At 38.0% G+C, this 72,089-nt stretch overlaps 3 protein-coding genes across 5 annotated transcripts; 2 read left to right on the forward strand and 1 right to left on the reverse strand.

Annotated features, from left to right (window-relative positions):
• Nucleotides 1-3,130: 3,130 nt before the first annotated feature.
• Nucleotides 3,131-23,313, forward strand: LOC111046740. Of its 2 annotated transcripts, none has more exons than XM_039421059.1 (5): nucleotides 3,131-3,415; nucleotides 11,865-12,033; nucleotides 14,847-15,465; nucleotides 20,913-21,039; nucleotides 22,370-22,911. In XM_039421059.1, exons 2-5 carry the CDS (start codon nucleotides 11,875-11,877, stop codon nucleotides 22,455-22,457), a joined length of 993 nt encoding a protein of 330 aa, XP_039276993.1. In that variant the 5' UTR covers nucleotides 3,131-3,415; nucleotides 11,865-11,874; the 3' UTR covers nucleotides 22,458-22,911. The 2 variants fall into 2 exon arrangements, with proteins under 2 accessions (XP_039276993.1, XP_022188048.2); XM_022332356.2 differs by lacking the exon at nucleotides 3,131-3,415 and adding an exon at nucleotides 4,966-5,243 and having other exon boundaries at nucleotides 22,370-23,313.
• Nucleotides 23,314-24,274: 961 nt separating this feature from the next.
• On the forward strand, nucleotides 24,275-30,280 carry LOC111046738 (tRNA wybutosine-synthesizing protein 5). Of its 2 annotated transcripts, XM_039421060.1 has the most exons (4): nucleotides 24,275-24,389; nucleotides 26,655-26,849; nucleotides 27,688-28,533; nucleotides 30,100-30,280. In XM_039421060.1, the coding sequence occupies exons 3-4, from the start codon at nucleotides 27,700-27,702 to the stop codon at nucleotides 30,241-30,243; spliced, it is 978 nt and encodes a 325-aa protein (XP_039276994.1). In that variant the 5' UTR covers nucleotides 24,275-24,389; nucleotides 26,655-26,849; nucleotides 27,688-27,699; the 3' UTR covers nucleotides 30,244-30,280. The 2 variants fall into 2 exon arrangements, with proteins under 2 accessions (XP_039276994.1, XP_022188045.2); XM_022332353.2 differs by lacking the exon at nucleotides 26,655-26,849.
• Nucleotides 30,281-32,911: 2,631 nt separating this feature from the next.
• On the reverse strand, nucleotides 32,912-42,038 carry LOC111046736 (probable 39S ribosomal protein L24, mitochondrial). Its single transcript, XM_039421061.1, has 4 exons — nucleotides 41,779-42,038; nucleotides 41,237-41,422; nucleotides 37,011-37,213; nucleotides 32,912-33,122 (listed from the first exon to the last, which is right to left on the reverse strand). The coding sequence occupies exons 1-4, from the start codon at nucleotides 41,890-41,892 to the stop codon at nucleotides 32,927-32,929; spliced, it is 699 nt and encodes a 232-aa protein (XP_039276995.1). The 5' UTR covers nucleotides 41,893-42,038; the 3' UTR covers nucleotides 32,912-32,926.
• Between the last annotated feature and the right edge of the window lie 30,051 nt (nucleotides 42,039-72,089).

Raw genomic sequence — 72,089 nt, forward strand, 5'->3', positions numbered from 1 at the left:
AGTTCAGCAGTAAGTTTCTGGGTTACTGGGTATCAAGATCATAGAATTTGGAGACTTTGTTGATGTGAACAGCATTGCTATGGTTTGCATACAATAACGAGGAAAGGCAGTTCAGAATATCCAAATTATTATTTTCTTCAAAAGTGCTTCAATGACTCTGAATTTAGAATGTCCACAACAGGGTTCACAATATTGTCACTTTATAAAACTGTTCCACTGATTCATATGGAGCTTTGGAGCCACCCCCCAATTTTTGTGGGACCCTACTGAGCCGTGGAACTGCTGGTGGGCTGAAGTTACAGCTTTCAGATACTTGCTGGCAGTGGGTCCACAGTTGTATGAAAAACTCATCAGTTCTGAAAGACTTTAAAATAGCAATGGTACTGTGAGCTAAATCCTTAACAGTGGCATAGTTTATTTTGCTGGACTGTAATGTCTTAGATAGAATATCACATTGGGTGAGTACTCTTATAAGAAAGAGAAGAGTGAATACAAAATGGAAATCTTCCATCCTCTTGAGGAGAGCATTGGCTTCACCCCCTACAGCAGGGTTTACATCGACGGAAGCTATTTCAGTCAGAGTTTTAATTGTTGTGTCAAAGTTGTCGATTACAGAGCGCACTGCTTCAATTCTACAGTACCTTCCATCTTGTGTCACTTATTAATGATTCAATTGTCAAAGTACCCCCCACAAAAGACTGTGACTCTTACGGATTCTCTCAAACACAGCATGTCGTTTGTATGACCGCTCAATAAAATTGAAGAGACTCAGGCATTCAGTCACTTCCAGCATATCATTGCTATTTAAAATAAAAAATCTAACCTCCTTAAATACCCTTTCTCCTTCAATTAATAGTTAACTAGGTGACAGTAGTGTAGCCTAATAGCGTCTAACAGGATTTCATTTCATTCATTCATGATAGAAATTGTTCATTTAAACAAAACAATTACATTGGGGGGGGGGGCAATGTAAACATTTGGAGGTGGGCAACTGCCCCACCCGTGCCCCCCCCCCCCAATTTACGCCTATGACTATAAGTAAAGGGTCGAAATAATTACTCATTTATTTGTATAGAAGTAAAGTACATATAAACTCCAGAATACGAGTAGTCTATGAGTTGCAAACCACATCCATGAATTAGGAATATTTGTAGCTCTGACTGAAGCATATTTCTGTATTGAATAGTGGATCTCCTGGATCATGATAGAATTTACCTCTTCTCATATTGCAAGAAGGCCTGCCTACTACGTATCAAAAGATACGAGAATTAACATAAGGAAACGTGTTATTAAGATGACATTGTGGGTTAACATCTTTGAAATGACTCACTTTGAATTTTTGGATTTTTAAAAACTGACACTTTCTAGCAGAGTCTTTGCAAGATGATTTGCTCTTCCATAATATTATGTATTACATATTCTAGTATTGAGAGATCAAATCATAATATAATGTGTCAAAGTGGATTATTTGTATGTTCTATTGTATCAAGCGTACTCTCTATATATTTAGATTCACCTTTCAATAATATTAATTGTAGTTCTACTAAATGTAGGCTACTACCAAACGAGTTTTCTACTAGCTTGAAGTTATTTTGCTATTTTCAGTTTTGTAAATGATGCTTTGATCAGTTTCATATTTTATAGTTGGATATCCAGTTGTTTTGAGGCATTCACTAACCTTTCCTAAATTTAATCATCAGTTTTTTCAGTATTTAAATGAGAGTCATTGCAGGAAAAAACTTGCATGCGGCATGCAAATCAAACCAAAGGTTGTTGAACGCTAGTGGAAGCCTTATATATTATTCCTGTGCTGAGGAAAGCTGGTTCTAGAGAGTAATTTTTATTTGCGTAGAGCGTAGAGGAAATGCAGACGTTGATAAGCATCTGTGGATGCACAGCGTACAACTTCATCCACTGAGGAGGCTGTACAGGCAGGCTGTTCTACACATTCCCAGGGCTTGGAATATGTAATGTATCGCCTTTGCCCAACTCACAATGTTCAACCCTGCACGCTAACTCCAAGAACTCAGCTTGAACTTTAAACTACAGCAAACACCTATATAGGTGCAATCAATTAAACAGATTGTCGATTCTGTGGACTTGTTCACGCACTTATTCCAACTTTTCTAATCGCCGTTTTTCATCTGATTCCCAACTCACATTTATTCTCTGTTGACGGATTTATGGAGTTGTTTGCAGTTAACAACTTATTCATATGCAGTGGAGAGTCTTTTTATTCATTTTATTGCTTGTCGCAGTTGAATAAACATGATAACAATCCAGTTTTGCAGCATAAATAACTGATACTGTACTTCTACTCTCCAACCTCAACTATGCATGCTTCGATACAATTTGAAATGAGAAGTAATAGCTGACTGATTAAGGTAGGCTATAGTGAGATTTTAAAAGGAAATCTAGAGATTTATATATCTAGGTAATCTATAATATAATAAAGAAAATTATTTGCTAATATACGTAAGGGATAGGAAATTCAAGAATGTCAAAGATGACGCATCATCACGTCTGAACTACTGGACTGATTTAACTTTAAATTTTGCATATAGATTCTCGATTCACCGAGGATGGTTCATACATTATTCCTATATAAATTTATCACACTCATCAGTAATTGAGTTCTCTTGAATAATTATGAAAATTTTTCTATAAAAACCTCGAAAACGTTTTGCTACAATGTTAAAATAAATCATCAATAAGTTAAATAAAAATTGATGTTTGGCTTTGGTTTTGAATACAACCATGTTTGCAAGGTTACTGATACTGTATTGGATCTTTTATAAGAAATAAGAAAGACCGATTCAAATAACTAGTCTATGAATAGAATCATATAAAAGAATCTAAGATTTTAAAGAATTCTAGATGAGTCTTAGAAAAATAAAAATGTTTTAAAAGAAAGTTCTTGAACTTGTTATCTGTGAGTTACGGAATTTCCTTACTCCGTCTAATTAAAAAATAGCGCGCAAACTTTTTAAAGTGTTTTTATAACGACACTACTGGCTCATTCTATGGGTGCGATTTGTCAACTACAAGTGCACAGGGAAAAATTATGTAGTTGACATTACTGTATTGATATTAATGGTATTGGCAACACTGGATATTCCATATCCCTTCCACTTTTCAGTGAAATTGTGAAATCTCATGTCTGTGTTTCATGCTAAAAAATGTAAACAAAGCAGAAAGCAGTTGTTATTTTTAAATTTAATCGTTGTTTGCACAAGTTTTCAGTTTAGCTTTTGCTGATGTCCTTCTCCTGTTGAAGTACTCTGAAAATATTTTGAAGCCGCAAGCGTTCTCCCACCTCCGATAAAAAAAAATAAGATAGTTTGGAAGACAAGTGAAGTTTTTTAAAGTTATAGTCTACAGTTAGTAATAACTCTATATTTTGTTTAGCTAAGATGTGAGTATTAGCCTTTTATCTTTTATAACCTAATTTTTTTAAACATTCTCTCATAAGATAGATTACCTTAACTTCGGTTTTAAGTACTGATTCCGTATTGGAAGCTGTAAACTAAGTACTGCAAAAAATGTATGAAAAGGTAAACTTAAATCTCATCTACCAGTGTAAAATATTACACAAAACAATCATTTTTATATCAAATTTAAATTTCTTATTTGCAATACTAATAAATAAAACAACAGACCGAAAAATTTTGTTCACTGGCAACTAAATTAATAATTTTGTCAGGTTGGCATTAAGTTGAGTTGATTTTGTTAGGTTGGCACCAAGTTGAAGATTTAAATGCATTTATCGCGAAAAAATTGATTGGGCACTGCTACTTCAATCCTGGGAATATTATATTACTAGCCGTCAGGCTCGCTTCGCTCGCCATATCTGTTCAGCCAGACGTTTAGTCTGGACCCCCGACTGGATTGTCCTAATATAATATGATAAAAATGAAAAAATGCAGGCGAGCGAAGCGAGCCTGCTGATCTCATTCTTGGACGATCCAGTCGGGGGTCCAGGTGGCGGAGCCCCCTGGCTAGACGGATATGGCGAGCGAAGCGAGCCTGACGGCTAGTAAGTTTATATTATTGTCTGTTTGAATCGTATGATACAAAATGATTTATACTGAAAATTATGTTTTATCTGAATGATTTGAAAAAAATGATATAGACAATCAAAATCATTAAAGTTTAATAATTTGATTCATCTTTGAAAATTAATTGCAATACATTTATTTGAGTATTATCTGTTCAAATTATTCAAAACTGAACGTGTTATATATCTGAATATTACAAACATATTTTATATCAAAGATAATATTGTGTATTCTTAATCTATGATATATCATACAATGTCATAAATATACCGTACTCTGAATTAACTGGTAATCAAAAAAGTCAGTGAGAAGCTGCAAGCTTCCTATCCTACCGAATATTGTTGATACATTATTCCTATATAAATTTATCACACTCATCAGTAATTGAGTTCTCTTGAATAATTATGAAAATTTTTCTATAAAAACCTCGAAAACGTTTTGCTACAATGTTAAAATAAATCATCAATAAGTTAAATAAAAATTGATGTTTGGCTTTGGTTTTGAATACAACCATGTTTGCAAGGTTACTGATACTGTATAACGTATCATTCTTGGATCTTTTATAAGAAATAAGAAAGACCGATTCAAATAACTAGTCTATGAATAGAATCATATAAAAGAATCTAAGATTTTAAAGAATTCTAGATGAGTCTTAGAAAAATAAAAATGTTTTAAAAGAAAGTTCTTGGACTTGTTATCTGTGAGCTACGGAATTTCCTTACTCCGTCTAATTAAAAAATAGCGCGCAAACTTTTTAAAGTGTTTTTATAACGACACTACTGGCTCATTCTATGGGTGCGATTTGTCAACTACAAGTGCACAGGGAAAAATTATGTAGTTGACATTACTGTATTGATATTAATGGTATTGGCAACACTGGATATTCCATATCCCTTCCACTTTTCAGTTTCAGTGAAATGGTGAAATCTCATGTCTGTGTTTCATGCTAAAAAATGTAAACAAAGCAGAAAGCAGTTGTTATTTTTAAATTTAATCGTTGTTTGCACAAGTTTTCAGTTTAGCTTTTGCTGATGTCCTTCTCCTGTTGAAGTACTCTGAAAATATTTTGAAGCCGCAAGCGTTCTCCCACTTCCGATAAAAAATAATAAGATAGTAAGACAAGTGAAGTTTTTTAAAGTTATAGTCTACAGTTAGTAATAACTCTATATTTTGTTTAGCTAAGATGTAAGTATTAGCCTTTTATCTTTTATAACCTAATTTTTTTAAACATTCTCTCATAAGATAGATTACCTTAACTTCGGTTTTAAGTACTGATACCGTATTGGAAGCTGTAAACTAAGTACTGCAAAAAATGTATGAAAAGGTAAACTTAAATCTCATCTACCAGTGTAAAATATTACACAAAACAATCATTTTTATATCAAATTTAAATTTCTTATTTGCAATACTAATAAATAAAACAACAGACCGAAAAATTTTGTTCACTGGAAATAACAATGTTTTTATCGGCAAAAGACCTATCTTTACTTGAGACTAAAAAATAACTTTATTTGAGATGGATTATAGCATCAGAATCACAGAGTACAAAATAAAAATACAATACTGTAGCCTATTCTGTAATCGGAATGTAATCATGGTAGAAGTTTTGGGGGCACTTTAATAAGCCGCGGAATCCAGCATTGAGAATTGAGATCTACGTCACAGAAAAAAATTATCATACTTTGTGCCGGTTGCACAACAGCCGGTTAAATTTTAACCACGAGAATATAATTCCACGAGAACCAATCAGAGAAGCCGTCTTTTCAAAAACGCCTTCTCTGACTAAAATTAATCATGGTTAAAATATTTAACCAGCTGTTGTGCAACCAGGCAAACGTCTATTCCGTGTTATCCCCTCCGTGTCTATATAGATCGATTGGGTAGATTAATTTCAACCATAACTGTATCAAAAATTGTTGTTGATTTTGAAGGATTAGCTGAACTAACATGGCGAAAAGTTTAAATATTTTTTATTAATATTTTTAATAACTTTTTTTTGCTACAATACCGTAGGTGTAAAATAGTGAAATATTATGTTAAATTTGACGACGAGGAATCCAATAAAACCGCTTTCAAGTTTGTAACTTTAGTACCGGTAGTTTATGAGATATTACAAAAAAGTGCATATTTTTTGCTTTAAAAGGGGTTAGGCTACCTTGTTTACATAGTGATTAATAGGCATTTTAAAGTATATTAAATTTGTAGAATGATGAATTCCGAAGGAAAAAAAATTGTAATAAATTTTGACATCACCAATCTAGCATAATTATTAATCAACCTAACCAAGCATAATCCTGCCAAACCTAACCTAACCTAACCACGCCCTATACGTAACCTAATAATACCTATAACAATGCCAAACCTGGCATAACCATGCATAATATAGAATAGATTTAGTTCCCTCTGAAAATAGCAAAAAATTAAATAATAATTGAAAAATATAGAGTGTGCAAACTTTCTTTTTTTCAAATACCGTATCTCGAAAATAATTGAGTTTAAGCTATCAAGTGGCAGAACATTTTCTCTTCAGACCTTTCATTTACACTTTTATCATTCTACAAAATTTAATAGTTAAAACGGGTCACATACGGGTATTAAAATTCACTCCCCTGACTGCGCCTATTATGCATATCAACGGGTGAGGCACGAGGACTGTGGTTGCAGCTTGTTAGAAAAAGTGAATGTAATTAAATATTTAGGCGTTACGTTCGACTGTCATCTGAAGTGGAATGCTCACATTGATAGTCTGTGTAGAAGATTGAGACATGTCATATATAAGTTTCATAAATTGAGCGGTCTCGGGGATGCGAATATAGTGAAATTGGTGTACTCGGCATATGCAAAGTCAATTTTTCAGTATGGGATCAGGGTGTGGGGTGGTGCCTTGGATACGCACATGAACAAGATTCTCGTATTGCAAAGACATGAAATAAAAGCCGCTCTTGGCCGTCCCAGACGCTACCCAACAAATCTTCTGTTTGTTGAGTTCCCCGTGCTAAACGCAGCTCTATACAGGTTGATTCATTATTATGGTTAAATAATTAAATACGTGATAGTAGAGGTAAAAATAAGAAGAAAAGTTCTTATAAACATATATCCATAAACGCTTCATTAGCGAGCTATACAGAGTGAAAGATTTCGCCCGGAATTCAGTTCCTCTGATGAAATACGCCGATGCTGAATTGTTTGGGGACTAGTTCTTGAGAAACTTATGCTTTATTCATATGGAAAAATATCTGAAAAATTGAATAAAACTAGTCTGGAAGCTGTAGTATGAGTAGTTTTTGAGAAAAAAGTTGAAATATGCAAAAAATCTAAGTAGAAAAACACAGACTTCTACGTTTGATGCCCAATAACTTTCTTTAATGACTAGTAAACAAATAATTTTTCTATTTAAACCATACATGATGTCATACAACTTCCGAGCGCAACCGAACTATATTATAAATAGAACTGACTTCCGAAGACAATTCACTTACATCAGCAATAAACTTAGTAACTTGGTACCTCAACACTTCCTAGCAAAACATATTACTAAGTCATCCATAAGAAATATAGTTGAATGGATAAAATCTGTTAATGTATCTCACCTCTTTCAAAGTTGATCTCCTTGTCTTTTGTCACCTCCATATAGTTTTTTTAGTTTTAATTTAGGTGTTTTTTCCTACAGCCATCTCTTTAATAAAGCACTCCTTTTGTTTATTATTTATTTTTATTCAATTTATTTCTTTCAATATTGATATATCGATTAAATGGTTTATTAATTTTGTAAGTTAAGATTTGTAAGATTGATACTCGTTGCCGCACACAAACCTCTGGTTTTGCTGGCAACGCCTATAAGCTAATTTTGAGAAGAATTGTTATTTATTTCATGTTAATGTTTAAATTCAGTTTGTAATGGTGTTTTTGTTTTGAAAAAAAATGTATTGTATTATGGCAAATAAAGAATTTTAATTTGAAAAAAATACTTATCAATCACCATGTAAACAAGTTAACCTCTTTTAAAGCAAAAATTTGCACTTTTTTGCAATATTCCAAAAAAATACTGAAGTTACAAACTTGAAACTGTTATTGGATTCCTCATCAAATTGTACATAACATTGTGCTATTTTAAAATAGTCCAGTCAAATAATAGTCACTTCCTAAGATACAGTCCCGAAAGAATTTTTTTAATTAATGCCAAAATAAAAAAGTTATCGAATTTACAAAAAATGTTACTTTTTTATTTATGAACGATATGGGGAATAAAATGTTTTAGTTTGAAAAGATACATTTTTTTAATTTTTATGAAAAGTTCTAATAATACGTATAGTCGAAACCGTTTATGATCTGGAGAGAAAACGGAATTTGGAAAGTTAGCACTTCAACAACCCATAACTCGCTTATTAGACCACTGAAAAATTTCATTTGCCACTTTTTTCACTCGTATAATGATCTTAACAATTATATTGAAAAAGATTATCCAATTTAAATAATAAAAAAGTGTACGGAACAGCCTTAATCCTTGTGGGCCACGGTTGAACTCGTCTTAACCCCCCTTTCGATCCATGTAGTCTCAATGCTGGATTCCGTGGCCCTTATACTAAACTGCAGCCGAAGTGCTCCTCTGAAATTTTAAGAACGTTCATGAAATTGACAGAGAAAAGAACTTAATAGGGCCTAACTGTCAATGTTTTCCAAAGTGTTATCCACACTATTGCCAAGGTCTTAAATTATGTTCTCTACTCTGGTGAGTCATTGATACATTTGAATGGATGCATAAACAGCCAAAACAACAGATTTTGGAGGTTTGGAAACACTCACATTATTCATGATGTGACCGTATGAATTAGTATGAAAAAGGTGGAGATTGAGACAAGCAATTATACTTGTAAAGAGTTCTAAGACCAATTCATTCACAAGAACAAAATAGAACCTGAATGCTACCAGAAACATCATCATACACTAAAGTTCTTTGAATTTGAACTAAGAGAATGATTGCATTGTTTATAAGAGGTTTATTAACGAGATTCCTGGGAACATGATTCAAAAACTGAACACTATTGCTAATTAAATGTAAATTCAAGTACAATATTAACATAAATAAAGTTTTCTTCTCTATCATGTTATTAAAGCTCTCAAGTTTAAAAAAAATGGGATCTTCTATAGTGAGGTCCATGTTATATTGGCAGTGTTTAATTAGCAATGGTATCGCTATCCTTGTCTATCATTCAACAAAGCGGATAGCGCTATCGCTTTCTCGCTTTGCTCTGTTGCCAGATCGTCTTTTAACAATGTGAAATCAATGATTAATTAACAAAATATTTTATCTTAATCATGAAAATTCATTATTAAATTATTGAAAAATATAATTTTTTTCTTAATAAAATATAATTGATTATTTTAAACGAGAATGAACCGTTAATATTACATCAATAAACCTGTATCAGCTACCGTCTATTGAAGGCATTGACAAAACAGAGGATCGGCAAAGTTTTTCTCCTATCTTTCTCCACTGCTATTATAATGTGGACCTCACTATAGCATTATTAAATGTGTATCGTTGCATTTAATAAAGTTCAATCATTTTGCCGCCTTCTGTACCCCAACTAAATATCTTGTGGTCTGGTGTCAGAGTTTTCGGATCGCAACTGATCAATTTCAGGGCCTCTGACATGACCTAACGACTGCATTTAAGGCAGCCGGGACCGGCGGCTTAATGTGTCCATCGAAACACGGGAGTAGTGGCAATAAGTCTCATAGATTACGGTTGCATAGCGGCGCAGTTAGGATGAAAGACAGAATACGCTCACTAAGCTGCAACACATAAAATGATAGGCCTACTATATTTGCCTCTGGTTGTACCAAGTAAGATGCCAATTTTGGCTCAAGTGGCTAATTAAAAACAGTTGGTGCAAATCCCTCCATTACCATTCTGCCACTACCACTTACGTGGCAGTTTGCGAATCAAGCTTCTAATGACATATCACTCATTTCAGTCGACAAAATATTCTTGACATCAACTTAGTAGATTATCTAAAATATCCAGAGCCAGATGCGAGTGATAATACATTCAAATCTGTTCGTTTATGAACATTGAGCGCTTACATTTTTCATTATTCTACCTATCACTTTTCCTCCATAAGATACGATAACATCCAATTCGGAGAATCTATCAGCGGGTAATAGATGTGCTTAGTCCAAAAACTGTTATTTCAGTTTCAAATTATATTTTTCGAGTCCATCATAGTTTTCCTCAAACTCATTTGATTATTAAATTCATATTTCAAGCTTAGAGCGTTATTTTTTATTGAGCCGCCAACTCCAATATAAAATTATTAATTATTTTATATTGTTTTGTACGTTCTCAGACGATAATTCCAATTATGGTATTGATGACTCAAATATTAAAACTACTGTATGCAACGATATTGAATTTTAATTTGCATATTTTATGAGTAAGTAGGCCACCGAAAAGTTACTTCTCAATATAATTATTGAATCTATAAGAAAATCGTTTGAATGCAATTTTATTCAATATTTTCTACTTTCCTCTAGACATAGTTCTTTGCAACTATTCCTATGTGAAGTATTATTTATTAATAACTGATAGTGTGATGTAAGCGCCGCTTCTATGCATTAGCCTACTTTGTGTAGCGAGTGAAGCCTAGACATCTCAGAATTGCATAGCATTATTATGTTTAAAAAATGATTTCACGTTGCATGTCATTGAAGCCTTTTACTTATCAAGATGAAATAACAATGTAAACTTCGTTTCATTTCATTACCATTCTTGGATTGCTTTGACTTACACTGTAGCGCACTTTTATAATCATATATAAGGAAATTTAAACTACTTAGGTGCTGTAGGTAACTAACTAGAGTAATCTTCTTATGAATTGGTAAAGTTATATAACTTAATGTTCTATATTTCGATTTATTTTAGTAAGTTTTTTAAATTTTTCATGACTATGTGAAACTCCGAATTAATATAATAAAACAGTTTAAAAGCCAAGAGGATAACAATAAATTAAAAACCTATATAACCTGTATACAGAATGTTTACGAGCTTCTTACCAATACTCTAGGGCATTGTTTATGGGTAACAAACATATCTAAATATCATATTTGAATATTTTTGTCCGGAAGTCTTCAGTTGCTCACACAGCGGCCATTTTGATTTTTTCACTTCTAAATAATGGTTAAACAAACGAAATTGAAGATTTGCATAATCATTTATAGCATCTAGAAAAAGCTACAAAAAATAATTTTTCAAATTCATATAACAAAATGGCGGCCATTCAAAATGTTGTTTCTTAAATAACTCAAAAACCGTTGGTATTAAAAAAAATAAATAAATTACGTTTTTTAGTACATTTAATTACCTATCGATTGGTACCTGATTTTTCAAGATTGAACCAATATTTACTGAGATATGGCAGCTTTAGTGATAGGACCCCGCTGGGGTTAGTTGCAGTACATGCCAAGGCATGCGGCTAAAGTCTGTCACAACAATGCAACAGTTTGAAATAATCTAAAATAGCTTACAAATGACATGCAAATTAGACGGAGACTTTCCTTATTTTATGCTGAAATGTATGATGGGATCGGTAGTGATCAGAGAGTATAGAGCGTAAGTAATACCAGTGGCTGATTACGTATTAATTGTGCATACTTACGCACTGCACATTGTGCACATACTATGTGTATTGTAGTAATTTTAATATTTTCCGTGTATACTATTATTTTATTCCATATCAAATAAATCTTTATTCACAAAATAAAAATATATTTCTGCAAATATAATTAGAATTTACGTATTTTCAGATTTTTCGTAATGGGATCTAAAAGTTCGAAAAGTGAGAAATCGAATTCATATGAAAGGGATTGTACAAGCAGCACATATTCTCGAGCATACCCTCAAGCAGGCCTATATCCTCATTTAGTGCCTGAACAGTACCATCATCAACAGTATGCGAGTCATGGACATTATTCAGTAAGTACATTTTATTCTTAAAGTCATTTATCATGTTTATACATGAATGTATACGGAACAATGTTACTCCTTAGCCCGGGTTTAGTTATATTTCATTGATATACTTTCATACTCAATTATAATAGGAGTGATCCGTGATCTAGTGGCTATAGCTATAGCACAAGTAATTGCATAGCAGTCTAAAGTTCTTAGATACTAACAAAAGCTATTTGCCAGATTACTCCCGTTTTTATCGGATGGGCTCGTTAAGTGGTCGATCCCGGCTGAAGTATGGACAGTTGTAAGACCCGTTGACGACTCAAATTATACAGAGTGTTTCCGTACTCCCTACAAATATACTAGGGGATTGTTCCTGGGTAAGAAACATACCTAAATATAATTCTCAAACTGTCCGAATGTCCTTTGTTACTCACACAGCCGCCATATTGTTTTTCTCAATTACTATGAAATTTTATGTATTTGTAAATATTTGTTTTGTAGATTTGTCTAGTTGTAATAAATGTTTGTGCAAAGTTTCACTTCCGTATTTTCAGCCATTATTTAGAAGAAAAATAGTACAAGTAAAAAACCTGAAAAAAATTGCGGTTGTGTGAGTAACAAAGGACTTTCATTCTGTTTGAAATAGTAGTTTATACAACAGTTTTATAATAAGGATCTTGAATACACGAGTAAGATTCAAACATCTTACGAGTGCTTTAAATACCATATAAAACGTTTTACACTATTTTATCTACAGCCATTCAAGCAAAGTATCATATTGCTGAATCCTTTTGAGGTGAGGAATAAATAAAGCCTATATGGTGAAAAAATTGAAATAACAATAGGTGAAAAGCTACTCAGAGAGAGTGAACAGTAAACTTGGAATACTGAAAACAAGACAAACTGAAAACTTGATTAACTGTGAACTTGATGAACAGAAAATATGAAGAACTTGAAGCTTAACGACATGAGAACTTGACAAACTGAAAACTTGAAGAATTTAAAACTTGACAAGATGAGAACTCTGTTTACAAACTAAACACTTGATGGAAAAAACCTTACGAAATGAAAACTTGACAGAACGAGACGTGACGCAATAAAAACTTGATAAACTGGGATCTTGACGAATTGAAACTTGTCAAAAACTTTATTTAGTGAAAACTTGACAAACCGAAACCGGCTGCTAGCATCAGAAACCGTGTTTTAATGTTATTGCCACCAGCATCAGAAACCGTATTATAATGTTCAACTCGTTGCATGAAGTTCACATTATAATATACATAGTATAGTTGAAAATGCATTGCGAAAAGTCCCCTGTTGTGGCATTGATTGTGATGCTGTAATGACGTGTACATTATAATATATGGTCGTAGAGGTATGTTTCTTACCCAGGAAAAATGCCCTAGAATATTGGTAGGGAGATCGGAAATACTCTGTATATTCAGGCCAGGTGGGACCTTCCAACCAATAAAGAGTCATACAAATTTAATTTTATTTTTTATACTTAATATTACAATTCAAACAAGAATGTTGACACTAAAGCGTATAATAGAGAGTCAATAGTATAATATAATAGTATAATAGCTCAATAGTTTGATTCATCGTTCAAGTAATTAAAATCCTTTAATGGTCTATTCTATGATAACTGAGCTCATACGAAGTTATTTTCCAACTATTATTAAGCAATTATCAAGTTTATTATTGCAAGTTTCAAGTATATGCAGTAAGTTCAAATCATTGTAGCCACTTAAGTACCATACAGATAATGTCCAATCATGAAATTACTGAGTACTTGGAAAACTATTTTCATCTTTTTCAAATAAATCTTTCTGTGAAACGTTGTTCAATTGTTCATATTTTTATATCGGCAGCACGTGTAATGATAATAATAATAATAATAATAATAATAATAATAATAATAATAATAATATGAATCTGAATGCACGGTAAGTAGATAATTTTTTTTCGTGGGTCTTCTCTTATTCAATGCTTCTTTCAATTTTCAATTCTATAAGCAGTAGATCAATTACCAGATTCCACATTCTAAACTTCCATAGTTTTCATGCTAAACATTATTTACAATAATAATATGACAAATTTTACAGAAAAAGATAAGCTATAATGGACGTTGTTCATTACTTTTTGCTAATATGCTTCATTCATCTATCTAATAAAGTAGCATCTATAAAAAATCGATTCGAAAAATCAAGTATACCAAATCAATCATAGAGTACAACTGATCAAAATACAGTATCTAAATTCAGCACTCCACTCACTATTTTCAAGACACTTTCATGCTTAATCAGAGTACAGTACCATAGAATATCATAATTATTAGAAATGATTTTTTGACGTAGATTATCGATTTTAAATACGTATTTAATTTGCAATGCATAATATTATGTTTTCTGCGGTTTATTGAGTAATGTAGATTGATACTGTTTATTTCAATGTTTGTTTATTCTCATAGAAGTTTTCAACTTTTTCTTATTATACCATAAAATTACGATTAGTGATGTCTAATAAATATTAGTTTGTTATCAATAAATCTCAAAATTTCCTGGATTGAAATGACTAATTGTTTTACTCAAATCTTAAGCCATTCAAATACATTGATGTCATAATAATGCTTTCCTGTTTATAAGAAATGGTCTAAATGTCTTAAGGCCGTTTTTCTTAAGAACGTTTTTCTGTGTAGTAGAGATAATTATATTCATGTTATATATTTTCAATACAAATATATGAAGTTACCCACTTTTATAATGGCTGAGTGCTTGGATTTTTATCACTTTATCATATTTTTAATGCATAACACAGTTATTTTTTTTTTACAGAATCCACCATACGTGACTGCAATTCCCAACCCTTTCCACATGGGGCGAGTTCAGGATGTGGCTCATGTCCAAGCCGAATATGGTGCCCAACATTACACGTATCCACAACCGACCAATGGTGTTTCTGTACTATCACCGTCTGCGCCGCCATTATCGTTGATAAAACCACCAAAAAGTAGATTGATAGAAGCAGAAACGACAGCATCAGTCGTTTATAATACTAATAATAATCCACCAGATGAAGCTAAGGTGGCTGAAAAATTGAAAAGCCTCAACAGATTCCTGAAAGGAATTTTGGCAACAGTGCCTGAACACTATGCATTCAAGGGATACTATTGTGAGGCTTGTGATTGTGGTATGATCAGAGTACCAGTTATTGTAAAGAAGAAACACAACAAAAATGAATCACATTGCAAGTTGAAAACTGATGCCATGGTCGAGAGGTTCTGTCCAACTTGTAGAGTCGACTTACTCTGCTCCAGTGTCCTATGGAAGCTGCATGAGGAGTCTGAACTTCACAAATTCTGGCGAGAAAAGTCGGATAAGAATTGCGGCGTTGTGCAAGCTCGAGAAGAGGATCACGATTGCAAAGGAAAAAAGGCATATCTGGTTGTTTCAGGTAAGATTAGCTTTTTCTATTCTATATACTCGATACTGATGAATGGAATAAATTGGGACTTGTGCTTCCAGCCTACCAAATATTTGTGCCACATTGTGTAAAATTTGAGACTTGGGGCCGTAGTCCAGTCACTATATACATTGGTGCATGCAATTTATATTGTAGTTCTGATTTTTTAATATATTATTTGGGTACATAAGAGAAGTCCAGAGCCAATTTCTTCATGCAAAATTTCCTTGTGCTAGATACAGAGTGGCCCAAAAACCTCGTATTTTCGGCTCATTTTCCAGTTTTCAGCTATTTCTGCCAAATCTCGTAATCTCGTAAAATGAGATCATCCGGTACTCTCTATCTCCAATGAGTACTGAGTTATGATTTTTCAAAAATGAAAATTGAAAGTGAAATTTGAAGAGAAAATCAATTTTCGATTAATTTTAGATTTTGATCAACAATATCTTTCGATTGTTACCATTTAGATGTATAATTCAAAATCCCACTGGGCGTATTTTTGTGCTCTACAATCTGAGATCAGGTAGAGCGCTCTATCTCATATAGATTTCCAGGTACACTCCTGACAACAATGCTTAGTGTATTGGAATATGGGCTTTAGTACACTCAACAATAAATTTTCCACTTTTCGACCGAATTTGACTTATGATGCATGATTTTGGACCGCCTTGACGAGTCGAGAAGAATGAAATGTAGTACGATGAAATCTGAGCATTGTGTCAGAAGTTGTAAGTGTTTGAAATTTTGATCCTTGAGGTGTCCTTATGCGCGCCTCTCCACTAGGAAATACTGAAATGAAGTGCATCTAACGGGTGATTCTCATAGAACATAATCTTATGAACTTATGTCATTGTGCGAAGTATCAATGTGAAGACTATGTAGTTGGTGTTGACGGTTGAAGCTGAAAATTAGGTGTTTTTCACAATACAAGGAGCATTGTTGTCAGCTGTACCTGGAAATCTATATGAGATAGAGCGCTCTACCTGATCTCAGATTGTAGAGCACAAAAATACGCCCAGAGGGATTTTGAATTATACATCTAAATGGTAACAATCGAAAGATATTGTTGATCAAAATCTAAAATTCATCGAACATTGATTTTCTCCTCAAATCTCACTCATTTTTGAAAAATCATAACTTAGTACTCATTGGAGATAGAGAGATCCGAATGATCTCATTTTACTCAGAATTTCATATTTTAGAAAAAAGGCGAGAGCAAAGTTTTCTGTCCGATTACGAGATTTGGCAGAAATAGCTGAAAACTGGAAAATGAGCCGAAATTACGAGGTTTTTGGGTCACCCTGTATCTAGCACGAGGAAATTTTGCATGAAGAAATTGGTTCTGGACTTCTCTTATGTACCCAAATAATATATTAAAAAATCAGAACTACAATATAAATTGCAAGCACACCCCCTTTTTTATGTCTATATTGACTGGACTACCGGCGGTTTCCGAGCTCGGGATTCAGCCAAGTTCTAGACTTTGAACAGCTGCGAGTCAGAAAATTGGCTTTCCGAAACGGGGCGTAGTTTTTATGATAATCTGTATTTTCTCATCTCTATAAAATTGGAAACGTTTTTCTTTGACAAAATGAAACATCCCTAAATAAATCAAACTAGCTTAGACCTTACACTATTTTCTCTTTATTTTATTTTGTGTTCAATTTTCTAGTTTTTCGAAATTTAATTTGAACGTGGACTACGACTACGCCCTGTTTCAGAAAGCCAATTTTCTGGCTCCAGCTGACTAAATATACATTCCATGTGACAAGTCGCATCGAATGAGTATATGCATATTTTTGTTCATTCAGTTTAAGTAAATTTATACATTTTTGTTAATAAGTTTAATAGCATTTATAATAGGATTTAATTTTTTTGTCAATTTATTTTTATGTCATTCATCTTTATTTCAAGTAATACATTATACATAAAATAAAACATCAGCTGTTACTGATGATATAGGCTCTCCATAGATTTAGATTCATTTCCTGACGTGTCCTTTTGTGGTCCACCCTTTGTAGCCACATTATAGACTAACCAAGTGCAAATAGAATACTGGTATACTGTATTCATTTGCGATCAATACAATAAAGTATATTAGGCTTCATAAAATAAAAAACAATTTACTCTGTCCATCTCTCCAACAAGACAATTGGACATATCAAAGTTAAAAATTCCTCACATCTATAAAATATAAAATGCTCTTGCCTTGAGTCACTTGTGAAACTACTGTTCTGTATTTTAATTCTTCAATCAACGTCAAGATTACAATTCACTAAAATAAAGCAATCTTTGAAGGAATAAGACCGGTGCTGCTATCTGGTGGTGATCGGCGGAACTACCACAGCACTGTAGATGAAATGGCGCCGATTTTTGAAGAGTTGCAGTTTGGAGGAAATTAGAGCAAAGCGAAGATACTCTTTGATGAAATTTATAAACAAAATATTTCAAGTAGTTTTACCCCACATTTCTGAGTCGAATGTATTGTCTGATTCATTATGATTTAGTGGATATTGTATATTTATTATTACTATGATAGAGAAGTTTGTCAGCTCTTCGTTTGTCAGAAAGTCAAAGGGTGTAGCAGGCGCATGGATCTCAACTTATCTTATTGATATAGCTTAGCGCGACAACTCAACCATATCGTTTCAATACAGTAGTAGGCTATTATTATTTATAAATTCAAATTCTTTATTTTCTGCATAAATACAATAACAAGAAATGTCTGTATATCGCAGTCGTCAAAGTACAAATATATACACATAGGTAACATGTTTTTTGTATTTAGTTAACATAATAAAAGGTCAGAAAAAGTCAGCCAGACAAAAACTCATTCAACGAGTAAAAATCTCGTTCTACAACAAACTTTTTAAGGTTTTTTTGAACAAAGCATCATTATTAATCGACTTCAAGCTATCTGGTAATTTATTATAAATTTTAATACCAGTGACATTTATATCCCCTTCAGACAAGGCAAGACGATGTTGGGGAAGTAGCAAATTGGTACCATGTCTTGTAGAATAATTGTGACTAGTTCCTACAGTTGTAAAACGATCACCATTCCTTCTTATATATATAACAGACCGATAAACGAGAAGACCGTAAAATGTCATAATGCCAAGTCTGCTAAAAGTCCCTCTACATGTATGATATACTGGAAGGCCTTCTATAATTCGGATAGCACGCTTTTGTATCTTGAACACCTCATTGGAATGGGATGAGAACCCCCAAGCTTCCATTGCATAAATCATCACCGATGTAAAACACCGAAGTAAATATTTTTTATTTAACAGTGACTTTAATATTCTCAGTGAGAAGCACACTTTACTAAGTTTACTGCACACTTCAGTGATGTGAGGAATCTAAGAGAAATGCTTATCAATAATAACTCCCAGAAATTTAGACGTAGCCAATTCACTAATGTGCCTACCATTTACAGATATGGTTATTGGAAAGGGTGACTTATTTTTTGTCAGAAACTGGAGAAATTTAGTTTTGACCACATTTAATGATAGACTATTTCCAGATAGCCAATCATTCATAGATAATACTGCTCTATTCACTCTCAACTGAATACTCTCTCCCTGACCACCAAAAAGCAGAGTTGTGTCGTCTGCATAGAACAGAGCCTTGCAAAGCGGTAATTCAAATTCCAGGTCATTGATATAAATGAGAAAAAGTAGAGGGCCCAATATTGACCCTTGGGGTACCCCTGAGCTGACCTTGGAGGTTTTTGATTTGATTCCCTGCACCTCAACAAACTGAGACCGGTCCTCAAGATATGATTTGAACCATGAAAGTGATAAACCACACATTTCAAGCTTGAGTAAGAGTGTTCTATGATTAACTCTATCAAAGGCTTTTGATAAATCACAAAATAATCCTATGGCTGGTTCTCGACGCTCAATTTGATCAATGATAGAGCTTAAAAAAGATAGAATGGCATCTGTGGAGCTTCGTTTTGGCCTGAATCCAAATTGCTGACCTGACAAAAAGTTGTGACAATTCAGATGAAATAGCAACCTGGAATGAACAATCCTCTCAAGAATCTTTGATAGGGTAGGTATAAGTGCTACAGGACGATAATTTTCTTCACTACATCTGTCACCCCCTTTGAAAACCGGAATAATCCTTGAATGCTTGAAAACTGCAGGGAAATGACCTTGACTGAAAGACTCATTAATTAAAAAGGTTAATGGTCCAACAATATTTGAATAGGATCGATGTAGCAGCCAGGCTGATATTCCATCAATTCCGTGTGACTTTTTCGGTTTAAGTGATAAAATAGCCTTGACAACATCGTCATAATTTACAAAAGGAAGGTAAAACTGTGTTTGAATTCGGGGGCCCTTGGGTACTCTAAATCCTACATTGTTACTGTTCATGAATTGTGCTGATTTTATAAAATACTCATTTAATATGTTGGCAATGGAATTTTTTGACTTGATGACTGTATCATTTTTTAAAAAAGAGGATACACCTTTATTGGCTACTGCTTCGGAAGTCTCTCTTCTAACCACATTCCAAACAGCTCGCTGCATATTATCTGAACTGTCAATTTCTCTCTTTACATCAATTCTCCTTTCTTGTTTCAAAATTTGTCTGAAATGAACTTGTCGCTGTTTTAAAAGCTGCTTCAAATCAGGGTTATTTGTAATGCTCACTAAAATTGAGAGATCAACATTATCATCAGGAAGCTTCTTCAATGATTTATTTAACTTCTTGTTTTTTACTTTGTTTTCTCTTACTTTTGTGCGCTTCAATGGAAAAGCTATTGTGAAAGCACAGAGCAACTTTTCCATAAAAACCTCCCATTGTCTATCCAAATCATGCAAATTATAAATAGTTGACCAGTCTTCTAGCAGCAAAAGATTATTAAAGTGTGAAATATTTTCATTTGAAAAACGTCTTTTATAGATATATTTGGGCTTTCCAATGTCTGTATTTAAAATGGAAGTCAACTGAGCATCGTGATCAGATAAATCGCTCTTTACTGGATTACAAATAATTGAGTCATGGGAGATGTTAGAAACAACATTATCCAACAATGATTTAGAATTGGGAGTGATACGGGTTGGTTAGTATCAGAAGTTAGTAGCAGCATAGAAGTTCATCCGTGATAAAACCATTTCTGACACAACGTAACATTTCGACAGGTAAAGCAGTACTAATAAATTAACTAACACTTGCATTTGGCCAATAACAGGGTGCAATTCGGCGGCTAGAGGGTAATTTCAAATTTTTGCTGCTACATAATTTTGTACGATTTTCAAAACTGTTGTGTTCATTTGTATTTTATTAGCAATTGAAATGTGTTGTACTCGTTTTGCTGTGAAAAAAACTTCAAGATGTTGTACTCACGTATTGGAATTTTATTCTAATGGGGAAAAAACCTAGAAAATTGAAGGCGTAATGAGTTTTGTAATCTTAATTTTCAGGTTTTCCAAAATCAACTCGTTGGCAAAAAATGAAATTATTTTTTGAAGAATTCAGTGATTGTGTGAGAGTGGAAATGGTAAAGGAGCGCCACAACACAGAATATGCAAGAATATTATTCCGCCAAAGGTAATTTCCAATTCAGTCTTATCAACAACAATATTGTTCTACCCAGTCTAAATATGTTATTAACAATAACAACTATTGTTTTGTATATTAACAATTATTTTTCTTTTGTAAGAAATTAGAATGAATCCAGCATGCAGTTGTCATAACTTACTTTACAACTCAATTTTGAGCAATGATATTCATGGTGACTTCAAGCACATTAAAGATAATATACATTTGACTCCAGTTTTAATTCCAGGATCTACAGATCCCGTTTTAATAATTTAATCACTTTTCTCTCACTGAATATGAAATACAACATGAATAATATCGTCCCAAGAAAAATCACTTATAGTTGTAAGAAAAATTATTAGTCTGTAACAATTTATTATAATGCATGAGAAGTTTAATATCACATGGACTTTTTGTTGTATATCGTACAGGTAATACTTTTTGGTTAGTTAAATTATAATGTTCACATTGAGACGAAGCTAGAATGTGTGAACATTATATATGATCATGATATGATATTAACTCATTTACAAGACTCACGTCACGTCGCATCGCGTCTCAATTTGTGACAAGCTTGGTGTTCAATATGACTATAATTTTTTACAAACCACACATCAAGCCGAGTTCTTTCCAAACAGTCGTCAGTAATATTGTAACTACTTCAAACCAGCTTCTCAATTCAGCATGTTCAGTTGTTAGAGGAGACACGTTCACACTATCTGTGATGAGGCCAAATCCCAATGTAAAACTTTATTCGGAACGTGGAGGCCATGCATAGAAAGCGCTGACATTAAGGCCCTAACGGACATTCCAGCGCTCAACTACGGAGTTGAGAGATATATAATCTATTTCCAGGTTAGTTTGAGGGAGAAAACCATCAAAAATATTTCCCAAATTAATTATTTTTGTAGGGAATGGAAGAGTTCTCCAAGAAGACCGTTACAACCGGCACATTCTAGTGTAGTGTGGCGTAAATATTGCACGAAAATGTGCACTGGTGCCAACAAACAAAACTGTTCACGTTGCTTATTCACTTGACATATTACTTTCAACTGTACGTTTAATGTAACAAAAGTACAAAAGTTAAAGTCAGTTGAAACCGCAATATCCATTTATATTAATGATTCATTTGGATCTTTGGCAACGTTACTCATGCTCAAATTTCTTGAAACTTGTAGGTAGGAAGTACAAATAATAATGTAGTGATAACTGTTATTTATTCTGAAGTAATATTATTCAAATGTTATTGTGAAATCCATTGTTAACTTGGAAGACCGTTTATAGGTAGCTGTTTTTTGCTCTCTTCTTTTGTTTTAATAAAAATATTTTTTATTTCTAGACAGACAGCACTAAATATCCATGAAAGCGGGTTTCCTCTCATTTTTGAGAATAAGCGACTGATAACCAAAGTCAAGTGGATGGATTAATAACAAATGATAGCCAAAGTCAAGTGGATGGAGTTCTATTTGTAAGCTTCTGTGTTTTACTGTGTATTTTTATTATTTTCCATATCGATTCAGTTCAACGTATGTTGGAAAATTATTATGATATAATAACTACGGTAGTACTGTATTCAATGTGCAGGCCTTTTTTCCAGAATTTTGATTGTGTTTTGAGTTTTATGTTAGAAATTATTTTTTGAATCTTTCTATTACAATGTAGCATCGATTTTGTATCAGAATCATAATACGTTTTCTTCGTACTTTACACAATAATTATTGTGAATTGTACTAGAAAAATGTTTTAATCTTGCGAAAGTTTGTGCGATTCTTGTAACTTACTCTTCTTTACTTTTATCAAACTACATGCTAGTGTTGTTTCATCAAAACAACTGTGCCAAATCGTATGATTTCAAGACAATAATGCAATTATTACTATTATTGTTAATTATGAATATATTTCATGTCAATATTGCCATTATTGTTAACTTTTAGTTTATTTTATTGAAGTGAGGAAACAGAATCGAAATAGTCTTATAAATTAACTTTTATATCACTATTTTATATTCACGCAACTATTTAAAGAAATATTAAAGCCTCTTGTTTAGAGATTTAGGAAAGACCACTTCAATACTATTAGTCTCTTTCTATTGATATATACTGTATGTATATTTTTAGAAAATGTTGCATTTCTTCTCTTATCACCTATTTCGTAGAATAATTATTGTTGTGCCTAGAAAATCATCATATTTTTTATAATGTTGTCAACTAGGTAGTTTGCCTTTTTACAAAAAAATATTGTAATTTATAGGCCTAATAAAGATTCATATTTCTATTGGCTACACATCATGGTCCATCATTCTACTCATAATTTTATAGGAGCAGAACTGAATAATATATTTTCATAAGTCATAAGAATAGGACTAGTACGACTATGGTAAATACAAGGACTAGTAAGTTGATGTGAAATCATTTACTGTTAAAAACTTGATAAGAATTTCGTACAAAAATCTATTGAAAGTACAGTCATTAATGTTACAATGTATTTTACAGTAACTTAGATCATTTTCAATCATATTTAGTACTTTTGACTTGAAAATGCATCTTCTTCCTAAACAATAGTCCTGTCAGTCAATTAGAGGTTATAGAAAAAAATGTTTAGAGCACAAATTTGATCATCACTCAGCTTCGTTTTAGGGGTAGTTAGGAGGCATACATATAGAAAGTTCCCCACCACTACCCATGAGCTAAGAGGGTGGTGGTGGTGGTGGTTGTAATGTTATTTTTTTGTTTTAAAAATACTGTATATAAGAAAATTACCTATGTGTCATTTGAACATGACTATTCCATACAAAATTTTCATCTGACAAATGTTTTTTTTATAAATATCTTCTATGTAGGTTTGAGATATCCACTCTTGACGAAAGTGTAAATTTTTGTAGAAAATACTTTTGCTTCCAATTTTTTGCCTTGAAACTTTTCAACGGTTAAAAATAAATCCATGCTGATAAGACTGCCATAAATGAAGTTGCGCTTATTTTTCTGCTAATTTGCTTATGGAGTACTGTATGCATTTTTAGTATGCAGTTTATGCACTAGCCATATATGCTATGGAGTATACGAGTATTAAGTTTTCTTTATTCATATAATTCATAATTGCACTATTTATTATTCATTTCCCTACGACTGTTACAGTAATTGAGTTTGAAAAATCTGAGTTTGAAATTTTCAGGTTGAAAAACCTATCACCGTATCCTAGGGAATGTTTTGCCTGTTTAGAACGAAATTGTTGTTTGACTTTGCAGTTTTGTTGATGCCGGCGCTTCACTCTCGTTCGTACAAATGGCAATGAACGCGAGAGTGCAATCGGAGACGTTGGTTGAACATTTGCCAGCGAGAGCGTAGCGGAGGCATTAGAAGGTAAAGCGGGCCATAGACCTGCTATCCGATATTTTGTCCGACTTGATGTTCTATATTTATTCGTGAATGAAGTTTGGAATGTGAGTGAGGAAGTTTGATTAAATTATTATTGTCGGATAGTGATTAGGTGAATGACCCGCTTGAACATAATTAATCATTCTTTATTTTTTATTGTTGAGAGTAGGCCTACAGTATTTTGACAAATACATAGACATTGTCAGGTACATACAAAAATATCACAAAGCATAGTTATATAATAGTAATACTACAGTTATTGAATAAAGCTATACAATTATAAATGAAATCAAACAAAACATGTAGTCCAGTCAAGGAAAGGTTATAGAGGGAAAGGTTGAGAAGATAATTTTTGACCCCGCAGTTCTGTTTAGGGTAGTAAGGAGGTAAACATATCAAAAGTCCCCAGCCCTACCCCCTGTGCTAATGGGGTGGGCGTGTTTAAAGGTACCATTTTTTGATTTCTCGCATAAAACTCAAAAACTATGTATCTTAAGGACTTAACTGACACATAACAAATTAAAGCTTACATAATTTCCTACAATATTCATCCTAAAACATTTTTTATATCTCTTCTAGTTTTCGAGATACCCGATTTTGAAGGTGTGACATTTTTGGAAAAAACACGTTCACCACCTATTTTTTTCTATTTTTGCTCTTATAACTTTTTAAAAATCTATGGGAAAAGTCCATATTGATTATGAGCTTATAGAGAATTAAATTATCTTCATTTAATGTATAATTTTACACTTTTACGAATTTCCCTACACCTTTTGTAGCAGCTTTAGTGTTGAGTGTGAAATCTCAATTTTTACAACAATAGAGCAATTAACAAAGGAATTTGGAGGGAATGTTTTAAACAAAATTTTTGACTTTGCAGTTTTGTTGAGACTAGTTAGGAGAGGAGAACATATCATAAGTCCCAAAAAAGTCTCAAAAGTGAGTTCTAAGATTCAAGACGGTTTGGCATTTCTCTTAATGTTTATATGTTGCGCATTTACGGCGAAACGCGGTAATAGATTTTCATGAAATTTGACAGGTATGTTCCTTTTTAAATTGCGCGTCGACGTATATAACTTACAAGATTTTTTGAAATTTTGCATTCCAAGGATAATATAAAATGAAAAAGGAGCCTCCTTCATACGCCAATATTAGAGTAAAAATCAGACTTTGAAATTATTCATCATAAATCAGCTGTCGAGTGGATTATAAATATTATTGCATGTCATGACGCATGCAATTCAATATCTCAATGTAACATGGTAAATAATGAGCAGCTGTGTGGACTTTTAATTGCATGCCTCATTGTATGCAATTTTTATGCACTGTTAAATGAACTATTGATTGCGTGCAATAACGCAATTAATGACTAAAATAACATAGTATTGTCTCGAACTTTCTCTGCTTTGAACTCGGGCTGTCCTGTTGCCAGTAGGTATGTCTTGAAGGAGATTAGCTTTTGATGTTAGCATTTTTGATACACCAACCCGAACAGCCATTACCCGTTTTCACACCGATATCTCGCCGACACGACATACAGACAGGATTTACTCTGATGGACAGTATAAGAGGAGGCTGCGGTTAATAACTGCGCGAGGTCTACTGTTCACAGAACTACTAGTGTAAGCTTTAATTTGTTATATGACAGTAAAGTCCTTAAGATGAATACGTTGTGCATATGTTGAGCAACAAAGGGTAACGCCATCAATTTCGCGGACGTGTTGACAAATCGCTGCACTGCACTAACGCTGCCGAACTGTCCTGCTCAACACACTCAATATTACACCTCGTCCATAAAGGCTGGCCCCAAACCAGAAAACTAATTTTTATGAATAATGGACCACTAAAAATATCGTCTCAAACCTTGTGTGGTCTGTGTAGTGGAACAAGTCGTGTTGATGATCTATGGGTTGCTAGTGGGACGGCAGGGACACTAGAGAGCCACCAGTGGTGCGCTGGTGCCGTGTGTAAAGCAAGTCGGGGCACCAGCAATAGTAGCCGACCTGAATACCTGTGTGCAACACCTGTCGGTTTTTTATACCTTTAAAACTTTCTGTTTTATCCATTACCTACACTGTATCGATGGCGTCGTAATTCAAAACACAACTATTTAGATGGCAGTATCCAGTAGCCGCTTTTAGTAAAAATCCAAATTATAACCCATAATTCATGGTATCATTTTTATAATGTACTTATTGTATAAGAATAAAGAATTTCTTTTACACTGTAATAAGCCTTGTCACACTGCAGCTTCCTGACGGTTCTCTTGAAGACGGCGTTATTCATCTTCTTTACATTAGGACAGCTTTCTCACGGCAGAAATCCTTCAACTGGCCTCGCTCGGTGGAGACGTCTCCTGGGGACATCCCAGTAATAGTGAATGTCACTACGGGCAGCCAGAGTATGCTGTAGGCTAATACCTTGTGACACCAAGTGGAAGTTCGAGTAAGTCGGGCATTGGTTTTCATTGTGTTCATTAAGCAAAGGATATTATATTTTGGCGACCGACTGGGCCTTACACGTGTTGCCACTGCTAAAAAATCAAAATTTTACACACAGACACCACTGACGATCCAACTTGGTGTCCTAACGTGATACGGAATTATTTTTTAAAACATTTCTCAGGTAACAAAGGATTTAATGAACACATAAAAGAATTAAAAAATAATTCAGGTTCAACCTTTGCCACCCACCTCATTCAAACAGAACTCACATTTACAAACATTGCTACCAACCTCAACATTGTACACAAAAATCAGAAGGATATCACCTCAATAAACTAGAGCAGCTCGAAATTTATAGACATTATTTATCGAATGATAAACAAAACATCCTCAATGACGAACTAAATTTTAAATGAAAAAATTATTCAAATATCAAAATAGAACTTCTGAGTGAATATTTTATATTTTTCAAAATTAATTTAGTTTGCAAGTCTTCATTTTAGTGTGAAAACTTGATGAAACATAGTAGTTAGTGATGGATAAAGAAAATCAATATGTTCTATTAATAAAAAAAGTAAATTCGTATGGCTTTTGTTGGTGGGGAGTCCCTTGGTCCCTTGTGGGAAGATTCCACTTCGCCTGAATTTATATTCTATTTCTATTAATAAATAGGCCTTATTATTATAAGAGACTACCAAACTTCTCCAAGATTAAAAAAGAAATAGTACCCTTTTTTAGAAAACACATTTTTTCAAACAATACAATTTTTAATTCTCGAAGATTGTGTAGTCAAACAGATTCATCCAGTTGATTTAAAATATTATTTGTTTTTGTTCCAGGCCTTAGTTTTCATGATGGCGTATGACACTAATTTGGTGCCTAGCTTTCACGACGTCACAGGGGAGTACTTTAGGAGTGAAATCCAAGTGAAACGACAACCAGCAGTATTAAAAGGCATTGACATTGGTCCATGCGTGGAAAAATGGACAACAGAATATCTCATCGATAAATCCGGTTCAACTTTAGTCAAAGTTCATGTTGGCACCGAGGCAAAAATGGATTTTCTGTCAAAAAATTTTTCCTACAAAACGTTGACCTTCGAACAGTTGGTGAAACGTTCCTCAAAACAAATCCAAGATGACGGTGATTGGTTTTTTAGTTGTAACGAGTATTATTATTTGAGGTCTTTGAGCAATGAGCGGCGGGGAAAGCAAGTAGCCAACTTGAACATTGACTTCCCTGGATTAGCTGACGATGTCAAACTGCCTAGCTTTTTCCGAGACCAACAGTTTTTCTCCAGTGTATTAAGATTAGGCTCCTCTGGAATGCAGATGTGGACACATTATGATGTCATGGATAATTTTCTGATACAAGTTCAAGGAGAAAAAAGAGTAACTTTGTTCAGTCCGTCAGATGCTTCTTTTCTGTATTTGGATGGCGATAAGTCGGAAATTTTGGATATTGATAACCCTGACCTGAAAAAATATCCGAGATTTGTGAATGCCACTAGGTATGATTGTATTTTGAGACGTGGGGACGTTCTATTCATCCCGGCGCTCTGGTTCCACACTACTCTCGCCCTGTCATTCTCTGTTAATGTGAATGTGTTTTGGAAAAACTTGGATGAACACTTTTATGACAAGAATGACTATTACGGAAACAAAGATCTTGTCCCAGCCAGTAAGGTATGTGATAATAAATTTCGCTATTGAGTAAATTCTGTTATAGATGGTTTAGACGCGAGAATAAACTATGATGTCATAAAGGCGCTTAGGGGTTTTCTAGCAACAGGATCATCCATAGTGGAAAATTATCATCTCAAAATGTTGAATAGAATTTCTTGAACAGATTAACATTCTAATAATTGATGGACTTCCATTTTACTGGAGACTTACTACGAAATCTGAGGATGTGCTCATTTGTGACCTTCTGCCTTGCAAATTAAGATAATATATTATAATGCTCGAAGATATGATTACATTAAAATTCATAAAATACTGGAACATTCTTATAGCACTAATGCCAGTTTTTTTAGGATACTCATTAAAACTAGTGAACCATTAAATCTCTATAGATATATTATGTAGGGTTAATGGTCCATCAGATTCAATGTGTCCTAGAAACCGGGTCTATAAGTATTATTTTCATATCTAAAGAAATATATTTTATAACTAGAGATTATGTTAAGAATAATTACATTGTGTCCAACTTGGAATAGGAATGAAACTCTTCATTGGCTTTCCAATACTCAAACCTTCTTTGGCCTCTAATTTAATATTAATTATACCTTCTTTGCCAGAATACTATATATTATATTCTAACTCTCATTTTGACCCCATTGATTTAATTTTTATGGAAATCTTTGTCAATAGTTTTTTGATTACTTGTACATCATTTAGGCATATCAATTCAATTTGCCTGAGAGTGGAAGATATTCAATTATAGTGAACTGCACGAAAATAGTCTGATGAGAGTACATGCAACGTTGCCAAATAAGAGTTGATCAACGTTGTTTAAGAATAAGAAATTTTATTGAATGTGACTGTACAGATGTGATCAAACAATTTTCAGGTCATCCGCCATGCTTTATTTTGATTCTAACAAAATACTTCAGTAAAAATTATTGATAAAATTTTTTTTTTCAATTTCTTTAGATATTACCGTTATAACGTAGACCTTACTATAGTGGAAAGTGAATTTCCACTTTCCATAGTAAGCTAGGAGCGAATACAGAACATATTCATAGATCATAGTTAATATGAAATTATTAATATCTTCAGTAGACTGATTCTTTCAAGACAACAGTGATGATTTCTATGAGTGTAATTAATATGATTTTGGCAAAGTAGAGCATCAAGTTGGCAAACCTATGTTTTTCAATTGCATTCCCTCCAATTCTTAGCGATGTGCAGATAGCAAAACATACTTTTCACTAACTCATAGTAGGTACTTTATGATATATGTGTGATTGTTTTTTTACACAGTATTTATAGCGAGGTCCACGTTATAATGGCAGTGGATTAAGATAGAAGAATAGCGATGCTGATTCTCAGCATTAATTAATTATATTTCCACACTGTCAAAAACATAATTGGCATCGTTGTGAACCTAGAAAAGGATAGTAACACCGGCTTTGTCGAATGATAGACAAGGATAGCAAAACCAAAGTTGATCAAATACTGTCATTATAACGTGGACCTCACTATAGTATATCTCTTATTAGTGTTTAATATGGCACTCTATTATTTCAGATGCTACAAGCAGTATCCAAGGCCATGACTAATCTCAATTCTCTTCCAAAAGACTGCAAAGAATTCTATGCGAAACGAGCTATCCGTCTGATTGAAAAGATGCTGGAAGATGATAGAGAAAAATCTGAAATATCATCTTTATAAGACGATGAATTAATAAAATGATTTGTAAATAGTAAAATCTCAATTTTTTCTACTCTTTTAATATTGATTTAGATAATTACGGTATACTTATGTCCAAATATACAGGATGCTTCTAATGCTATTTAATTTTGCTCAATTTGTTAGAAAAGCCACTAGCCACATCTAATTCAATTTACATTTATTAACCAATTAAACGACCGAGGTGGCAGTGGCAGAGGAGAGGACAGAATTAAAGCGCGACATACCTTGCGATACTGCTTTTATTCTATTGACAGACCAAGCTAAAAAATAAAAGCTTATTAATGGGAGTTTGAAATATATTTTTTTCAATTCACAATTTTGAATTCACTTTTTTACTTTCCTTGCCCTATTACATAGGTAAGGAAAGTATTGCTTTCCAAAAAAAAATTAAGGTACCCTAATTTCAAGTTTTCTATACGTTTCAAGGTCCCCTGAGTCCAACAACATGATTTTTGGGTGTTGGTCTGTGTATGTGTGTGTGTGTGTGTATGTCTGTGAACACGATAACTCCATTCCTAATTAACTGATCGACTTGAAATTTTAAACTCAAAGTCCTTATACCATAAGGATCCGACAATAAGAAATTCAATAAAATTCAATTCAAGATGGCGGAAAAAATATCGGATAATTATGAAAAAACCATGTTTTTTTCGAAAACGGCTCTAACGATTTTCTTCAAATTTATACCATGGATAGCTATTTATAAGCCATATAAACTGACATGAATCTCATTTCTGGGAAAATTCCAGGAGCTCCGTAATATTATTGAGAAAAATGGCGGATAATGACTAAAAAACCATGTTTTCACGGTTTTCTCGAAAACGGCTCTAACGATTTTCTTCAAATTTATACCATGCATAGCTATTTATAAGCCCTATCAACTGACATGAGTCTCATTTCTGGGAAAATTCCAGGAGCTCCGTAATATTATTGAGAAAAATGGCGGTTAATGACTAAAAAACCATGTTTTTCACGGTTTTCTCGAAAACGGCTCTAACGATTTTCTTCAAATTTATACCATGCATAGCTATTTATAAGCCCTATCAACTGACATGAGTCTCATTTCTGGGAAAATTCCAGGAGCTCCGTAATATTATTGAGAAAAATGGCGGTTAATGACTAAAAAACCATGTTTTTCACGGTTTTCTCGGAAACGGCTTCAACGATTTTCTTCAAATTTATACCATAGATAGCTTATTCATAAGCCCTATCAAATGACATGAGTTTTTTCTGGGAAAATTGCAGGAGCTCCGTAATATTCTTAGAAAAATGGCAGATAATTGCTAAAAAAACCATGTTTTTCACGATTTTCTCAAAAATAACTTGACCGATTTTTTTCAAATTCATACCCTGTATAGTTAGTTATTTATCAGCTCTATCAACTGGCATGAGTCTTTTTCCTGGAAAACTAATGGGGGGTCCACCCCATTCTTGAGAATTGGACTTTGTAACCTCCTTCTCGTGCATGAGGTAGGTAGGTAGAGCAGTTTATAAAAAGAACACAGTCATAGTCGAGATATTTCATCTGTAGAACAGCTGTTTTGACGACTTTTGAAAAAATCATCGAATTTCATAATTTACACAAAGGAAAAAGTACTCTGAAAACAATTATTTATTCACATTTAAAGTAGTCTGATCGTAGTTGCAAATATTTTGCCGCCAATCGTCATTATATTATTCCCCTAAATTATTCTCATCTAAGAATGAGGCTTACAGTTCAATGAGTAAGGAAAGATGTGTGCGTGTACCACACCAGATTTTTGCAGTAGGCCTACTGAGAGTGATTGATATTGTGGCAAATGCATTATAAAACTGAATTGAAGTTTTTTATTAAAAATTGAGATAATGCTTTCGGTTGTGACGCCATTACAAATATCTAGTCAGTTCACTGAAGTAGAATAGTGAAAGTTTGTTAGATTAATAATATTGTTATAACAAAAATATGTTTATTAATAATCAACAGAAGACAGATTAGATCAGCAGAATGGGAAATAATTTTTCAGATAAATACTCATGCATATTAGATTAACAGTAACAATCAATCCGCGTTCACACAATGTTAGTAGACGGTCTTTTTTAATGGCGATAGTTTTCATCCAGAGTACCTAGTTCAAATTATGTTGCCATTTGTGGTGTTACTATTGTTCTTGTGTCAGGTGTTAGTGACATGATTACATATTCAATCTTCTGTTTACCAAAATAAATTCAGGTGTTGTCAAATTTGGGTTGTGATATTGTTGCTGCATAATGAGCTTATTAGTACACCACGATACATAAAAGAAAGCATAGGGTGGTTATGCGGAAGTTTGGACCTAACTATTTTTTGTTCATGAAGTCACTTCATTTGTAATTAGGTACAATCACACAGAAGTGGCGTTGGCACGGACGTTTTCACTATTATTATATAAACATATATTATGCTCCAATGCAAACAGAAGTGGCTAGTTACTCGAAGCAGGCATTCAATTTGGATCATATGGATAGTTAGTTACTTGAAAAGATGAAAGGCTGAGGTAAGTGCTACAAGCTAGAAGTTGCATGCTTATGTAAACTACAAGAACGTGTACTTAACATCGTAAAAACTAGGCATACATGAGAATCATTAACGTGTTAAAGGCTTTGAATTCGATCCGGTGAGATCTGAAAACTCTGACACCAGACCTTAGTCAGCCAGATCACACGATATTATTATTATAAGAATCAATGATCTTTGACACTCACCCACATAAGTTCCCCTAGTTTTATAGTCCAATGTTTCTTCGGCTTGCACTGGAATAGGAATGATTCTGCCAGTTCTCTTGGAGACTCGAACCCTTTCGCCTTCTTCGGTGTAGCGCCACTCAACACCCACCGGTTGTCTATAAACATAAAAATCAAGTTTCATAGAGTACAGTACCCAATTACAAAATACTAAAAGTGGAAAATGATTACTCAATGTTTAGAAATGATCTTTTGTCTGAAGAAGCCAATACACCATGCCAAATCGATCGTCATTAATCAATGAGTAAGGCCCGTATGCAGATACTCGGTTTAAACAAAGGGGGGAAACACACTATGATAAATGTAAACGTGGTTTAGCGTTAGACGTAGATGGTGCATATGAACCTAAATACTTCCTCAAGATTTTTAGAATTTATTGTGTATCTACTTAACAGTGGAAAAAGTAAGTATCAACACCATAAACACCATTGAAGTTTTGTACTTATTTGAAATGTCAAAAATGTGCAGAAAAGTCCTACATAGATTGGTGTAACTTCAAAATTTCAAGTATCAGATGCAAAACGACATATAGAACTAATTTTTCAAGTGAAATTCTTCAACAAAGAAAATTGGGAATTTTAACAAGTCTATATGGATGAATCTATAGTATAGAACAGTATACAGACTTGAAGGTTATGTTTAGCCTCTAGCGAGAATTACCAAGGACCTCTTAACAGTGTATTTTCTGTAAGAATACCTTCCATATGCGGACGATTCAACCAGTTACTGGTTGATATGAATATACTTATGCTGAAACTATGTTGAGAATATTTTGTCAACTTGCATGTAACTGTATGTTGATAGGTGTCAAGCAGTTTATTATTTCAGTCACTATATACATTGGTGAAGCAAAATATATTGTAGTTATGATTTTTTAAATATGTTGTTTGCATACATAAAAGATGTCCAGAACCAATTTTTGCATGCAAAATTTGCCTTAGAAACCCCAATTTTTTTGTTCCTCTACCAGTTTTCAGCGATTCCCGCCAAAACTACGACTCGGACAAAGAAAATCATTCACTCAATCCTTTTTTTAAATAATACAATTTTGAGAATAATAAAATCATTTGCAAATCTCTTTATTGAATGAGTACTAAGTTACAATTTGAAAAAAATGAGCAGAGTTTTAGGAAAAATGGATTTTTTATGAATTTTAGTTTTTAACAATAACTTCTGATTGCCACTATCCTAATGTATAATTCAAAATCCCTCTGGGCTTAATTTTGTGATCTATAATCTGACACCAGGTAGATCTTTCTATCTCATATAGATTTTCAGGAGTAATTGATAACAAATTACCTTCACTTCATCGGTTGTTTTCCATGAAACCACCTGTAGTTGGTACTATATTAGTTAAATGTGCATCAAGCGCATAAAATCGTACATAGTGCGGATTTACTGAACAATTGAGATAAGAGAACATTGAAAATGTATGACTTTTATTACTTTAATCAATAGAACATTAAAAATGGTATACACCATTCTGAAGCTCTTGAAATGCGAAAACTTTTATCCGAAATATGTATTCGAAAAACGCAAGGGTAAACGTTACGACAGCATATTGAATTGAAGCGGAAGTTTCAGATGGTGAAGAAAGCGGGGGGACGATGAGGACTTAGTGGTTCTAGGGTATGTACTATACTATATAATGTACTATGACTTGTATACTAACACCCAGAAAAATTCAGCTTTCCTCAACTTGTTGCTCATCAATGTCCTAACTGTCAGTGCTACATTATAGACGCCCGTAGCTCAATCAACGTGATGCATGGTTATGGTTAGATAATTCCTTATTGTGAAATACTCGATAAGGAAAATTCTAAATGTAGTCAAGGTTGAAGGAAATTTTCTCCACTTTCCATTCCAATAGAATATTCTATTCATAAGATTAGTCTACTATTGAAAAATTACAGCCAATTGAAAAAATAGCAAATTTAATTTTTTTCATGATTCTACTGTTTATTCATTTTTTTGAATGAATGAATGAATAATGAATTCATTGCCAAATACAAGAATTATTTTTACAAATAAAATAATCATTAAATTACAGCAGTTTTTGGCGTGACTGGAAAAAGAAGCTTTGAGCTCCAGCCACGAGTTCTAAAAATAAGAAATACATTTTTTAATCTAATTTTATTCATTCACTTTCTGAGACTGATGCCCACATGAGCTCTAGGCTTGTGCGTGGGTAATGATGCGGATGATAATGAGAAATGAATGGACCTACAGTTTTAGATGAGTTTCGAACCACCAGGGAGCAATTTTATAACTCATAAATCATATGCAGAGGAGTTAGCTCAAGCGGTCACCCTTCCAAAAACGATAGCGAATTTTACAACGTTAATCACCAACCTCTAAATAGACTGATCCATGATAGAAACTTGTGATCTCAAAATGTAGGAAATCTATTCTCTACAAGCTCAGTAGTGCCTTAAATCCATCTTGAACATCTTAAAAAACAAATAAAAAAAACTGCCAAAATCATGAAAATAAGAGCTTTAATTTCAGGACTTTTAAACGAAAAAATCGAATATCACTAACACATTCTTTCATAAACAAATGAAAATTAACTGCAAATGAGAGGGTTTCGTTTCACAATTCAAGACCCAAGTAAAATACAGATGGAAATTACTGAGAAATTGCATTTATTCAACTGCTAATGAATTAATAATGATTATTATTAAACGAAAATCCAAATTAAATGCTGTAAATCACCCAAAGACGTCTGCTACTGCAAATATTGGCAACAGGGTAAACAACTAGATGGAAATTCGATGAGCGCTGCTATTTAAAAATTATTATTTGTCAGCCCGGGAATCGAACCTGGTAACTCCTAATTGCTAGTCAGGAATGCTTACCCTTACACCAAACTGACAATCTCTGGATAGCTGCGCTCATTTTATACGAATCAATAGCGGCCAGCCAGTCTAAAGATGAAAATTACTGAGAAATTGCATTTATTCGAACCCAGGTTTGATTCCCGGGCTGACAAATAATTTTTGAATAGAAGCGCTAATCGAATTTCCATCTAGCTGTTTACCCTGTTGTCAATATGTGCAGCAGCAGAAGTCTTCGGGGTGATTTACAGCATTTAATTTGGATTTTCGTTTAATAATAATGATTGCCAAGTAAAATTTTCTATCGTAACGGGTTCTAGAGATACACAGCTTTGAATATAGAAATTAGCCACTTTTTTGGTGTATGGAAATATGTGCTAGAAATCACTCAAGAATGAATTTTCCATTTTTTGACCGAATTTGACTTATGATAAATGATTTTGACCAAACTCAAGGAGCTGTTATAGGAGAAAATCCGACCATCGTGTCAAAAGTCATGAGTGTTTAAAGTTTTGATCCGTGAGGATACGCGTCTCTTCTCTAAGAAATACTGAAATTGAGTGAATCCAAAGGGTCTTTCTGATAGAAAATGATCTTAAGAAGCTGTATCATTGTGCGATAAACGGAAAATATTGTTGATTAAAAACTAAAATTCATCAAAATGTTTATTTTTGAAACATTCAGTACTTACTGACAATAGAGAGTTCTGAATGATTTAATTATAGGCCTATTCAAAATTCTATCACCTAAAAAATAATAGAGTAAATTTTTCTGTCCAAAGTTGGATTTGGCTTAAATAGCTGGAAACTTCAATAATAATCAAAATATCACTCTCATTATCGATAATAATTGAAATCATTGAAAGTTTCTACACCGAAGAAAAAAGTCATATTATTTTTATTTTTGTTTCGTTTTCTGATAATACAATAATTCTAATTATTGTATTGAATAGTTAGATACCTCCTCTATAGGCCTAATGTATGAGAAAGATTTGAGCCGATGATCAAACCACAAACCTATTACAAAACTGAACACTTATGACAAAAAATGTTACAAAATCTTGAGGATTAAATTATGTGGAATTGAATTGGAAATACATAATTATTAATTAATTATAAAATACTAGCAAATTCATTAATGGTTACTCACAAATCTGAAGGATCGACTAGTGCAACATCTCTTGTGACAAGCAGTGGCTGTTCATCTTGATAGTACACACCCAGGCTCGTTTTTGATTTGTTATCACACTTCAACTTGGTGTTTAAACCTTCCACGTACACCCAATTCCTTTCTTGAATAACCTGGTTCACAATTCCTTGCTTTCCTTTGTCCTTTCCCTCTAATATTTCAACCTGTTGATAGAATTGCAGTAAAAATATACTGTTAATTTCAACACTAAAAAATACAGATTAAAATTTAATGATTTAATCATTAGCTGTGTATCATCTGATGTATTTAAAAATTCCAATTATCAATTAGTTCATGAAGTAAGAATTATTGTGTCTAAACAAGAGTAACAAGGAGCTTTCGCCCAAGCCTGTGGCAGTCTATTGAACAATATAATGCTAATAAAGACAAAACTTCTGCTAAATGGAATGTCAATATGCCCATTTCCCCTTGCATGATGAGAGTGTATATAACTCTTCTGTGGCTGTGCTCTGTTTTCGTATATAAGAGATCTGTAAATATATAAGGATACATCATGATAAGAATTTTAAATTATACAAACAGGGGTTTACAATGAGCTAATTTATCGGAATCTGAAAGTATCTTCTTTCAAAGTATCAGTAAGTCCATTATTTTCCCACACATTGGACGGACCACTAAGCATGGTCCACTTTCCTTTTATCAATAAACAAGAAAATTAATAGAAGATGTAACACTTATTAAAATAATCTCTTACTGTTTTTTATTTTGACATTTCAAAAAATTCGGTTACTCAAAATTATGATTTCACCTTCAAAACCACAAATTGAGTTGATTTGAAATAAACAATCCTTATACAAATAGACAGAAGTGTCAGAGTTTATTAATACATTTTCAATATTTAGCTAGTTTATCAGAGCTTGAGTTGTACGACAAGCATCTATCTAGTATCAGAATTCACAAAATTTAACAGTATCAAGTCCACCATTTCCAATTTCATGATCGTTCCTTCATGAAGCTTTTGAGACGAAATTCTGGATCTAAAAATAAGCCTAATAGTAACGCTAGAAAGATGAGGTCTTGATTTTCGCTTGCGTCGGCTATGTTCAGGAGTTTGACACTGATGGTGAGAGACAACTATGCCGTCAGTACTTGTACAATTAGAAAAGAAAACTTTATTAGAAAAACGTTTATTGTATTCGAAAATGAAAAGCATTTACAAATGTAATATCAATGAAGCCAAAAAAGTGTGCGAACGTTGAGAAGATTGAGAATGCACCAAATCCCTATAAAGCTGCATGATAAACAAAAATGAAGGTCCCTTGAGAGCATCTGGAGTTGCTTGACAGGCTAGTCCTGATAAATCCAATGAATTTCCTCTGCAGAATATTGAACAGATTGTTTCGACTATACCAACTACAAATGAGAATCCTGCAGGTAGTGTGAAGTCAAGAAGAGTCAGAAAATTTTATTGGCAGGAAGTGACACAAACTGACATCATAAAAATTGTGTCCAACTTTAAAACAGCCAGGATATAATATCTACGGTATAACTACTCACATTTTGAAAGCCATTATTGATGTACCTTTGTACAATATTATAAACAAGTGTTTGAGAGCTGGCATTTTCTCTGATTTGTTGAAGACTGCAAGCAAAATACCTATTTACAAGAAGGTATCTTTGTACCATGAATTCACATATAGACATACAGATGTCATTCAGTTTTTGCCAAGATCTTTGAGACAGTGATGAAGATACAGTTGGTGGAGTTATTATTTGAGACAAATAAGCTTCTCTCTGATCTGCAGCATTGTTTCAGGAAGAATAAGTCGTCTGTGACAGCAGTTTCTGATCTTGTTTGAAGGATTCACGACGCTTTTGAGGAAACCAACTGCTTCACTCTGACACTGTGTGACCTCTTCTGGCCCTTAAGTCTTATTTAAAGGATCAAAGACAGGTCTTATGCCTTATACCTTATAGGAGGAGCAGATTCAAGGATCTGCCTATAAATCATGATGTCTCACAAGGTATTAATCGCAATCAATGACCTTGAACTTGAGGGTAGCGCACCAAGTTTGTGGATGATACCACATTGATTTCTTGTGGCTCAAATCTGACCCAGGTGCAGCAGAAGGCTGATGTATTTTTCGATGCTGCTGGAGGGTGGTTGAAAGTAAATAAGCTCAGTAATTCAGTATATTCAGTCCATGACCGGCAGTCGCCAGACAGACTTCGTCAAAATATAAAACAATCAAAACACAAATAACGAGAGATGGCCGCAGATAGGTTGTTTCGTGTGGCTCTGTAGATGGACTGTCATAGTAACTCATTAAACAATCTCAAACTGGTCTACAAGTTCACTGGTCTCATTATCTCTCAATGAGTAGAGAGGGTAGTTGATGAGTTTTTCTCGAACCAGCCAACAAAACTTCCCATACTCCAGCTCACGAACACAAATTGGCAGTCTGTTAAAAATTTTTAGCATCCGTAAGGGGTAGCACTCGTGTGCTTTCGATAGTCTGGAGTAGGGCAGGTCAATGTTGCCCCGTCTCCTGGTATTGTGGTGGTGCAGCTGGCCCCTCTCCTGGTAGGCATGAACCTCACTCCTTAGGAGCCGTAGGGAGCTATACATGTACTGACTGTACACTGTCAGTATTTTCAGGCGTTTGAAGATTGGCCGGCAGTGCTCCAGGTATTGCGATGACGTGATGACACGAAGAACTTTCTTCTGTAGAAGGAGAATCCTTTCACAGCTACCTGCATGGCCCCTTAGTACTATTCCGTAGCTTATATGACTATGGAACAGCCCATGGTAGGCTGTAATTAAGTAGTTGGCAGGCACATGTTGCTTCAGCTTCCGCATCAAAAACGTCACCCTGGCCAGTCGATTGCACAGCATGCCAATATGTCGATCCCACGATAGAGTGGGGTCCATCACAAAACCCAAGAGTTTGACCTCCGCCTCACCATGAGCCTGACCACGCCTTAAGGTGCACAACAGGTTCTGAGTTTCCCCTCATTTAGACACAGTTTGTTTGATTTAAACCACTGGCAAGCCTCTTCTACAAGAAGAATAGACTGGGCAACAGCAGTTTGGGGGTCCTCATCCTGGGCCAGCAGGGTGGTATCATCGCCAAACAATAAGGCTCTTCCATGCACACTGAAGTCGTTGATGAATACAGGGAACAACAGAGGACCAAGGACCAAGCTGCAACTGAATGTGGACAACATTTAAAGATTGGTTTGTAAACCGAGTCACAGTGAGGCCATCAACAATCACAGCGTGCCTCTCCTTGGATTTACCATCGATCCAAAGCTTACCTGCCAAATTGAGGGCATTTGTAAGAGGCCATCACGAGTTACCTATTTGCTTAGGAATTTGACATAGTCGGTGAGCAGACCCTACTTGCTGTAGCGTACCATGATCTTTTTCATGGCATTCTGAGCTAAGGACTTCAGCCGTGGGTCACGTTTCTGAATGTGGAGATGTGTTCAAGCTGCAAATGAGGACCACCCGTATTATTACCGTCAGTGGCATGAAATCTAATAGACTTCTCTTCCAGTCTACAAGTGTAATGATCATCTACAGTCATTACATATATTGTATACTATGTTTGTGAGAGCAAATCTCAGAAAGTTCAACAAAAGGAGTGACATCCATGGTCACAACACTAGAAGTCGAGTTCTTATAGATGTACCATACTGCAGTTTGACAAAGAACCCTAATGAATTTCCTGCATTAGCCTCGGGGATCTTCAACAAGCTGTCAGAGAACTTAAGTGTTGGCTTAGGAGAAAGCATAGCCACCTCTAATACAGTATGTATGTATTAGAGGTGGCTATGGAGAAAGCCATTTTATTCCATTCAGAAATACTTTATGTTGACTTTTTTTTAATCCATGCTATCATCTCATGGTTATAATATGAAAAGTAATAAGTTATAAATAACTTTTGACGCAACCCATTCGGCCTTGCTCGTGTATTGGTGAAGAGGAATGTGATTTAGGTAATTCATTCCAGTCATTTTTATGTTAATAATATAAAACTCTTCATAACAATGGGCAATAGACCACACACTCAAAATGTCTAACTTAATATTACAAAAACCTCAATTCTTCCTGCACTCTTCCTTGTTAAGTTTCTCTACCAAAAAAAAAGATGGCTGTACACTAGTGAGACAAAATTTTATAGTGCCGTCGCAAAATAAATTAAAGTAATTACTGTACTTACTCGATCACCTTTGAAGAAACTCCAATCTCTTATGGGTTCAACATGAACTATTCGAGCTTTCTTTGCAATACTGTTTTCATTTCGAAACTCGTCTGACCAAGGTCTATGCTCTCCAAAGTAGAAATCTTCTTTTTCTAATGTTTTGACTTGATACTGAGGGAATCCTCGTGGATTCTTGAATTCTATCTGCAATTATAATATGTAGTCTATCAAATCTAGAGTATAAAATTGATACAAATTAAGATTCGAATGTCAAGGTTGAGTAACTATATCATCTAAAGAACGCATTAAGTTGGCTATAAGTCTTTAAACATTTTTAATCCTCTTGAAATTGAAAACTAGTGAAACATTTACAAATTAGATATTATTTGGCTATGCTATCTCTTATGTAGGCTACTCAACACATAATCTACCGGTACTCAAGTATTACATTACTTACTGATATTAAAATTATACGGTAACTAATATTTTTGTAGCAAAAATAAGTCGGTGTTCCAAACTTAAAAACATAAATAATGATGAAAATAAGAAAATCGCCTTACCTGCCTGATACGTCTTCTGATAAAAGATTCTGGAAAGTTACCATACTTTTTGGTTAATTCACCGATGAAACGTTTGTAGTTTCTATAAGAGTTCAAAGTTGGAAACAGTCTCATTATAATTTGCTAGGAGTGAGAAATGATCGTAAAAAGTTACAAAATCAAAGGTTAGGTTGGAATCCTTCTTGTAGTGGTAGCCACTAGCCAACATTATTTGCGTTCCGGGCACAGTATGAAGCCAACATATACTGCCATATCGTCATATCATGACGTCAGCATCGGATAGAAAACAATGTAAACAAACTCTGCAGAAAAGTTTTCTATCCGATGCTGACGTCACGATATGATGATATGGCAGTAGACGTTAGCTTCAGAGGCTAGACTTCTCTGCGTGTCTATTCTATAACTGGTTTGAGGCTATAGTGAAGTCCACGTTATAGCGGTAGTACATAAAGATAGGAGAACAGCGTTGTCGTTTGTCTGCCTTGATTAATTATATTTACACATTGTTAAAAACGGATTTGGCAACGTTGTGAAGCTAGAAAACATAGTGGTATGTGTTTTGTCGAGTGATAGACAAGGATAGCAACACAAAAGTTAATAAAACACTGCCATTATAACGTGGACCTCACTATAGTACCCTGGCACAGAAATCCGCCATCTTGTTAGGAAGCTCCGCATTGTATTATAGTGAGGTCCACGTTATAATGACAGTATTTGATCAACTTTGGTTTTGCTATCATTCGACAAAGCCGGTGGTACTATCCTTTACTATAGTGAGGTCCACGTTATAATGACAGTATTTGATAAACTTTGATGTTGCTATCCTTGTCTATCATACAACAAATAGATAGCGCTATCTCTCTCTAGCTTTGCAATGTTGCCTGTTCGCCAGAATATTTTATTTTCACTTTTGACAGTGACTGTACAAAAGTAAACAAACAATTCTCAGCCGCCATTTTTTTTCTTCATTCTATCAAAATACTTTAGTACACAAGTCGTATAATTGATTTAAAATGTATTTTTGAAACAATGAGATAATTTTTAGACATTACCGTATATGGGAAACACAAATTAAAATACCTGAAATGACATTTTAAAAGTTGATAACTAACCATCCTAGAGTTCATCCATGCTTCAGTTAGCCTACACATATAGGCTAGATCTACTCGTACCGGTATAAATAATATTAAAAGATTATTTCAGAATTATTTCCATTAAAATTACTTATTTTAAAAGAAATTGGAATAAAATACCTAAAAAATAACTCAATTTCTATTGTTTTGAGATTCAGATTGGTGTATCACAGCTTTTTAAATTAGCCGCCATTTCAGGTATGTATAAAAATAGAAATCTGATCTCAGTTATGGAAGCAAATTTTTGAATCAATTCATGAAAAAATATATATTCTTGATTAATTTGACATTAAATTGATTATTTTATCAAAGAAATAATCATTATTATTAGATCAAATTTAATGGGATGAATTGAGTAACAGCTGTGTACAGTCAGTGGCAAAATGGAGAGAATTTATTGGCAATGTTTTTGTCCTATCTTTCTTCACTGTCATTAAAAAGTGGACCTCACTATAGTATTGATGGGAGGTTTGGATCACATTACTAGTCCGGATCAATTTATCCATTGATATAGAAAATAAGATTAAGAAGAGCGAAGTCCGCTATGATGCCACTGCGCTAGTGTAGCTACCAGAAAAATCGGGCAAGAAGTCTGGTATTCGTATTCGTTGTGTAGAAAAAGAGCCTTTTTCAAATGTTAATATTTTTTTATTGAAGCAATGAAAAATATTCAAAGAATGGTAGTTTCATGCAATGCTTATGGATGTACGAATCGGCATGCGCCAGATAAAGATATTTCTTTCCATACATAAGTATTTTTATATTTTCATCGGTCATGTTTCATGCAGGCGCCTAGTGCCAAATAGAATATCGTTTATTATTGTTTCCTTACAATTTTTATTTTGAGATATTTATTAAAAGAATTCAATAATGAGCATAGATATTATTGTCTACGTAATTAATTATATCAACATTAGTTAACTTTAACAGCATTAGTACCTAATTTAATCAAATGTTGCTCAACTGTGCTATTTTTCTGTAATCTATAACCATTCTCAGTTAATCTCGGACCTAGAATTTTTCTAATTATTTTCCTTTCTTCTTTCTTCAAATTTTCTAGATCAGCTTTCCTGTTGAGATTTAGGGTCTCACTGGCATATAGCATTGATGGCTTTATTACTGTATCATAACGGTTTATTATTATTATCTTATATAAAATATAGGAGTATAGAGTATAGTTAGGTAGGTACCTATACTTAAGTTGCAAAACGAATGAGAAACAGTTTCATGAAATATTGTGATAACGGTTAATTTATTATTATTTGCCATCTAATTAAATATACGGTAATATTAGCAATCTATAATTTTTGTTTTATTTTTCCCGTTCTTATAATATGTAGTTATTTATTATCTTATATTAAATATAGGAGTATAGAGTATAGTTAGGTACCTATACTTAGTTGCAAAACGAATGGAAACAGTTTCACGAAATATTGTGATAATGATTAATTTATTATTATTTGCCATCTAATAAAATATACAGTAATATCAGCGATCTATAATAAATGTTTTATTTTCCATATCCTAATTACAATAGAAAAATATTGTAAAAATGAGATTCATTTTCTAATAGAATGGATCAAAATCTGTAGTGAGGTAGGTTCACTAAATTAGATGTTTGGTCGAGTTAAAAATAATGTTCAATGATCAAATCATTGTATCATATAGTAATGGAAATGACGAAAAGTTGAAAAAAAATTATATTGAAATCCATCAAGTATGTCAAAAGATATAACGCAATGAAAGTCGATGTTTTCCCATATAAGTCTGCCTGGGCGCCTGACTTCTTGCCCGATTTTCAATGGCGACGAGAAATGAAAGAGGCATCACTCTTCCAAACGCTTGAAGGTATAGCTTAGTCATCTAACTATATATATTCTGAGTAGATTTTTGCCCACACCTGTCTCTATCAGAGTTCCCAGTGTCGCTCTGGGCCGGCTAAACTCAGTCGGCGACTGGGGAGGGCCGCGGCAGGGGACGGGAGTCTCGGTGGGGCGTCCGTCAACCACCCTCGCTCGGGTTGGGGGTTGAAACAGGGCTTTGAGTGCTTTGGAGGAATGTTTCCCTCTTTTAGGAAAGAGGGGCCGTGCTTTCGCACTGCCAAACAGGGTTGGTCGCGGAAAGAAGGGAACAGGAACCTTGCAGTGTTAGTCGTGAGAAAAGGGCTTCGTGTCGGGACTGAGTCCTAGTCCTCGGGCACCGGGTGTCTTCCCGGGGTCCGGGTTGGTTGCGGGGCTCTGGTAAAGGCTTTCCCTGGCCTTCCCAGAGGTCCTCTTGTGATCCCGCACTGGACCGGTGCGCTGCGGCGGCCAGTACTCTAGACTTTCCCAAGTCCTACTGGCCGGGCACTAGCTATCCTCCCGGGGTCCAGATCGGCCGCGGAGTTGCGGGAAAGGCTTTTCCTGGCCTTCCTAGACGTCCTCTTGCGATCCCGCACTGGACTACTGCGCTGCGGCGGCCAGCACTCTGGACTTTCCTAAGTCCTACTGGCCAGCACGCTGCGGCGGCCAGCACTCTGGACTTTCCTAAGTCCTACTGGCCGGGCACTAGCTGTCCTCCTGGGGTCCGGATCGTCCGCGGAGTTACGGGAAAGGCTTTTCCTGGCCTTCCTAGACGTCCTCTTTCGATCCCGCACTGGACCAGCACGCTGCGGTGGCCAGCACTCTAGACTTTCCTAAGTCCTACTGGCCGGGCACTAGCTGTCCTCCTGGGGTCCGGATCGTCCGCGGAGTTGCGGGAAAGGTCTTTCCTGACCTTCCTGGATGTCCTATCTCGCCTCGATGCCCCACTGGTGGCCTACCAATGGGGAGTCAGGTTTCGACCAAACCTGACGTGTTGTCGTTGGTCGAAACTGGCAACCCGTCGTCCAAACAGGTTAAGTGTCGTTTAACACTCGCCCAAACGAGTGTAGAGCAGTGGAGTTCACTGTGTGAGAGGCTAATCGACTTCAGCCTCGACACAACTCCCGGTCGCTGAAGAAATCGGAGTTCACTTAGTACTGGTGTACTGTGACGTTGCTAGCTGCTCGCTGCTTCCTTCTCACCTCTCTCGACCGCTCGACTTGGCTCTCCGAACTCGACTGCCTCTTGCTGGCCTTTCTCGAGCCTCCCTCAGTGACCGAGAGGGAGGGGAGAGAGGATGCGCAGCAACGCTGAGCGGTAGGCCAGTGGCTGGCTTGAACGTTGACCCCTCAGATTCTATGAAAGATAGCCGAGCGTCGAATAAATGAGCCCTAAATCCAATGCCTTTCTCTAGTTACGATATACATCGTGACACACTGTTCCTACTAAGGGAAGGGGGGGGAAAAGAGAGGGGGAGGAGAGGGGGGGGGGGTGAGGATGGAAGGGGTAAACGGCAGACAGAAGGTCCCAAATGCCTGAGTACATTCTGCCGCCTCTCCGCCGGTCAACATAGACCGAACATAAACTGGGCGCCAGGTTGGTTCCTCGCCAACCGGTGGTGATGCGTCGGCACCATCCAAAGAAATGAGCAAGCTACCCGGCCAGATCCTAGGCCTAGCTTCAGAGAAGATCTTGAAGATCTGCGCCGTGCTTTCGCACTGCGTTGAGACGCCGTGTTCGCACACTGCAAGAGACCGCCGTGTTTGCACACTGCAAGAGGCCGCCGTGCTTCCGCACTGCGATGGGGGACGCCGTGCTTTCGCACTGCAAGAAACGCCGTGCTTTCGCACTGCAAAGGACCGCCGTGCTTCCGCACTGCAATGGGGGACGCCGTGTTTGCACACTGCAAGAGGCCGCCGTGCTTCCGCACTGCGATGGGGGACGCCGTGTTTGCACACTGCAAGAGGCCGCCGTGCTTCCGCACTGCAATGGGGGACGCCGTGTTTGCACACTGCAAGAGGCCGCCGTGCTTCCGCACTGCGATGGGGGACGCCGTGCTTTCGCACTGCAAGAAACGCCGTGCTTTCGCACTGCCCGGGGCGCCGTGCTTCCGCACTGCAATGGGGGACGCCGTGCTTTCGCACTGCAAAGGACCGCCGTGCTTCCGCACTGCGATGGGGGACGCCGTGCTTTCGCACTGCCCGGGGCGCCGTGCTTCCGCACTGCGATGGGGGACGCCGTGCTTTCGCACTGCAAAGGACCGCCGTGCTTCCGCACTGCAATGGGGGACGCCGTGTTTGCACACTGCAAGAGGCCGCCGTGCTTCCGCACTGCGATGGGGGACGCCGTGCTTTCGCACTGCCCGGGGCGCCGTGTTTCCACACTGCCGAGGACGCCGTGCTTCCGCACTGCGATGGGGGACGCCGTGCTTTCGCACTGCAAAGGACCGCCGTGCTTCCGCACTGCAATGAGTCGCCGTGCTCTCGCACTGCCAGGAGGGGCGGGTAACACAAAAAACGAGGTGAACAACACCTCAGACAGGTTCTGAGAACCTAAATAACATTGCAAGGGAAACGCCGTGCTTCCGCACTGCAATGGGGGACGCCGTGCTTTCGCACTGCCCGGGGCGCCGTGTTTCCACACTGCCGAGGACGCCGTGCTTCCGCACTGCAATGAGTCGCCGTGCTCTCGCACTGCAAAAATAAGGACGCGGTGCTTGCGCACTGCATGTGCGGGCTTTCGCCCTGCATGCCGTGTTTTCACACTGCTTGCTTCGCCGTGCTTGCGCACTGCAAAAGGAACGCCGTGCTTTCGCACTGCCCGGGGCGCCGTGTTTCCACACTGCCGAGGACGCCGTGCTTCCGCACTGCGATGGGGGACGCCGTGCTTTCGCACTGCCCGGGGCGCCGTGTTTCCACACTGCCGAGGACGCCGTGCTTCCGCACTGCAATGGGGGACGCCGTGCTTTCGCACTGCAAAGGACCGCCGTGCTTCCGCACTGCAATGGGGGACGCCGTGCTTTCGCACTGCAAAGGACCGCCGTGCTTCCGCACTGCAATGGGGGACGCCGTGTTTGCACACTGCAAGAGGCCGCCGTGCTTCCGCACTGCAATGAGTCGCCGTGCTCTCGCACTGCAAAAATAAGGACGCGGTGCTTGCGCACTGCAAAAGGAACGCCGTGCTTTCGCACTGCCCGGGGCGCCGTGTTTCCACACTGCCGAGGACGCCGTGCTTCCGCACTGCAATGGGGGACGCCGTGCTTTCGCACTGCCCGGGGCGCCGTGCTTCCGCACTGCAATGGGGGACGCCGTGCTTCCGCACTGCAGATGAGAATCGCGGTGCTCTCGCACTGCAAAAATAAGGACGCGGTGCTTGCGCACTGCATGTGCGGGCTTTCGCCCTGCATGGCCGTGTTTTCACACTGCTTGCTTCGCCGTGCTTGCGCACTGCAGGTGCCGGGCTTTCGCCTGCATGGCCGTGTTTTCACACTGCTTGCTTCGCCGTGCTTGCGCACTGCAGGTGCCGGGCTTTCGCCTGCATGGCCGTGTTTTCACACTGCCTTGCTTCGCCGTGCTTGCGCACTGCATGTGCGGGCTTTCGCCCTGCATGGCCGTGTTTTCACACTGCCTGCTTCGCCGTGCTTGCGCACTGCATGTGCGGGCTTTCGCCCTGCATGGCCGTGTTTTCACACTGCCTTGCTTCGCCGTGCTTGCGCACTGCAGGTGCCGGGCTTTCGCCTGCATGGCCGTGTTTTCACACTGCCTTGCTTCGCCGTGCTTGCGCACTGCAGGTGCCGGGCTTTCGCCTGCATGGCCGTGTTTTCACACTGCCTGCTTCGCCGTGCTTGCGCACTGCAGGTGCCGGGCTTTCGCCTGCATGGCCGTGTTTTCACACTGCCTGCTTCGCCGTGCTTGCGCACTGCAGGTGCCGGGCTTTCGCCTGCATGGCCGTGTTTTCACACTGCCTGCTTCGCCGTGCTTGCGCACTGCATGTGCCGGCTTTCGCCCTGCATGGCCGTGTTTTCACACTGCCTTGCTTCGCCGTGCTTGCGCACTGCAGGTGCCGGGCTTTCGCCTGCATGGCCGTGTTTTCACACTGCCTGCTTCGCCGTGCTTGCGCACTGCAGGTGCCGGGCTTTCGCCTGCATGGCCGTGTTTTCACACTGCCTGCTTCGCCGTGCTTGCGCACTGCATGTGCCGGCTTTCGCCCTGCATGGCCGTGTTTTCACACTGCCTGCTTCGCCGTGCTTGCGCACTGCAGGTGCCGGGCTTTCGCCTGCATGGCCGTGTTTTCACACTGCCTGCTTCGCCGTGCTTGCGCACTGCAGGTGCCGGGCTTTCGCCTGCATGGCCGTGTTTTCACACTGCCTTGCTTCGCCGTGCTTGCGCACTGCATGTGCGGGCTTTCGCCCTGCATGGCCGTGTTTTCACACTGCCTGCTTCGCCGTGCTTGCGCACTGCATGTGCCGGCTTTCGCCCTGCATGGCCGTGTTTTCACACTGCCTTGCTTCGCCGTGCTTGCGCACTGCATGTGCCGGGCTTTCGCCTGCATGGCCGTGTTTTCACACTGCCTGCTTCGCCGTGCTTGCGCACTGCAGGTGCCGGGCTTTCGCCTGCATGGCCGTGTTTTCACACTGCCTTGCTTCGCCGTGCTTGCGCACTGCAGGTGCCGGGCTTTCGCCTGCATGGCCGTGTTTTCACACTGCCTTGCTTCGCCGTGCTTGCGCACTGCATGTGCCGGGCTTTCGCCTGCATGGCCGTGTTTTCACACTGCCTGCTTCGCCGTGCTTGCGCACTGCAGGTGCCGGGCTTTCGCCTGCATGGCCGTGTTTTCACACTGCCTGCTTCGCCGTGCTTGCGCACTGCATGTGCCGGCTTTCGCCCTGCATGGCCGTGTTTTCACACTGCCTTGCTTCGCCGTGCTTGCGCACTGCAGGTGCCGGGCTTTCGCCTGCATGGCCGTGTTTTCACACTGCTTGCTTCGCCGTGCTTGCGCACTGCATGTGCCGGGCTTTCGCCTGCATGGCCGTGTTTTCACACTGCCTTGCTTCGCCGTGCTTGCGCACTGCATGTGCGGGCTTTCGCCCTGCATGGCCGTGTTTTCACACTGCCTGCTTCGCCGTGCTTGCGCACTGCAGGTGCCGGGCTTTCGCCTGCATGGCCGTGTTTTCACACTGCCTTGCTTCGCCGTGCTTGCGCACTGCATGTGCGGGCTTTCGCCCTGCATGGCCGTGTTTTCACACTGCCTTGCTTCGCCGTGCTTGCGCACTGCAGGTGCCGGGCTTTCGCCTGCATGGCCGTGTTTTCACACTGCTTGCTTCGCCGTGCTTGCGCACTGCATGTGCCGGGCTTTCGCCTGCATGGCCGTGTTTTCACACTGCCTTGCTTCGCCGTGCTTGCGCACTGCAGGTGCCGGGCTTTCGCCTGCATGGCCGTGTTTTCACACTGCTTGCTTCGCCGTGCTTGCGCACTGCAGGTGCCGGGCTTTCGCCTGCATGGCCGTGTTTTCACACTGCCTGCTTCGCCGTGGAAGTTCGCGGGGTTCGGTGGAGGCTGCTCCCCAAGCCTCAGTGAGTCCTCTTTCTCGTACCCAAACGGGGGTAGGGGCAGTCGGGGTCGCAGTTGTCGTTACGGCAGAAGGAGGGGTCGCGGGGCGGACAGCCTCCTCAGAGGTCCCGTATGCGGGTGAGATTGAGAAGCCCCCGCCTCCTCCCTCGAGTAAGGTGTCCTCATCCTCCGTGGGGACCTCCGGGACCTCCATAGGGGTATCAGCGACTGTAGAGGACGATGGCAGTGGAGTGTCGGCCCGAACTGGACTAGGAAGAGGTTGGTGAGCAGGCTGAGTCACCGTGACTACAATGTTGCGGTCGCGGCTCGTCCGCAGAGCGGGGAACTCCTCGAACAGCTCCCTGGAGGCAGCCTCTACCATGCTATCCACCGGCGGAGTCCGCTGCTGGAGGAGCCGGAGTAGCTGTTGACCTATAATACGCTCCGATTGCCACCGGGTGAGGCCTTCCCGGTTGTGTTGGAAAACCTGCACCTCCCATCTGGTGACGCAGCGCATTCTCTTCACCTGGCAATATTTAGCCATGATGGCATGGATGGCTTCATGATCGTCTGCCGATGTCTTGTGGCCGGGGTCTAAGATGGTGGTAGTAGCCTCTTTCCTGTTCACCACTGCCAGGGCAATACCTCCCCCCCGAATCAGAGGAAACCCGAGGAGAGTGTCTCTCTTTAGGTTCCTCAACACCTCCCGAAGTCCTTCAGGGGTTCGGTTCGCGTGTCGGGTGCGCAACGCCTGAAAAGGCGTGAACCTCGCCTTCTCTGTCACCGACAGCCGCTCCATTTCCCGCAGCACCTGATCCGTAAAGCAGGCCCGGAACGACGGCATTTTCTCCTCTTTTTTTTAAAAAAAAAAGTGGTAGTTGAGAGGACTCGAAGGCGTAGACAGGGAGAAAAATAAGAGGTGGTGTTGAGTGATGTTAAAAGAGAGCAGTTGGTGATGGCGTTGACCAGGTTTGGAGATAATAATAAAAAAAACACAAGTCTCACAACTCCAGGAAAAGCACCAAAAAAAAAGAACTAGAATTCGGAGATGTTATTTGAAGTGAAAAACGTTGAAAGAAATAAAGATGCAAATCAAAAAGTCACTAGTAATAAGGTCGCTCTACTGTAGCCTGTCACCCGATGTTGCCTACACGGTAGCTTACAACGGACTGACTAAGTGAAGTTTGAGAAGCAACCATAAACGGGGAAAAACAGGAATAAACGGGAATTATTAGATTGCATAAAATGAAAAACAATGCAGGATCGGACGAGAATAATCTGTTTAGTAGACAAAATAAATTGATTATTTTATCTTATCGCTATGCGTCGACCGCTCAACAGGCACGTAGCACTGAAATTCAGATTTAACTGGCAGAACGGTATAATAGGAAAAATGTTGTTTCTCAATGCCAATTCCTATATGAGATGATGACAAGCCTTTTCTCATAAAATTCCTTATTAGAATTATATTATTGAAGATAGAAATATAGCCATAGAAAATGTCTACAAGCACAGGCCGTGGGAAACTCGGACCTGTCTACTGAACGTGACTAAATCACAATTAAAACAATAGCACAATAAAGCATAGACTACTGTAATACCAATACAGCTCCAGTTTCTTTCAAAACGAGATGAATTTGAAATAATGAAATAATGAAGATTTTATTTCAGTAAAATCACTTTATGGATATTTTCATTTTCAATAAAATATTGGAGAGAGACTGATCAAAATTTGAAACCAACAAAAACGATTGTAGTACACTATGACTTACAATCACATGCAACTTATTCAAATGCCATGAATAATCGGTTGCCTAATTACATGCAACTTATTCAAATACCATGAATAATCGGTTGCCGAATCACACACAACTTATTCAAATTCCATGAATAATCGGTTGCCTAATCACACGCAACTTATTCAAATACCATGAATAATCGGTTGCTACATAATATACTTCTATCCACAGAAAAATAACTCCTGTTATTTTCTGTAACGTAATACATTTATTACCACGGACCCAAGCAATTATCGCCGGCTTTATTTTATGATCAAAATAAATATTCAATCCAAAACCTCATGGACAAATAATATTATTCAGAAAAAATCTGACAATTAATTTCCTCCAATGTTATTATCGTTATACAGTTCACAAATTGTGGACGACAACATGATAAATGAAATAATTCAAATTCCATCTCTATGACCCGTGCTTGGCAAGGGGAATTGGATTAAAAGCTCTGAGACAATAAGATGGCGATATAGTTGGAGATGAAAATAAAAGCAACAATAATTTTTCGACTTTACAGAAAAAGCCTAGAAACCGCTTATCTGTTTTAATTGAACTAGGATGGTTGAGTTGCCATTCAGCTTAATTTCGACTCTGTTAAAACAGGACCATTTACTCGAAAGAAAATTGTTATGAATGCTACCTTTAAATATAGGCCTAATGTTCACATATTTCTCTGAATCGAGAAATAATTATTTCATGCTCCAATATCAGGCTAGTTTCAACTATTCCAATGCTATCAATTATCTCAAACCCCATAAATAAACGGGCTATATTTCCAAATATATTTTCCTCCAAATTTTAGATATTATTTCTCCTCCTGGTCACTCACCTTACTGCTGCTGTTGAATTACTCTTCCTCGATACTCCATCAGCTGAGTGGGCAGCGACACCCGGCTTACTCGATTCCTCCTGCCGTCACCGCTCTCCTCCACACTGGCTCCTCCATCATTGTCCTCTCCGCCGTCGCGGGCGGCTCGCATTCCGCTGCCGTCCTCTCCATCTTCCTCCTCTTCTTCCTCGGGAAGGGGCGGCAAGATTTTTATATCCTTTACATGAACCGTCAGCATTTTACCAGCAGCTCCTTTCAGCAACACTACAGAGGCGCTCAACATTTTCTCTACCTCATAAGGCCCAGAAAATTTTGGAGCCAGCTTAGCCGCAAACTGGTTCACTCCAGACGAGAGATGATAATCCCTCTTGTACACCAACTGGCCCGTCCTTAGTTCCAGTGGTCTTCGCCTAAGATTATAATACCTCCTGGTATTATTATAGGCCTCGTTTAGATTATCTAAAACGAGTTTCTGTGCACGTTTCAGTACTTGCAACCTCCTCAGCTGGGCTGCTCGACTCGTGCCTCCATCCTCCTGTCGAGGATCGTCTTCCTCCTCACCACAAGCATCTCCTGGTGCTCTCAACTCTCTTCCGAAGTTGAGGAAGGCAGGAGTATACTTAGTGCCTACATGCACCGCTGTATTCATGGCGAAACAAAATTCCTCCACATAGCGATCCCAATCCGCATGGTGCTCGCCCACATAGAGCTGTATCATAGTCTTCATGACTCTATTAACCCTCTCCGTAGGGTTGCAGCTCGGTGTGTAGGGTGGGGTATAGAATAATGTGATGCCATTCTCCTTACAGTATGACTTAAAAAGTCTACTTGTATACTGTGTTCCATTGTCACATATAAGCAGCTTCGGCACCCCAAATTTGGTGACGACGAGCTCCCTCAAAGCTCGCGCTACGGCATTGCTGTCTGCCTGAGCTAGCGGCCGAGCTTCCGTCCACTTCGTGAACTGGTCCTGAAATACCACCAGGTATTTATTCCCCCTTTTTGAGCGAGGTAGCGGACCTACAATATCGGTGCTAACAGTCTCCCAGGGTCGCACCACTTTCCTCTGGCTGTTCATCTGTCCGTATGGAGGCCGCTGCTCCACCTTATGCTTCATGCACGTCTCACAGCGCCTCACATACTTCGCGACGTCCGCATACAGGCCCGGCCAATAATAGCGACAGGCTATCCGGTGATAAGTCCGGAATACTCCTTGATGGCCCGCTGTCGGGGCATCGTGGCTCTGCTGAAGTATCTCCCTCCTAGCACCTCTCGGAATACATAGCTTCCAGCCATCACTCTCCGGCGCATCAGGAGGTTGTTGACGGGCCCATATGTGACGATACAACGCCTCACCCCTTACCATATAGTCGGGGTATTTCTGTGGATGATGGAGTAGATTGTTCTTCATCCTCCTTATCCATCTGTCGTCTTCCATGACGATGGCGGCTACCGCTCCTGTGGGCTCCTCCTGACCTTCCTGTGGACTTGCCGGCACGTCGCCTCCTGGCAACGCTCGTGAGAGAGCATCCGGGACCACGTTTAGCTTCCCTCTTCGATACTTGATGACCAAGTTATATTGCTGCATCTCTAAGGCCCACCTTGCTAGCCTTCCTGTCGGGTTAGGGATAGCTCTAAGCCACTTTAGAGCCTGGTGATCAGTAATCACTGTAGTCTCATACCCCTCTATGTACGGCTTGAATTTTCTCAGGGCGAAAATCACAGCTAGGCACTCCTTCTCGGTGGTAGAATACCTCAGCTCGGCCCCCTTGAGCCCTCTGCTTGCGTAGGCGATGACCTTCTCCTCTCCATCGACCTCCTGAGTAAGCACAGACCCTAGTCCATACTCAGAGGCATCTGTCTGGAGCGTGAACGGTAGTTCAAAGTGAGGATATGTGAGCACTGGAGATCTAGTGAGAGCCCTCTTTATCTCCTGGAAAGCTCTCTCCTCTTCTGGTCCCCAGTGCCACTTCACTCCTACCTTCAGCAACCGGTGAAGAGGTGTTGCAAGGTCCGAAAAATTCGGGACAAACCTCCTATACCAGGACGCCAACCCCAGAAAACTCCGGAGCATCCTGAGCCGCTGCGGAGTTGGGAACTCGTTTACCGCTCTCACCGTCTCAGGATCAGTCCTGAGTCCTTGCTCCGTCACTATGTGCCCCAGGTAGCGTAGCTCTCGCTTCAAGAACTGACATTTCTCTTGATTGATTATCAAGCCAGCTTCTCTCAGCCTACTGAACACTCTAGCTAGGTTCAGCATGTGAGCCTCCATCGTTTCTCCTAGAACGATGACGTCGTCTAGGTAAGCAAAAGCACAAGGCTCCAATTCCGGCCCAATTACTCGGTCCAGGAGGCGCTGAAATGTAGCTCCAGCCGAGTGTAGACCAAAGGGCATCATCCGGAACTGGAACAGCCCTCTTCCAGGAACCGTAAACGCTGTAAGCTGCTTACTCTGCTCCTCCAACGGTACTTGCCAGTAACCGCTCTTCAAGTCGATTGAAGAAATGTACTTGGCATTCCTCAATCTATCCAAAATGCCTGTCATATTCGGCAAAGGATATGCATCTCGTTCAGTGAGTGCATTAATCTGCCGGAAATCGATACAAAACCGCATCTTTCCATTAGCCTTCTTCACCAAGACGATTGGTGAACTCCATGGGCTACTGCTCGGCTCAATGACCCGCTGATCGAGCATACTGTCCACCTCCTCGTTTATCACCGCTTGCATAAGCGGGTTACGGGGATACGGACGTTGTCGGAACGGCTCAGCTCCTTCCTTCAGCCTGATTCTATGAACCAGGAGGTGAGTCGCACCTGGCACATCTCTGAATTTTATCAGCTCCGTCTCCAGGAATTTCTCGAACTCCTCCCTTTCTGAAGCGACTGCTGCCACCTGTCCCACTAAAGCCGGAGGTAATATCATCCTCCTCTGCCTCAAATCGAGTTTTGCTTGAATCGCTCTTAAATGACTTAATCCCAAAATCATTTCGGATTCTAACTCTTTGATCACTGCCACTCTCCAGTAGACTCGTCTACTACACACCTCGGCAGTCAGCTTCAGCTCCTCCACTACGGGAAGCTTTTCTCCAGTCACCAAGATCGGTTGATGACTAATTGGTTTCACCTGGCAATCGCCAGACTCCTTCAGTCGCCTTGCTGCCTCTCCAGAGACATAGGACGACTCGGCCCCGGTGTCGACCAGTGCATTCAGCCAGACATCTCGGACACGTACTAGCATGAAGACGCGTGTCTCCTGAGGCTGTGGACACCTTCCTTGCCTCTCTATCGGGGCTGCACCGGACTTCACCTCTCTTCCTCGGGCCTTCGCAGCTTTCTGGGTAGTTGTAGCACTCTTCTCCCTGAGTTGAGGCTCCCATTCCGCCGTGCGTGCGCGGGTGTCGATTTTCACCCTGTGCTCCTGCAGGAACTCCATGCCGAATAAAAATTCGGGGGATAATCCTTCCATGATCGTCATCACTGTGGGAAGAATTTCTTGGCTGATTTTCAGGTTGATCTCCACCTTTCCATATAGCCGCGCCGCGGTTCCATTCGCCAGAATCGCGCCTCTCTCTGTCGCAGTTCTCCTTGCACATCCAGCTGCCTCTAAGCTCGCAAACGTTGCCAAGCTTAAGTAGTTGGATTCAGCTCCTGTATCGAGTAGAGCTCGATACTGGTGGCCAGCTACCTCGACTGTGGTATACAGTCTGTTGTCGAACTGCGACTCCGGTTCCAATTGGAGTTGGTTCCTAGTTCTCACCACTGCGGCTTTGTCTGTCGCCCTCTTCTGATCCTTCTCACAGGTGCAACCGGGACGAGGTTTTCTACAGCCCACGCAGAGAGAAATCTCAGGGCATTCCGACCTCCAGTGACCCTCTTTCTTGCAATGCCAGCAGGTAGGTCCTACTGGAGTCGGCTCCACTCGCCGTTGTGAAGTTGTAGGCTCTGGCTCGGGGCGTGCTTTCACAGGTTTACGAACCTCTTCCTGTTTCACAGTCCTCTGCCGCTGTTGAGCACTCTTCTCCTCTGACTTTATCCTCTCATACTGCCTGGCCAGCTTGAGTAGATCGTCCACGGTATAGATTTCAGCTTCCCTAATGTACAGCTTGTACCGGGGTAGAAGATTCTTGTACAGCCTCTGTAGCTGGTGATTGATTGAACAATCTCCTCTTCTCCTCATGAGAGTCTGAAGTTCTTCTACGTAGTCATCGATAGCCTCGCCTTCACGCTGCCGTCGACCCAGGATTTGAGCATCCAGATCCTCCTCATAGGTTGCTGGATAATAACGGGACCGAAAGTCCATTACAAAGTCGTTCCAATGCCGCCAGAACCCTCTTCGGTTCCGCATCCACAAGGAACACCTTCCCGCTAGCATTTCTGGTAGCGCCGGGAACAGCTGCTCCCCTGTCAGCCCGTAGGCTTGTTGTAACTCCTCGAGACGCTCTAGGAAGCTAGGAGCGTCTCCGTTGCCATCATATGACAACCTCCATCCTCGCACCTTATCGCACACCGTCCCTGGGTCCATAAATGGTGTATGGTGGGCTGCAGCCCGGACCGGTGAGTGCGGTGCCTGTCGTGGCCTGTACTGGTGCGCCGACGACTCCTCTGGTCGCACTAATGCAGGTCTCGCGTGATACAGTGGGCCAGCGTCCACATGCGCCGACATTGACCTCGGTGGCGCTGGCTGTATCACCGTCTCTTCAGCGGGAGGCAGCGGTAGCATCGTGAGGCATCGCTGCCGCTGCTCCGTTAATGCTCTCCGCAACTCGGAACAGGTGCCGTCTGTGGGCACCGAGTCTAGGAGTAATTCGACCGCGTCTCTATTCCGCAATCGATACACCCATGAATGGCATGATTCGCCATCGGAGGCTGGTGAGGCCTCCTCGGGCAGCTTCCCGAGTCTGGAAGACTCCTGATGATCTTCCTCTACAGGAGGCCACAGAGACGTTGCTCCTTCCGCCTCGTGGTAGCTTGTGCTAGCTCCATTGCTAGCCTGGTTCAGGTTGCTGGCTTCCTCTGCCGTCTTCCTGTGATGGTCCACAAGAACCTTCCTCAGCTCCGCCATCGTACCTGTTGTAGGTAGCCCTGCTGCTGCTGCTAGGTCCACTGCTTCTTTCCGGTGGAGTTTGTAGATCCAGGTCACTCCTGGATCGCTGTTTTCCTCTCGCGCCTCCTGGTCTTCTCCGGCGCGACTACATTTCTCCTCTGCACTCATTGCTGTTTTTCTCCTCCTGCCTTGGGCCCCACGTTCGTGTGCCAATCTTCTGAGTAGATTTTTGCCCACACCTGTCTCTATCAGAGTTCCCAGTGTCGCTCTGGGCCGGCTAAACTCAGTCGGCGACTGGGGAGGGCCGCGGCAGGGGACGGGAGTCTCGGTGGGGCGTCCGTCAACCACCCTCGCTCGGGTTGGGGGTTGAAACAGGGCTTTGAGTGCTTTGGAGGAATGTTTCCCTCTTTTAGGAAAGAGGGGCCGTGCTTTCGCACTGCCAAACAGGGTTGGTCGCGGAAAGAAGGGAACAGGAACCTTGCAGTGTTAGTCGTGAGAAAAGGGCTTCGTGTCGGGACTGAGTCCTAGTCCTCGGGCACCGGGTGTCTTCCCGGGGTCCGGGTTGGTTGCGGGGCTCTGGTAAAGGCTTTCCCTGGCCTTCCCAGAGGTCCTCTTGTGATCCCGCACTGGACCGGTGCGCTGCGGCGGCCAGCACTCTGGACTTTCCTAAGTCCTACTGGCCGGGCACTAGCTGTCCTCCCGGGGTCCGGATCGGCCGCGGAGTTGCGGGAAAGGCTTTTCCTGGCCTTCCTAGACGTCCTCTTGCGATCCCGCACTGGACTACTGCGCTGCGGCGGCCAGCACTCTGGACTTTCCTAAGTCCTACTGGCCGGGCACTAGCTGTCCTCCTGGGGTCCGGATCGTCCGCGGAGTTGCGGGAAAGGTCTTTCCTGACCTTCCTGGATGTCCTATCTCGCCTCGATGCCCCACTGGTGGCCTACCAATGGGGAGTCAGGTTTCGACCAAACCTGACGTGTTGTCGTTGGTCGAAACTGGCAACCCGTCGTCCAAACAGGTTAAGTGTCGTTTAACACTCGCCCAAACGAGTGTAGAGCAGTGGAGTTCACTGTGTGAGAGGCTAATCGACTTCAGCCTCGACACAACTCCCGGTCGCTGAAGAAATCGGAGTTCACTTAGTACTGGTGTACTGTGACGTTGCTAGCTGCTCGCTGCTTCCTTCTCACCTCTCTCGACCGCTCGACTTGGCTCTCCGAACTCGACTGCCTCTTGCTGGCCTTTCTCGAGCCTCCCTCAGTGACCGAGAGGGAGGGGAGAGAGGATGCGCAGCAACGCTGAGCGGTAGGCCAGTGGCTGGCTTGAACGTTACCGTATATGGGAAACACAAATTAAAATACCTGAAATGACATTTTAAAAGTTGATAACTAACCATCCTAGAGTTCATCCATGCTTCAGTTAGCCTACACATATAGGCTAGATCTACTCGTACCGGTATAAATAATATTAAAAGATTATTTCAGAATTATTTCCATTAAAATTACTTATTTTAAAAGAAATTGGAATAAAATACCTAAAAAATAACTTAATTTCTATTGTTTTGAGATTCAGATTGGTGTATCACAGCTTTTTAAATTAGCCGCCATTTCAGGTATGTATAAAAATAGAAATCTGATCTCAGTTATGGAAGCAAATTTTTGAATCAATTCATGAAAAAATATATATTCTTGATAAATTTGACATTAAATTGATTATTTTATCAAAGAAATAATCATTATTATTAGATCAAATTTAATGGGATGAATTGAGTAACAGCTTTTTCCATTCTGTATCTATAGGCGATGTAAGTGATGACGTAAGCCGTTGCTACGCCGCCATTTTGGTTTCTAAACAAACCGTTGCTATGGAGAGAGAGCATGTTATTCAAATGGGATTAAAACATCACCTTACATTTACGAGTATATTGTAATAGTGTGATATTGAGAGGGTAGTATTGTAGTTTTTTTTGTGTATCTTATATTGTTTTTCAGGTTTTTGAACTGAAATGAACTTTGATTTTACTGTTTGTTGAACCCTGCGTTTTTAGTGTGAGAATTGACTCTGTCTTGTTTGAATTTGCTAACTTGTTGCTTAGCTGTCAAAATTAAATAAATTTTCGTGCATTTTTTAAATGCAGTTTCAATTTCATGTCGAAAAGCCACTGTATTTGAAAATTGTACGAGCATTGGCCTTTTTGCAGCTTTGGCTTTTCCACTGGAAGTTATGCTCAACGCTCGTGGAGGGAGAATAATTTTCAGTGAAAAGGCCACAGTTGGAATTGAGACGTAACTGGGAAAACATGTAACGGTGTGCGAGCCTCGGTCCTCTGAATGGGCCCATTTCCCATTCAGAGGGACAAATTGTTATGTTTTCAGTTATCAGTAATTTTTATCTAGTTGAATAGGAAACCAAATTTTATAGAGTTAGTAGGAGTAGAATCAGGAAATTATTTGTGTGTGTGAGTTCAAGTATAGTGAGTTTTATTAAAGCGTATGTGAGTGTTTCTGAAGAGTCCAAGTTTGAATATTGTTAAAATGGTGAGTGCCGAACTTTTGTTGTTTTTCTTATTAAGCTCAAAATTTAGTTTCATAGAATGACCGAGGCCCAAATTCAAATGCAGCAAGTTAGCAGGTTCCCAAAATGTGTAGATTGGAATTGAATATATTTTTTGTGAATCAATTGCTGAATCACTTTCTTCTGTTTGAAAATTTGACATGTTACCTGACTTTTATTAATTCATTCCACCTATTTAGAGTTCAATAAACTTGGAGTTGAATTTTATTAGTATTTTTCATTGAAGTTCCTGGCTCGTAGCTGCTAGTTGCTGAAATAGGTGACAATCAGATAATGTTGATAATCTGTGCATTTGAATGAACGAATCCACTAAAAGCTCCCAACCAATCAAGGATTCAAATACCGGTAGATGATTTAATAGCAGTAAACTTTGGCATAATTTTAGCAAATATTATAGAAAAGAAGAAACAACCCCCCTCCGTTTAAAATATCAATAAAATAATAGATTTCTAAGAGTTGAGAATATTTTTTTCAAGTTCTACACACACTCAAATCATCAACTCTCAGTATTTATCAAATAATTTTTTTTGGGACAGCCAAAGCAGAAAGTCTCACAAAGTAGAGCTTAGTACCATGTCTGAAGTCTGCTATGGAAAACCTACCTAGAGAAAGTTGAAGTGCAATTTGAATTATTACATATAATTTCATTAGATTGTTATAAAGTTGTAATTTAAAAATTCAAATAATATATTCTGTTTTCCTATTGTTTAGTGTAACTGTTAGAGTAGACTAAAGCTTAAATATATAGGTTAGGTGTTTTGGTTTAGCCTAGGTACTTACTTATAAGTTTGGTGTTGAGGTTTTCTGAAGTATATAATTGTTTTCAATTTAGTGAAATAGTAAGATATTGAATGAACTCAAAGATGTAGATGCTGTGACCACTAATCATGTTTTATACTTCCCACATTCTAACTAAACGGTGATGATGTTTACAAGAATTTAAAAGGGGTAAGTGAACATGTAAAGTGAAGCAAATAATTATGTATTTTATGTGCCACATTCACTGTAAACATAATTGTATTTGAATTATTGTATTAATAATTTTACTAATGTAGTTATTCTAGATAAATTTGATAAATATTATTCTTATTAACAATAACATAATCTAAAAATGTAGTACAGAACTTATAGAGGCGAGCTAGGCTTTGGGATTTTCAGGAAATCTAAAAGATGGTATGTAGCCTGCCTTTTCACTGTAATGTTTACAGTCAGGAACAACGAAAATGTTTGTTTGCTTCAAACCATTTTCATTTGTGATCGAGATCAGACTGTATACATTTTCAAATAAACATTTCCAATTTGAAACAGCAGACTGTAAAACTTCCAGCATATGCTGTGAAAGTAACCTTATATTGAAAACAAAATAATAATTAAAAATTTCAGGTAAGAATTCATGCGGCACTTTAACTTTCTCTTCAACTAGGCTTACCATGGTAAGCCTACATACATAGTACTATGCACTACTTCGTGAGACTTTCTGCTTTGGCTGTCCCAAAAATATTTATTCGATCTGAATAAATACTGGGAATTGATTATTTGAGTGTGTAGAACTTGAAAAAAATATTCTCGACTCTTAGAAATCTATTATTTCATTGATATACTCGTAAATGTAAGGTGATGTTTTAGACCCATTTGAATAACATGCTCTCTCTCCATAGCAACGGTTTGTTTAGAGACTAAAATGGCGTCGTAGCAACGGCTTACGTCACACTTACATCGCCCTGATTTCGGGATGCCCAGATCCAGGGCCACAAGGAGACACGAGGCTCGCTGTAGAGGGTCGCCTGAATTGGGAATATCTGGAACTCAAAATATCTTGCAGCTGGCCGGAATTGGAAATACATGGAACTCCGAATATGTTGACAGGCGGAACTCCGAATATCGTGCAGGCCGGTGGAACTCAAAATATCTTGTCAGCTGGTGGGATTGAAAGTATGTGGAATTGGAAATATATCGAACTCACAGTATCGATCGTTATTAGCGAGACTGTGTGAATGTGTGATGAAACAAATTTATCGCAAAACAAATATGAAGGGCTCCTTAGTGAGGTCCACGTTATAATGACTATTAGATCAACTTTGGTTTTGCTATCCTTGTCTATCATTCGACAAAGCCGGTGGTATTATCCTTTTCTAGGTCCACAACAATGCCAATTATGTTTATGACAGTGTAGAAATATAATTTATTAATGCAGAGAATCGGCATCGCTATTCTTCTATCTTTATCCACTGCCATTATAACGTGGACCTCACTATATATAGTTAACCTAGAATAAATTCATCAACAGTCGTCAGTCTTGTTTGAAACAGATAACAGAGTTTTGAAAACTTGCATAATATGTACATGACTATTATTTTATAAACCTATTATATTTAGCCTATTCAGTACCCCTACTTCTAATATTATTCAAGTATTCTAATGATAGAACAAAAAAATTAATAAAAGTTGCTAGCCTATTATAAATAAATTAAATTTGCTATTTTAAAATAATATTTTCAACTTTAGTAACTTAGTCCACATTAAAATTACCTCAGGATGAGAATTATTGAGAAACCAAATTCTGTCACAATGTAATAGATATCACTAAGCAAAAAGTATATTTTTGTATTATCCCAATCCTAATTATAATTACACTTGAATACATTACATAAAAAAAGATTAGCCTGTAAAACAATACTCTATAAGAAGCTGTTTCTGTTGCAAATGCAAATGTATGTTACACTTACCTTAATTATTATTATTATTATTATGCATAACATAACCTATAAACTTAATGCTATTATATTGAAGACATATTAAATTTTCTAAAAAATAATAGATATGTACGTATTATTATTTTATTATAAAATATTATATTTTCTGGAAAATATTAAATTACTTCTACTTATTTTTTGGTACAATCGCAAATCATATGAATAGTCTATAATTGAAAAAGAACGACAAACCAGGTCCAAAGTCCATATCATTCTAGAAAATAAGTCAGACTTGAACCATTTCTCAATGACAAACACATTACAAGTATTCCCACTTCGGCACCGATATTTTGAGTTCCAGATATTTCCAATTCCGCCATCTGCCAAACAAGTAATTTGAGTTCCAGATACTCCCGATTCCGCCTAGCAACATATTTCGAGTTCCGGATATTTCCAATTCCGCTGTCTGACAAATATTCGGAGTTCCACCCAGCAACAGTTTTCAGGCATAGGACATTTAACATTGATATTTTGAGTTCCAGATATTCCCAATTCCGCGGCCCCGCTGTGGAGATGCTCCTCTAGAAGGGAGAAGTATACGCATGCGTTGATAACGTATTTGTTGGAGCAGTTCCGTCCACTGTGATAACTGTTACTGGCATTCAGTGGAACTGCAACTGATTCATTCAATGCACGAAAACACAACATAACCCCTTTATGTCAAAATCAAAACTTGTAACATAACCTCTAGTCCTGTCAAATGGTTGTCTTTAAGGAAAAATAATTTTTCTCAACGGTTCTATATGCATTTTGGATTGCTGAATTCGAATCTGAAATTAGGTGACACGCCAGAGGGTGGCTTCACCCCCAAAACCTCCCAAAATTTTGAAATTTTTCAATCTTTTCATTAATCTCAAGAACCTTGAGTTTTTCGAGGAGAAGAAAATTAAATACAATAAGATTTCCAATAAATTGAGTGGTCGCGCAGAAATTCTACCATTTTTGGTTCTGGAGCTACAAATTTGTATGTAGTATGTAGTATGGAGTATTTTTTTAATGGTTTTTCAAAATTATCCAATCCTACAACTTGTACTCTATTCAACTTGGATATTTTCCTAGCAATGATTAAAAAATCACACATCACATGAAAGAACAATCACATAAGTGTAGCAATGTAACTCACTCTTCCTTCATCTCTAGCACCACCACCATCATCATCATCATTCATCTCATACTAGACTTTAAATACCTATGTTAAATAAGTTGTCTGGAATGAATCGGAATTTAAATTTGATAAAAAATAGAAAATTCCTCCTTGAGTGTATTTCAACTCATATTCCCATACTAAAGGAAATGGCCAGTTTATATATTCAAAACTGTGTATCTCGGTAACTCTCAATGATAAAAAATGGTAATTGGTCTTGATTTGGAGAACAGAATCTTCTCTTTCATGTGAGGTAAATGATTTTTGTAAAAAAATAAACGTGAAGTAAGATACATTTGTTTAGAAAATTCGAGAAATTTGTGATTTTTTTCATTCTCACAGTCTCAACAGGTTTTTGTTAATAAACAGTGATGCAAGATGGATTTGAGGCAACTTAACTTAAATTCTCTTTTATTTGAGACCAATCGCAAGTTTCTCGTTTTAGAGACTCTTGAATAACAGTAAAATGAGAGAATACAGTTAAAGTAGAATTAAAATTAGACGATTTCACAGACATAATGGCTTCACGTATTCACTCATTCACAATGGCTGCCGACTGTACATGCTCATTCGTTCACTGGTTCACGAAAACAAAGTATTAGTTATTTTTTCAAGTAGTAGGTAACAAACTGCTCCAACAAATATGCTACTCAAACAGATACTACGCTTGCGCAGTAGAAGGGAGCAGTTCTATAGCGAGCCTCGCCTGTGGATACTAGAGGTTCTGTGAACAGAAAATTTTGCACAGTTATAAACCGCAGCTTCCTGTTATACTGTCCATCAGAGTAAATCCTGTCTGTATGTCTTGTTGGCGAGATATCGGTGTGAAAACGGCTCATGGCTGTTGGGGTTGGTGTATCAAAAATGCTAATCTAACATCAAAAGGTAATCTCCTTCAAGACATACTGGCAACAGGACAGCCCAAGTTTAAAGCAGAGAAAGTTCGAGAGACAATAGTATGTTATTTTAGTTATTACACGCGATCAATAGTTCATTTATTTATTTATTCATAATGGAGACAACGGGTTTCCCCAAATATGTCCACCCCCCACATTGAACCTGCTATAACAATAGAAGGAAAACATTAAGTAGTGAAATGATACATCAAATTGAAGAGAAAACAAAGCTCTACAAATCTACGGTGAGCATTCATTTTTATTATGCATTGTTGGAGAGTTGTAGGCCCTGAAACATCAAAAAATAGTATTGAAAGCTGTTATTTCAACAATTTTACACTTTTAAGAGTATATATCTCGAAAACTGTTGGAGATATCACAAATCACCACAAAACAAAAAATATTGTAGGAAATTTATCAAGCTTCATTTCTGAATAGTTAGTCATGTCGGTTGAACACATTTTTCTCAAAGATATGAGCGTGTAAGCAAAACATTGAAAAAATCAACTTTTTAACTACCCTCATCCCTTTAGCACAAGGGGTAGGGATGGGTAATTTTGATATGTTCACCCCCTAACTGGTCCCAACAAAGCTGCAAAGTCCAAAATTGTGTTCAAAACATTCTCCCCAAATTCCTTTTCAATTGGTCTATTTTTGCATAACTGAAAATATCAAACTCAACACTGAAGCTGCTCCAACAGTCGTGGGATGTGCGTAAACTTGTGAAATTATACATCAAATTGAAGAGAATCTGATGCTCTATAACCTCATGATCAGCATGGATTTTTCCCATCGGTATTCAAAAAGTTATAAGAGCAAAAATAGCAAAAAATTGAAGGAAAATGTGTTTTTTCAAAAATGTCACATCTGTTAGAGCGGATATCTCAAAAAAGTGGAAGAGATATAAAAAAAGTTGTGAGATCAATATTGTAGGAAATTATGTAAGCTTCAATTTCTTATAGAATAGTCATGTCTGTAAAATGCATTTTTTTCGAGTTAAATGCGAGAAACCAAAAAATGGTACATTTGAACCACCCCCACCCCCTTAGCACAGGGGGTGGGGTTGGGTACTTTTGATATGTTTACCTCCTTACTACCCTAAATAGAACTGCGTGGTCAAAAATTGTCTTCTCAACCTTTCCCTCTATAACCTTTCCTTGACTGGACTACATGTTCTGTTTGATTTCATTTATAATTATTGTATAGCCCGAGTCGACCGGCACGGCCAACATCCTGGAACTCATTCATTCTTTCTGTCAGTTCTCAATACTATCGACTATCAAGAGTCGATTCTAGTGTCTCGTTAGTCTTGGATCAATAAAGACCACGTCCTAATGTAAGCAGCCTAGACACAACAAAAATTCAAAATTGAATTTCCCGAGTTAAGAATAGATGATATCAGTCCTTCGAAGCTTGTACTTGAAGCTACACCTTGATATCAGTCTACACCTTCAGGTGGGTCCGAACCACCAGGAAGCAATTTATAAGTGTGTTAATATTATCAATATTAATGTTGGATTGCAAGATTTTTCCCAACGATTCAAAAAAAGTTATATGAGAAAAATAGCAAGAAAAATTGAGGCAAACGTGTTTTCTTTAAAAATGTCACACCTTCAAGAGCGGATATCTTGAAAACTGTAGAAGATACGGAAGTTGTGCATTGAATATTGTAGGAAATTATGTAAGCTTTTATTCTGTATATAACAGTAATGTTTGTGAAATACATATTTTTCGAGTTATATGCGAGAAACCAAAAAATGGTACCTTTCACCCACCCCCACCCCCTTGGCACTGGTGGTAGTAGTGGGAACTTTTTATAAGTTTACCTTCTTACCACTCTGAACAGAACTGCGGGGTCAAAAATTGTCTTCCAAGGTTCTCCCTCTATAAACTTTCCTTACTGGACTATTAAGAAAGATATTATAAGGTCACACTTTGGCTCAACTCACACTTACGCGACTCAAGTCGATAAGAGTCTGCGACTCTAGTCCCTTCTGCACGCATCATGTGTTATTAAATGGTGACTCTCAGACCAGTCGACTCTAGTTTCCGCGACCTCGCGACTGTGAGACTGAGTCGAGCCACGACTTGAGTTGCGTAGTACCGTGCATTTTTAATGAAAGTGAGGTTCGGCTTTATGGAAGTGATGATTTATTAAGACAATAATACGAATTAAATAAGCCAATATATTCATAATAATTATTATAAAATTTGTACATGCAAATTGGTGACGAATTGGATCTTAAATTTTTAATAAAGTATGGTTAGAAAATAAAGTAGCATGGAACTGAAGTAGTGACAATGAGCGAAAAAGTCGTAAGGTCGAGAGACTGGAATATCCTCAACTGAAGTTGCACGATTCGAGTCGAGGTAGTGTGAGTTGAGTTGAGTTCATGCAGCGTTCTGATCCGATCACGGATGACTACGACAGTTCATATCTGTCCCGTCATGTGGTGGAGTACCACTACCACTCCAATACCTAACAGAAATATCGGACATGAGTAAGAGTAGGATCAGAACATCAGAACGTTGATAAGTGTGACATGGGTTAAATAATGATGAGAACCATGATTTTATATTCACATGATGTACGATCAGAAGTGGTAGTGGGACTCCACCACATGACGGACACTACGGACATGTATGATGTCCGTCATGTGGTGGAGTGCCACTGGATAAAATATTTGATAGTGGGACTCCACCACATGACGGACACTACGAACAGGTATGATGTCCGTCATATGGTGGAGTGCCAGTACCACTCCAATACCTAACAGAAATATCGGACATGAACATGAGTATGAGTAGAATCAGAACATCAGAACGCTGATTGATTGAGTACTTTATTCATGTAGATTACAATTATACTGGCTTATACACTTATATAAAATAGCTTGCAATACAGCAAAAATAGATGAATTCACATAAGACTAAGAAAATAATTATTGAACTGTATATGATACGAAAAAAGCAATTTGTAATTACTAAAGATAATATTGTTATGTATCTACATAAATTGGCGGAGTTTTGGACATATCAATGTCCATTCTTCGGAAAGAATATTCAAAATATCCTTCCCACTAACTATCTACCAAAACGTTAATTTCATTAATTCAACTAAGGATTTATATTTATGAATGGAAATATTGTAAAAGTTTCAATTAATATGAATATTCAAGAGAAAGAAAAACAGAAAATTAATAAAGTAAAATAATATTATATAGGTAGATAACATCAAATCATTGATTAATAAAATGGAGTAGGCTGAAAGTACATCACTCTCACTGACAGTGTGTGACACACTGTCTGACACTGACATTGGTTAAAGAATGAGGAGAACCATGATTTTATAATCACCATGATGTATGATCATGATCAGTGATCACGCTACATTAATTAAATAAAACGGATTTCCACAGGGGCAATCCTCTGGATAAAATATTTTCAAATTCAGATATAATCTGTAGCTAATGAAATTCACAGGTAAGGTACACTTCAAAGTTCACTCACAAACCTACGCGAGAGTTAGCCGACTCCAACTGATTTTCAACCGAAATATCCATAGATTCGATTTAAAAGTACATTCATATTGTGCAGGACTAAAAGTTCTACAACATCAGCTGATTGTTTCAGTTCTTCAATCAACGTCAAGATTACAATTCTCTGAAATAGAGCAATCTTTGAAGCTATAAGATTGGTGCTGCTCTCTGGTGGTGATCGGCGGAACTACCGCAGCACTGTTGATGAAGTGGCGCCGATTTTTGAAGAGTTGCAGTAGGAAGGTATTGGAGCAAAGCGAATATACTTTTTGATGAAAATTAGGATATAAACAAAATATTTTATGTAGCTTACCCCACATTTCTGTCTTTAATTTATTGTTTCATTCATTAAGAGTTTAGGATTTAGTGAATAATGTATACTATCATTACCGTACTAGAGTACTCAGTATTGTACCGTCGACCGGGGTGACTTTGTCCCACCTCGCGGAAAAATATTCAAATCAGTTAATCTCCTATCTCTGTTATCCGAAATCAATGTTCAACATTGATAACCGTAGCCCTGATCATTATCGAGGTTTTACAATCGATATCTAGTCGAATCTCGATATATATTAGTTGAAATATCGACATAAAACCCAAATGCTTGCTTCATCTTGTAATTTCGTTTTCGGAAAACTTCATATTGGAAGACTTATTTCTTAGAGACTTATGATATCGGTGAGTACATATTATTTTAGCCTTTTTATTATATTTCAAAAAATAGTATATCTTCATATCCATTGTTGAACTGGTTAGGGTTCTGTTACTATAGTGAGGTCCACGCTTAGACCAGTTATAGAATAGACATGCTGGGAAGTCTAGCCTCTGAAGCCAACATCTACTGCCAAATCCATCCATCTTGACGTCACAACAGTGACGTCACGCATCATATGGGAAACTTTAAGATAGTGTCCATTTCAGATTCATGGTGTTTTTAGGTTATTTCTAGCTACAGGCAAAAACGATATCGGTTAAGTTATAACGTGTTATGTGATATCGGCTTCAAAGTTATAGGCTAATGTGTTTTGAAAATAATAAGGTACGGTAGCCTACAAAACTAATTTATTGTCATGCTGCAATGAATTCACTTACATCATAACCAAGGATAATTTTACAGTTACAACTTACAATATTTATGTGTATAAATTCCAACTTACACATGAAAAGATATTCCACTTTTTTTCATAAAAATTTCAGTGCAATTATATGCTGCGCAGGAGATTACCATTTTCATAAATAATAATTACATAAATAAATAACAATCTGCTAAGGAAAACAAGCTATGTTTAACAACAATGCATTGTTTAACAACATTTTAAGTTGAACACCACAAACACTTACACAACAAACTCAAAAAAGTTTTCTATAATTTCTATATGATGCGTGACGTCACTGTTGTGACGTCAAGATGGGTGGATTTGGCAGTAGATTTTGGCTTCATCGACTTTCAGTATGAATTTATAATGGGCCGTGTCTATTCTATAACTGGACTAAGGGTCCACGTTATAATGGCAGTGGAGAAATATTGGACAAAAATATTGCCTATCCTCTGTCTCGTCAATGCCTTCTATAGACGGTAGTTGATACAGGTTCATTCTCGCTTAAAATAATCAATTATATTTTATCAAGCAATAAATTATGTTTTTCAATAATTTCATAATGAATTATAATTAAGATGAAATATTTTTTCAAATTAATCATCAATTCTATATTGTTAAAAGACGATCTGGCAACAGAGCAAAGCGAGAAAGAGATAGCTCTATCCTATCCGCTTTGTAGCAATACCAAAGCCAATAACGCTGCCATTATAACGTGGACCTCACTCTAGTTAAATACAACGAGGTCACTTTTGGGTTGAACTTGGGTGACTATGTCCCAGTATAAAAATTGTGATATTATGCAGGATATGGTGCAAATACAATTTAAAATGTATTGACAAATATCATGTATTCTACCTGATAAAACAAAATAATCACCTTGCTTGAGATTAATACCATGTTAATAATCATTTTTAGCTGATTTTGCAGCTGAAGCCAACATGCTTCGACGCTACAATCTTCAGGCAGCAGAAACTGCGAAGTATTTAAAAAAATAATTTGTGAATTTTTGAAGTTGATTTCATTTGTTTTAAATGTCATTATTCATTTTAAAGGTTAACAGTTGGTTTCACTTAGTGTAATTCTTGAAAATGAACTTTTTTCCATATATTTTCCAAAGTGAGACAAAGTCACTCCACCCCCTGGTTGACATTGTCTCTTAATTTTAAAAAATATATCTTTGTCAAAGTAGAGGAAAATAGTAACTTTTTAAAATGAAAAATACTCTTTAAATATTGCAGAATTCAAATATATATATATATATATATTATATATATATATATATAATATATATATATATATTGCAAGAGATTTGTTCAACTCAAGTATTGATTGCAATCTCAACTCCCCAAAATTGGGACAGTCACCCGGGTTTACCGGTACCGTAATAAATATTTCCTGTTTTTTCTCTTTTTTTCTGAGGATGATGCTCACATGAGCTAGGCTTGTGCGTCGATAATGGGACGGATGGTGATGAGATATGAGTCTACACCTTTAGGTGGGTTCCGAACCACCAGAAAGCAATTAATAAACTTATAAAAATGCTGGTATTTAGAGGAATTCCGCTGCTCTCGTCATAGAGATTACTTAAGATTGTATAATCACTTGATGTAATTGCATTTTATATTAATGTATTTATAATCATCATCATAAATGTTTCTACATTTAATCTCTTATTTCCAATATTAATTTGTTTAGTTGTACTTCAAATTTTCTTTGTTTTTCAAACGATTAATGTAATGGAAGCAAAATGGATCATTGATCTGTTGCTTCCACATATTCTTGTTTTCAATAAATAAATAAATAATAGGGTGCAGCAGGTAAGAAGTTAAGGCTTTTAGTTGAATTCACTCTTTTTTTGTTGGAAATCTAGATCCAAAAATATAAGTTGGACTCCTATCACACTTTTTATTAATTTTATCAATATATATATTATACTCTACACTTTTTTACTCTTCAACCTAGTCCAGCTTACATAGTTTAGAACGGACAAAAGAATGACTGAACAAATATTGATTTTTTCACACTTCTTACGGTGATGAATTTTAATTTGTTTTGTGGGTGAATGAAATTACGCAGTATAGTTTCTTTTCCAAATTAAAATCTGTATTTCTGAATCCACCAGTCC

Source organism: Nilaparvata lugens, chromosome 2 (genome assembly GCF_014356525.2).
Source record: "Nilaparvata lugens isolate BPH chromosome 2, ASM1435652v1, whole genome shotgun sequence".
In the NCBI taxonomy this organism is placed as follows: domain Eukaryota; kingdom Metazoa; phylum Arthropoda; class Insecta; order Hemiptera; family Delphacidae; genus Nilaparvata; species Nilaparvata lugens.

Bases quoted from the DNA above. Each gene is read 5' to 3' on its own strand.
- LOC111046736 (XM_039421061.1), bottom strand. From the start codon at position 41,892: ATGAGACTGTTTCCAACTTTGAACTCTTATAGAAACTACAAACGTTTC. The intron at 37,214-41,236 runs GTAAGTACAGTA...TTCTATCAACAG, and splicing joins GTTTCTTCAAAGGTGATCGA to GTTGAAATATTAGAGGGAAA. The intron at 33,123-37,010 runs GTGAGTAACCAT...TTATGTTTATAG, and splicing joins CTAGTCGATCCTTCAGATTT to ACAACCGGTGGGTGTTGAGT.
- LOC111046738 (XM_039421060.1), top strand. From the start codon at position 27,700: ATGATGGCGTATGACACTAATTTGGTGCCTAGCTTTCACGACGTCACA. The intron at 28,534-30,099 runs GTATGTGATAAT...CTATTATTTCAG, and splicing joins ATCTTGTCCCAGCCAGTAAG to ATGCTACAAGCAGTATCCAA.
- LOC111046740 (XM_039421059.1), top strand. From the start codon at position 11,875: ATGGGATCTAAAAGTTCGAAAAGTGAGAAATCGAATTCATATGAAAGG. The intron at 15,466-20,912 runs GTAAGATTAGCT...CTTAATTTTCAG, and splicing joins GGCATATCTGGTTGTTTCAG to GTTTTCCAAAATCAACTCGT. The intron at 21,040-22,369 runs GTAATTTCCAAT...TTTTATTTCTAG, and splicing joins AGAATATTATTCCGCCAAAG to ACAGACAGCACTAAATATCC.